The sequence below is a fragment of the Dasypus novemcinctus genome, chromosome 30, assembly GCF_030445035.2.
Source record: "Dasypus novemcinctus isolate mDasNov1 chromosome 30, mDasNov1.1.hap2, whole genome shotgun sequence".
NCBI classification, from domain to species: domain Eukaryota; kingdom Metazoa; phylum Chordata; class Mammalia; order Cingulata; family Dasypodidae; genus Dasypus; species Dasypus novemcinctus.
The window spans coordinates 25396554-25468642 of record NC_080702.1 but is presented as its reverse complement, the minus strand read 5'-3'; the positions used below and the strand labels follow the sequence as shown (position 1 = coordinate 25468642).

Here is a 72089-nt window from a genome sequence, read left to right as displayed (position 1 = left end):
AGGACCAACACCTGGGGTTGTATCTACTTTATCTGTCTCTGAGACTCTGCTCAGGTGTGCATAAGGGCAATCCTTCTGACAACCTCCAGACTCTTTTTTAAAGACTCATAGCCATATGAACTCATTTGTCTTTTCCATTTCCCCCTTACTTTAGGTCAAACCGCATTTTTAACTCCTGTTATTATATGTAGACAGGGATATTCTGCTGGTCTGCATTGAACCTTTAATTTAAGGTCATTTTCTAGTTATGTCATCAGCTGATACTTGGTAGTGATCCCTCGGTGCCAGGGAGGCTCATCCCTGGGTGTCATGTCCCATGCTGGGGGGAAGGCATTGCATTTACATGCTGAGTTTGGCTTTGAGACTGGCCACATTTGAGTAACATGGAGACTGTCAAGAGGGAACTCTTAGGCACAGTGCTGCTCTAGGCCTTGTTCTTTTTTCAGGCTCACAAGCATAGTCATTAGTATCGGGGCTCCCTGTTGGACCCTCATTCCTTCCTGGTCCTTACCGTTGCACCTGGGGGACTGCCACTGCTCCCCTAGGGACCACGACAGAGCCCCCCCCCCCCGGCCAGTAACTCAGTCCCCCCCAGCTGTTGTTTTTAATTGTTTCCACTATACTCCTTTCCATGCACCCTGGACACATGCCCTGTATAACTCCCTGTCAACCATATATCGCCTGTCAATAACATCCCATACCAGTATTCCTCTGCTGCCATTGTTGAACCACTCTGTGATCCAAAACTTCCTGAAAAGTGAAGCCCAATATAATGTCAGGTTCGCTTACTAGTAAAATTCAATTGCCCATTTTTAAAATGGATTGTTTGCTTTTGTTATTTTTGAGGTGTAGGATTTCTTTATGTATGCTGGACATTAGGCCCCTATTGGATACATGGTGTGGCAGATTGATATTGCTTATAAATTCCAAAAATAGATATTGGACTATGTGAACAACTCTGTCCTTCCTTTGGCACACATGGCACACATGGCATGGAAGGGTTACTGGTTTAGGGAGTTGGGTGTAGGGGACATGAGGGACAGGGTACACCTGGGGCAGGCTTCTACAGAGTGTCTGAGTATTTACCTTGCCATAGTGTGTTGTGCCAGTGAATGGAGACCCACATAATGATTGGGAAGGTATTGGATTCCCATCCTGGGGAGTCCTGCTATGTTCTCAAATAGAGGGGTAAGAATTTCCCAAGAGCATAGGCAGTTCCTAATATGGGAGGATAGGCCAGTATGCCAAACCCTCAATGTTGTTGCAAGTAATTATGAATCTTGTTCTTCAAGGACTGAAGGTTGGTGGTTGCTGTGGTTCCCAAAGGGAGGGGAAGGGAGGAATAGAATAGATAGAACATGGGGGCAGTTTTGGGGTTATGAAATTGTTCTATATGATCTTGCAATGATGGGTACAGGCCATATTAAATTTCATCAAAATTTATATGTTTATGGTTCAAAATGTATAGCATAATTTAAATCATATACCATTGTTAGTAGCAATATTTCAATATTTGTACATCAATTTTAACTAGTATATCATTCACATGTAAAGTGTTATTATAATGGAAAAGGTGGACAGGGGGAGGATGTTGGCTATATGGGAATCCCCTATATTCTGTACATGAGCTTTCTGTAACCTAAAGATTCTTTGAAGACAAAATAAAAAAAAAACCCACTGGGGGAATAAATAGAAAAAATGTCACTATATATACATGACAACGAATCTTACAGTGGTGAAAGAAAAAATGTCAAAAAAAATTAATTTCCTATTTTTTAATTTCACATTTTTTCAAATTTTTGTATTTTATTTGTTATTTTTGAAACCATCCTTATCATTACATTTTATTAACTGTATTTGGTTATTTCATTGGCTTTTTTGTCTATTTATTTTTTTAATATTACATTAAAAAATATGAGGTCCCCATATGCCCCCCACCTCTTTCACCCACTCCTCCCCCATAACAACAATCTCCTCCATCATCATGAGACATTCGTTGCATTTGGTGAATACATCTCTGAGCACCGCTGCACCTTATGGTCAATGGTCCACATCATAGCCCACACTCTCCCACATTCCACCCAGTGGGCCACGGGAGGACATACAAGGTCTAGTAACTGTCCCTGCAGCACCACCCAGGACAACTCCAAGTCCCTAAAACACCCCCACATCTCATCTCTTCCTCCCACTCCCTACCCCCAGCAGCCACCATGGCCACTTTCTCCACACCAATTCATTGGCTTTATTTTTTAAGAAGTTTTGGATCACAGAAGGATGACAACTGTAGCAGGGGAGGATCATTGGTTTAATGTGTCAGTGATGGATTGCATGGGGGAGTTTCAGCTGGGACCTAACTCTAAAGTATATGAATGTGTTCAGTTGCTCGTGGGGCATTGTCATGGTGTGTAGCGATTCGCCCATAACTGAAAGAATATAGAATTTCCATTCTGGGAACCCAACCACATTCCCTAATGTGACAGCAAGAATCCACCAAGTGCAGAGGGAATGAATAGCTAAAGATGGACCACTGATGGACCCTTGATATTGATGATGGTAATTATGAACCTTCATTTTTGAAATTGAAACTTATCCTAGTATTATAAGTTGCCTAAATGTTACCTCCTGAAAGCCTCCTTTTTGCTCAAATGTGGCCTCTCTATAACCCAACTCAGCATATAAATGCATTACTTTCCCCCCTGCATTGGACATGACTCCCAGGAATGAGTCTCGCTAGCACAGAGGGATTATTACCAAGCACCAACAAGCAATGAAACTGGAAAAAAGAACTTGAAGCAAACGGGGAAAGGTTAAAGAGAAAAGATTTTATATGGTTAAGAGACCTCAAAGTGAGTTGGCAGGTCATTCTAGAGGTTATGCTTATGCACTTATCATCAAGATGTCATTGATTGTGAAAGCAAATATTGCCTCAAATAGTGGGGTTCCTCAGGGCTGTGGAGACATCCAAACACTATAGGCTGGACAGACAGCTCAGGAGTTTGGTACCCTACTAGTGGTCCCTGATTTGGAATTTATGCTTCCCAGAGTGACAGAGTTGGACTTAGTAATGGTTTTCCTACACATGGTTCTTCTGACCCTTCTACTTAAACCTATATTTGGTACTAAAGTTGATACATGTATGTCCAAGAGACTTAAATCTTTGAGCTCTCCATGGGCCAGTTGGGTCCTGAATCCCAAAAGAGCTGCAATATCTATACTCTAGTTCATTGGACTCACTCAGGACAACTATCAAGGAGATGGTGATGGACAGTGACCATCCCAAGGAAGAGTATGCAACTGCAAGTAAGATAGTCCCATCCATCTGCCCCAATGGATCTAAGCGCCCTCTCAATTAGAGTCAGTGTGGGATAGCATCACTATCCCAGAATCCTTAGGATTAAGAATGAAGGATGGACTAGAATAGACTTACTGTTATTCTAGTATAGAACTTTTGTTTCCAGCAATGGAAGAACTTTTAACACTGATGTGGAAGCAGAGGCCCCCAGAAGTCCTGGATGAAGGGAATGGGAAAAAGGGTTGCAATATGGGGGCAATATGGGTATTGTTCTGAATGACATTGCAATGACAGATACAGGCATTATATAGCTTGTCATGACTTAAAAAATTCTGCGGGAGAGAGTCTAAACTACAATGTAAAGCATAATCCATGCTTAGTGGCAATGCTCCAAAATGTGTTCATCAATTGTAACAAATGTACCACAGTAATTAAGGATGTTGTTAAAATGGGAAAATGTGAGAAAGGCAGGAAGCAGGACATATGGGGATCACCTATATTTTTTACATTCTTTTGTTAAAAAAGTCTATATATAAAAAAATGAAAGGTTGTATAAAGATATTCCATGCAAATAAACACCAAAAAAGGGGGCTATTCACCAAGAAGTAATGGCTATACTAAATATTTATGCACCTAATTTGAATGCCCCAAGATACATTAGGCACACATTGGTAAAACTGAAGGGAAAAATAGATGTCTCTACAACAAGAGATGGAGACTTCAATACACCACTCTCAGTATTGGATAGAACATCTGGACAGAAGATAAATGAAGAAAGAGAGAACTTGAATAATTTGAACTTCTTTTGTATAAGGTGTGAGATAGGGGACTTCTTTCTTTCTCTTGGATATGGCTATCCAGTTCTCCCAGTACCATTTGTTGAATAGACTGTCCTGGCCCAATTGGGTGATCTTAAGAGCATTGTCAAAAATCACTTGGCTGTAGATGTGAGGGTCAATTTCTGAGTTTTGAATCAGTTCCATTGGCCAATATGTCTGTCCTTATGCCAGTACCATGCAGTTTTTAACAGTGTAGATAAGTAATATGGCTTCAAGTCAGGAAGTGAGAGTCCTGTAACTTTTTTCTTTTTAAAGACATTTTTGGCTATTCAGGGCCCCTTAACCTTCCAAATAAATTTGATTTATTGGCTTTTTGATGTCTGCAAAAAAGGCAGTTGCAACATTTAGTGGGATTGTGTTGAATCTGTAAATCAGTTGGGTAGAATTGACATCTTAATACATTTTAGTCTTTCAATCCATGAACATGGAATGTGCTTCCATTTATTTAAGTCTTCTCAGTTTCTTTTAGAAATGTTTTGTACTTTTCTGAATGCAGGTCCTTCATGTCATTAAGTTTATTCTAAACATTTGATAATTTAAAACTATTATAAATGGATTTTTCTTTCTGATTCCTTCCTTAGATTAAACATCAGAAGTTTATAGAAACACTATTGATTTTTGCATATAATTGTTTATCCCACCACTTTGCTGAACCTGTCTTAATTCTAGTAGCTTTTTGTGTCAAATTTTCAGGATTTTCTAGATATAGGATTATGACATCTGCGAATAGTGAAAATTTTACTTCATTATTGGGTGCTTTTTATTTATTTGTCTAGTCTAATTTTTCTAGTTAGAATTTTTTTTCATAGTATCTTTATCTGGTTTGGGTATTAGGGTGATGTTGGTGTCATAGAATGAGTTTGGTGGCAATCTTTCTTCAGTATTTTGGAAGATCTTGAGCAAGAGCTGTATTAGTTCATCTTTGAATGATTGGTAGAATTCACCTGTGAAGTCATCTGGCCCCTGTTTTTTGTTGGAAACTGAGGCACAGTCGTCTCACAAGGAGAGATGTACTGTCTCCATGGCTACACTTGCACATAAGGAAGGCAACAGTTGAATGCTTGATGGCTATCAGGATGATGTCACAGGCAGAGATAAAAATGAGCAAATATATTTTATAAGTAAATAGAACACTTAGACTTTGCACCTTGAGATAAGATTGTTTGAATTCCTTAGATCATGAATAATGCTGCTAGTTAACTGCATGTTGCTGCTTGTTCTCATGTAGACTGGGGTATATAGAGAGCCCCTTGTAAACAATAAAGTTGTCTGATGAGTCTCTACTTGCGATCCCCTGATCCCAGCTCTCTCTCTTTCTTTCTTTTTGTTTCATTCTCGTTTTTCTCTTTCTTTCATTCCCGATACCCTTCGGGCTGACATTCTGACAGCTTTTCATCTTTGGGAGGTTTTTTTTTTTTTTTTTTTTTTAATTTCTCTCTCCTTCCCTCTCCCCACCCACACCCGTTTTCTGCTCTCTTGTGTTCATTCACTGTGTATTCTTCTGTGTCTGCTTGCATTCTCGGTGTCATCGGGAATCTTTCTTTTTTTTTGTTGCATCATCTTGCTGCATCAGCTCTCCATGTATGCATTGCCACTCCTGGGCAGGCTGCACTTTTTTTTTTTTGCATGGGGTGGCTCTCCTTGTGGGGCATGCTCCTTGCACATGTGGGGGACACCCCTGCATGACACTGCACTCCTTGTGCATGGGCCGGCTCACCACACAGGCCAAGAGACCCTGGATTTGAACCCTGGACCTCCTATATGGTATGCAGATGCTCTATCAGTTGAGCCACATCTGCTTCCCTTTTAGGAGGTTTTGATGACTGTTTCAATCTTTTCATGAGTGATTGGTTTGCTGAGGTCTTCTATTTATTCTAATATCAGTGTAGGTGGTTCAGTTGTTTCCACGGATTTGTTCATCTCATCTACATTTTCTAGGTTCATGGCATACAGTTCATAGTATTCTCTTATGATCTCTCTTATTTCTATGGGGTCAGAGGTAGTGTCCCCCTTCTCATTTCTGATTTAATTGTGCCTTCTCTCTTCTTTTCTTTATAAAGACTAATAAAAAGCCACCAAAACCCTATCTAAGGGTTTGTCAATTTTTTTGGTCTCAGAGAAACAACTTTTGGTTTTGTTGATTCTATTTTTTTTGTTGTTGTTGTTCTCAGTTTCATTTATTTCTGCGCTGATCTTTGCTATGTCTTTCCTTCAGTTTGTTTAGGGTTAGTTTGCTGTTCTTTTTCTAGTTCTTCCAGGTGTATGGTTAGATAATCAATTTTAGCTCTTTCTTTCTTTTTAACATAAGCATTCAGGGCTATAAATTTCTCTCTCATCACTGTCTTTGTGGTGTCCCATAGGTTTTGATATGTTGTGTTCTCTTTTTCATTCATCTCAAGATATTTGCTGAATTTCTTGCAATTTCTTTGACCCAATGATTATTTAACAATATGTTGTTTAATCACCATATATTTATGAATTTTCCATTTTTTTCATCCATTATTGATTTCTAGCTTCATTCTGTTATGGTCAGAGGAAGTGTTTTGTATAATTTCAATCTTTTTAAATTTATTGAGACTTGTCTTGTGACCCAAAGTATGGTCTATCTTGGAGAAGGATCCGTGAGCAATTTAAAAGAATGTATATCCTGCTCTTTTGGGGTGTAATGTTCTATAGATGACTGTTAGGTCTAGTTCATTTATCATGTTACCCAAGCTCTAGTTATCCTCTGTTCAGATGGTCTGTCCAATAATGAGAGTGTGTTTTGAGATCTCCAACTCTTATTGTAGTGACATCTATTTTTCCCTTCACCTTTGCCAGTGTGTGCTTCATGTATCTTGGGGCACTGTGGTTAGGTGCATAACTATTCACTATAGTTATTTCTTCTTGTTGAATTGTCAATTTTATTAATATATAATGATCTTCTTCATCCCTTACAAGAATTTTGCACTTAAAGTCTATTTTGTCCAATATTATTATCACTACTCCAGCTCTTTTATTTTACTATTTGTGTGGAATATCTTTTCCCAACCTTTCACTTTTAACCTGGTTGTATCCTTATGTCTAAGGTAAGTCTCTTGTAGACCACAAATAGATTGGTCATATTTTTTAACCTTTCTATCAGTCTATGTATTTTGTGTTTATATACTTTTTAAAAAAGATACTTAGATTACATAAATGTTACATAAAAAATATAGGGGATTTCCATATGCCCCACTCCCAACCCCTCTATGTATTTTGACTGAGAATTTCAAGCCAGTAACGTTCAATGTTATGACTGTAAAGATATTACATCATCCATTTTGCCCTTTGGCTTTCTGCTGTGATACCATACTATTGTCTACTTTTTACACTTTAATTTACCCTTTCTAATAATCTTCATTTCTACACTCTTCTCCAAGTCTCTTGCCCTTATTTTTTTGTCCTTCGGGGAGCTGCACTTCCGTTGGTATCTTTTGCAATTCTGGTCCTTCAGAACATATCAGTTTTTGTGTCTGTGAAGACTTTGAACTCCCCTTCATTTTTGAGGGACAGTTTTGCTGGATACAAAATTCTTGGCTGGCAGTTTTTCTCTTTCAGTACCTTAAATATATCATACCACTTTCTTCTCTAATCCATGACTTCTGATGCGAGGAGAGCACTTAATCTTTAGTGATGCTTTGCTTTTCTCTTTCTCTTTTCAGACTCTTCTCTTTGCCTTTGATATTTGTCATTCTGAATAGTAGGTACCTTTTGGTGGGTCTATTCAGATTTATTCTGTTTGGGGTGCATTGTCCTTGTTGGATATTGATATTTTTGTCTTTCACAAGGGTTGGGAAGATTTTGGTCATCATTTACTCAAATATTCTTTCTGCTTCTTTTCCATTTTCTTCTCCTTTCAGGACCCCAGTAGTGGATATGTTGTTGTGCTTCACATTGTCATTCAGTTCCCTGAGACCTCGTTTCATTTTTTTCTGTATCTTCTCCTTTTGTTCTGTGTTTTCTAGTTCAAATGTTCTGTCTTCAAAATCACTAATTTTGTCTTTGAGAAGTTCAAATTTGTCCTTATGTGCCTCTATAGTATTTTTTATTAAAATTTATTTCTCTCCCCTTCCCTGTCCCCCTAGTTGTCTGCTCTCTGTGTCCATTTGCTATGCATTCTTCTGTGTCCACTTGTATTCTTGTGAGTGGCACCCATAATCTGTGTCTCTTTGTTGTGTCATCTTGCTGTGTCAGCTCTCTGTGTGTGTGGCAACATTCCTGGGCGGGCTGCACTTTTTTTGTGCTGGGCAGCTCTCCTTGTGGTGTACATTGCTTGCACATGGGACTCCCCTATGCAGGGGACACCCCTGCATGGCACAGCACTCCTTGTGCACATCAGCACTGCACGTGGGCCTGCTCATCACACAGGTCAGGAGGCCCTGGGCTTGAACCTTGGGCCTCTCATGTGTTGGGCAGATGCCCTATCCATTGGGCCAAATCTGCTTCCCTCTATAGTATTTTTAATCTCATCCATCATGTCTTTCATTCCCATAAAGTCTGTTACTTTTCCTTGCAGACTTCAAATTGTTCTTCATGCTCACCCAGTGTCTTCTTAATATCCCTTATCTTTTAAATTATATTTTCTTTTAATACTTTAAATTGATTCAGGAGATTTGTGTGATTATCATTTATTAGTTGTATTAAATCCTGCATGTCTTCAGGATACTTGTTTTTTTCCTTTTGCTGAACCATCTCTTCCTGTTTCCTAGTATGGATTGTCATTTTTTCTGATGTCTAGGCATCTGAATATGTTGATGAATTTACTCTAATGACCAATTTCTCTCTCTTGCTTATTATTATTATTTCACATCTCTTCTTTGATATTTGGTTCAACTTATCCTAAGTCTATAAAATTGTGCAGTGTAAGATATCAAAATCATGTCAGGGACTCACTAATGGGGCACAGATTTTTCTCTCAGAAGTTAGAGAACAGAAACCTGAGTGCAGATTTGATCCATGCATTTCACTACCAGGCAGGAGATGGTGCTCATTGGTGCACCTTTCCATGGAGGTGTACCTCTCTGTTTTCCTTTGTTTTGTTCTCACCAGAGTTGAGATTCAAAGCAGGCTCTGCTGGTCAAATTAACTGAAGAAAAGTCCCCTGACTCCTTCCCCCTTTTCCCTTGTAATAACTAACAAGGAGGAAGAGGTCTGCCCTCCTCTCAGTGGCAATGAGTTAAGGATTTTACTCCAACTTTGTATCTTTGGGGTGGAGGAGGGGGGCCGTTCCTCTCAGTCATGAAGTTTAGTAGCTCACAGTTTGTTGTTTTGGCTTCTTCATCTCTGTGTTCCTCACCCTCCTAGGAGTTGTGAAGTACTGCCTTGTTCTGCTGACCCCCAAAGGAGGCTCCTTGGGCATCTTTTGGCTATTCATTGCTTTTTTGAGAAAGAGCTAAGACTTGTCTGCCTAACTGAATGCCATCTTCTCACAATCCTCATTTTAAAAAAATTCTCCACACTTATTTTACCTCTAAAGGTTCATAATCACATGGAATTAACAAATTCCTCTAAACATTTCCCTTATTTAAAAAAAAGGAAGGAGATGCAGTGAAGTGGTGTACAATAGCCATAGTAGTTCTTATCCATGTATATCAGAAAATAAGTCCAAAATAACAAATTCTGTACACAAGTAGTCATGCTAAACTAAGATTTTGCCAATTAAGATGTGAAATTAGCTGTTAATGTCAGTGTTTTCAGAAAAAGATACAGCAGTGACTATAAAAGCATTGTACTATTAGATATAGCGGTGACTATAAAAGCATTATACTATTACAGAATATACATAGGAACAACTAAAAAAAACCCTTAATTTAACATATATTCACTAAAAAATGCAAACCATACATTCTTTCTCACATATGGAATAAAATATTTTCCTAGTAAATTAGGTGTGATGACCAAACTCACTTTTTAAAGATTTTTTATGCCTAGAAAATCTAAAATGTTTTTCCTATTTTAGTTTGACATGAACTTCCCAAAATTTAATTCACCAGGAACATTATTTTTAATTATATTTTTACATACTCATTAGATAACCAAGTGAAAAATTAAACAATACACAAATAGGTACTTTCATCAATACACAAAACAGCAATAGGTAGTAAGGGTAGGAAACAGAACATAATGCAAACAGTAAGTAGGAGCTTTTGAAGAGGGAATTTCAGTTGTGACAAACTTATTCAAGATGGTACTTAATGCAATTACTGGGATTCCTTATAAATAGAATGAATATATATAGAGAGAAGGCAATGGAAGCAAGAAGTTGAAATCAACAAAATCTGGAAAGGAAGTGAGAGACCAGCAGACACCACCACATGCCTTGCTATGGCCAAGGATTGTCAATAGCCATTCTTATGGAAGAAAGCATTGTCTTGATGAACCTTGATTTGGACATTTTTTGGCCATAAATTGTAAGCTAATAAATTCCCATTGTTTAATTCAACATATTTCATGATGTCTGCTTAGATCAGACTAGGAAACTTAAACAGATTTTGGTACATGATGAGACTTGTGTTAGTATTGCAAATGCCAAAAATGTGGAAATAGTTTTGGGATTTATTAATGGGAGAGGCTAGATAAATTGAGAGCTGTTGTATAGAAAAGGCTTAGATTGCTTTGCAAATACTGTTAGTAGAAATATGAGGCTAAGAGTCTTCAAAAAAGAGTTAGGAGCTCATCAGAGTGGTCGCACTTATGCACGTCTCAGCAGGATCCAAGAGACAGCCAAAGTAGATGCTGGTGCTCCTGTAACTACCTGTAACTGGTGCTCCTGAGGGCTATGGAGACACACAGGTTCTATGGTCATGGCAAATGGCTCTGGAGTTCACTGCCTTTTCAAGTGGGCCCTACTTTGTAGTTTTTATTCCTGAGTGTGATGGAGTTGGACTCAGATGTGACCTTTTTACTTTTAATGAGCCTATGGTTCATGCCAGGGTTGGTGTATACTCAGGAGACTTGAATCTTTGGACTGGTCATGTACCAGCTGGACCCTGAGCCTCAGCAGAGTTGCAACTTCTACTCTGTTGCTCGTTGGACTTACCCAGGTGCTAACAGGGAGGTGAAGATGGTCAACCACCACACCAGGGAACTGAGAGTGCCTATAATTGCAAGCAGGAGAATCGCATCCATCAACCATATGAGATCTAAGCCCTCTCTCTATTTAGTGGTGGAGTGGACATCATCATCCCAGGGCCCACAGGATGGAGGAATAAAATATGAATTAGAGTGGACTTGCTGGTATTGTGCTATAGAACTATTGTGACTCTAGCAGTTGGAGAAACTGTATCATTGATATGGAGACAGTGGCCACAGTAGTTGCTTAGGGCAGGGAGAGGGAAGAAGAAATGTGATGTAGGGGCATTTTTGGGACTTGGAGTTGTCCTAAATGATATTGCAGGAACAGATGCTGGACATTATATATCCTGCCATAACCCACTGAATGTACTGGTGGAGAGTGTAAATTACAGTGTAAACTATTATCCATGCAGCGCAGCAGTGCTCCAAAATGTATTCACCAAATGCAATGAATGTACAACAATGATGAAAGAGGTTGTTGTGGGAGGAGTGGGTGGGGTGTGGGCATATGGGAACCTCTTATATTTTTTACTATAACTTTTTTGTGATTTTGTATCTTTAAAAAAGGCAATTAAATAAAAAAAATTAAAAAATGGACATTAAACAAAGCCAAAATGTCACAAAGAAGGAAAACTATAGACCAAACTCTCTAATGAACCTAGAGGCTAAAATCCTCAATAAAATACTTGCTAATTGTATTCAACAACACATCAAATGAATTACACATCATGACCAAGTGGGTTTCATCCCTGGTATGCAAGGATGTTTCAACGTAAGAAAATCAATCAAACGTTAAATGTGTGGAACCAAAGTAAATGGGGGGTAAGAGAGGAGTTTCTTGAGAGTACACAAGGATGGATATAAAACATGTAATATTACACCATAACATATAGGAGATGACAGACTGATAATGTAAACCATAATGTAAAACATAGGATAACTAAAAATGTAAAGAACTGTGTATCCTAAAGTATGCACCATAATGTAAATACAGATGTCACCTTGTTAGAAAGCTAATGTCTCAGACTCTGTACATCACTTTAAGTAAATATGATATGAATAGGGCGTAAGAGTATCACTGTGGAAGGGAAAAGGTTTTCTGGTGGATGTGTGGGAGTGCTGTATATTATATATATACATTGCTGTGGTCTAGGACTCCTGTGAAGAAAAGCTGAATAATTGGGGGGGGGGGGGGGGGGGAAAATAGGATGTGGAATTTTTTCAAGTCAACATTCTTTATCTAAGTTCTTTATCTAACTTTATCCAAGTTCTTTATCTATCCTTTAAACTCATCGCTATATGCCATTCCCTAGTAAGGGACCATGACATTATATTGGGCTTCAAATTTCGGGGAGTTCTGGATCACAGAGTGTTTCAACAATGGCAATGGAGGGATACTGGTATGGGATACCAATGACAGGTGATATATGACTGACAGGGAGCTGTACAGAACATATGTCCAGGGTGCATGGTAATGTTTGGATATACTCATAGTGGCAACAATTAAAAACCACAGTAGGGGGGGAACTGGGTTCCTGGCCAGTGGTGCTCTGTCGTGGTCCCTAGGGGAGCAGCGACAGTCTCCCAGGTACAGTGGTGGGGACCGGGAGGGAGTGAGGGTTCAACAGTGAGCCCCTGATGCTAATGACTATGCTTGTGAGCTGATAAACCCAAAATAAGAACAAGGCCTAGAGCAAATTTGTGCCTGGGAATTTCCTTCTGTCAGCCTTCATGTTACTCAAATGTGGCCAGTCTCGAAGCCAAACTCAGCATGTAAATGCAATGCCTTCCCCCCAGCGTGGGACATGACACCCGGGGATGAGCCTCCCTGGCAACGAGGGACCACTATCAACTACCAACTGATGATGCAACTGGAAAATGACCTTATACGGAAGGTTCAATGCGGATCAGCAGAATATCCATGTCTACATAAAATACCATGACTTTAAAATGCTGTTTGACCTAAAGTAAGGGGGAAATGGAAAGGAGAAATGAGTTTATATGGCTACGAGTTTCTAAAAAAGAGTCTGGAGGCTGGCAGAAGGTTTGCCCTCATGCACAACTGAGCAGAGTCAGAGAGACAGATAAAGCAGATACAACCCCCAGATATTGGTTCCTTTGAGGGCTAAAGAGACCCATGGGAGTTATGGTCATGGCCGATGGGGTTAACTACCAGGGCAGATGGCCCCTCTTTGGAAATGGTGTTTATGTGTGATGAATCTGGACTCAGATGGGATCTCCCTTCATAAGACTTTCATGCTAATGTGCTGGAGGTGCAGTTAATGTTGGGGTTTAAGATATATTTAGGGGATTTGAATCTCTGGACTGACAATGTGATAGCCAGATCCTGAGCCTCAACAGACTCCAGCACCTACAATCTGATTTATTGGACTTACCACACTCAGCTAAGATGGAGGTGAAGAAGGACAACCACCACACCATGGAGCCTAGAGTGATTACAACTGAAAATGGGAGGATTGCATCCAGCATCTAGGTGGAATCTGAGCCTCCTCTTGACATAAAGGTGCAATGGACACAGCCAATCCAGTGTCCACATAGAAGAGGTGGCATTGGATTGGGAAAAGTGGACATAATGGACAAAGGGTATGGGGAAAGGCAGGAAGAGATGAGAGGTGGAGGCGTCTTCGGGACATGGAGCTGCCCTGGATGGTGCTTCAGAGGTAATCACCGGACATTGTAAATCCTCACAGGGCCTACATGATGGAATAGAGGAGAGTATGGGCCATGATGTGAACCAATGTATATGAGGTGCAGAGGTGCCCAAAGATGTACTTACCAAATCCAATGGATGTGTCATGATGATGGGAACGAGTGTTGTTGGGGGGGGGGGGAGAGGGGGGGTGGGGGGGTGGGGTTGAATGGGACCTCACATATATATTTTTAATGTAATATTATTACAAAGTCAATAAAAAATAAAAAATAAAAAAAAAATAAAAAAAAAAAAAAAAAGAAAATCAATCAATGAAATACAACACAAAAACAGATTGAAAGAAAAAAATCACACAATCATCTCAATAGATGGACAAAGAGCATTTTACAAAATAAACCACCCTTTCCTGATTAAAAAGTAAAAACACTACAAAAGATAGGAATAGAAGGAAACTTCCTAAATATGATAAAAGATACTTATAAAAAACCCACAACTAACATCATATTCAATGGTGAAATCCTACAAGCTTTCCCTCTAAGATTGGGAACAGGATAAGGATATCCACTTTCACTGCTCTTATTTAATATTCTGTTAGAAGTACGTGCTCAAGTTCTTAGGTAAGAAAAAGAAATAAAAGTCATCCAAATTGGAAAGGAGGAAGAAAAAATTTCATTATTTGCAAACGAGATGATCTTATACATAGAAAGCCCCAAGAAAACTATAATATTCTAGAGCTTTTAAATGAGTCAGCAAAGTGGCAGGTTATAAGATCAATGTGCAAAAATCAGTAGTATTTCTATACACTAATAATGAGCAACCTGAGGGGGAAATCAGGAAAAAAAATTCCATTTACAATAACAACTAAAAGAACCAAATACCTAGAAATAAATTTAACTAAAGATGTAAATGACTTATATGTGGTAAATTACCTGACACTGTTAAAGGAAATCAAAGAAGGCTTAAATAAATGGATGAATAATCCCTGTTCATGGATAGGAAGTTTAAACATGTAACCTACCCAAACTGATTTACACATTTAATGCAATCCCAATAAAAATTACCACAGCATTTTTTACTAAATTGGAAAAGCTAACCATGAAATTTATTTAGAAGGCCAGAGGGCCCAAAATAGCCAAAGATATATTGAAAGAAAAATGAAATTGGAGGAATCACACAACCTGACTTTAAAGCGTATTACAAGGCTTCAGTGGTGAAAAACTGCATGGTATTGGTACAAGGATAGACACACTGACCAATGGAACCAAATAAAAAGATCTAATATAGGTTCCCACATATGTAGTTATACAGTCATGTGATATTCTACAATGCCACCAAACTCACTCAACTGGGAGAGAATGGCCTCTTTAATACATGGTTATTAACTGGAGAACTGGATATCCTTACCCAAAAGAGTGAGAGGAACACCACATGAAAACTTATACAAAAATTAACTCAAGATGGATCAAAGATCTAAATATAAGAGCCAAGACCATAAAACCCCTGGAAAATAGTGTATGGAAGCACCCACAGGATCTTGTATTAGGAAATGGTTTCATGAACTTTACACCCAAACATGAGCAAAGAAAGAAAAAATAGATATATAGATCTCCTCAAAATTAAAAATGTTTGCACCTCAAAGGAGTTTGTCAAGAAAATGAAAAGGCAGCCTATTCAATAGGAGGAAATATTTGGTAAACATATATCTGATAGGGGCCTAATATCCAGCTTATATAAAGAAATCCTAAACCTTGAAAATAAAAAGCCAACTCATTTAAAAAATGGGCAAGGGATTTGAACAGACACTCCTCCAAAGAAAAAATACAAATGACTACAACGCACATGAAAAGATGCTCAGCATTACTAGCTATTAGGGAAATAAATGCAAATTAAAACTACAATGAGATACCATCTTACATCCATTAGACTGATGGATATTAAAAAAACCAGAGGACTACAAGTCTCAAAGAGGATGTAGTGGAATGGGGACTCTTATCCACTGCTGGTGGGAATGTAGACTGGTGCAGCCATTGTGGAAGACAGTTTGGCAGTTCCTCAGGAAGCTAACTATAGAACTGCCATATGATCCAGCAATCCCACTGCTGGGTATATACCCAGAAGAATTGAAAGCAGGAAATCAAACATATATAATCACATCAGTGTTCATTGCGACATTATTCACTATTGCCAAATTTGGAAACAACCCAAATATCCATCAACAGATTAATGGATAAACAAATTGTTGTACATACATAAAATGGAGTATCACTAAGCTGTAAGAAGAAATGCAGTATTAACACATGGAATAGCATGGATGTATCTTGAGAACCTTTTGTTGAGTGAAGCAAGTCAGGCACTGAAGTATAAGTATTACATGATCTTATATGAATTAAGCAAATTGAGAAGGCTCACAGAGCTAGAGTCTGGAAGATTAGTTTACAGAAGACAGGAGAAAGAGACTGTGAGTTAATGCCCATAATGGCATAACCTATGATAAAGTGGAAGGGTGTAGTTGTGCAGTGGATGGGCATAACATTGGTGCAGTGATGCTATTGGGCTGTGTGGTGCTGGTCTGTGAGGTGGTGGGTTGGGGAGGGTGGGTTAGACTCTTCATGGAAATGGGGTGAGGGTTGGCAGAGGGAACAGGTGAACTTGGGGGATTTGTGGATATGTTGTAACTATGAATCTGGTCCTTCAATGAGTTAATCTTCATGGTTACTGTAGTAGTTTGATATGGTTATGAATTCCAAAAATGATATTGGATTATGTTTATAATCTGGTTTGTACCTGGGTGTGATTAGGGCTTTGATTGGGCCACATCATTAGGGTATTGTGAGTCCCCACCACATGGAGGGTGGAGACTCACAGATAAAAGGCATGGCAAAGGACAGAACTGAGGGTTCTTAATGTTGGAGTTTTGATGTTGGAGTTTGATGCTGAAGTCATAAGCCGGAGCCCCGGGGAAAGAGACAGAGCTGTCTGCCTGATAGTCTACAGATGACCTTGTAGAGAGAGGCAAAACCTAGAGAGCCTCTTAGCCTACAGCTGTCCTTGTGGAGAAACCAGAGCTGAGCCCAGGGGAACCCAGGAAGCCTGAATCCTCACAGACATCAACAGCCTTCTTGCTCCAACACATAAAAATAGACTTTGGTGAGGAAAGTAACTTATGCTTTATGGCCTGTTATCTGTAAGCTCCTACCCCAAATAAATACCCTTTATAAAAACCAACTAATTTCTGGTATTTTGCATTAGCATCCCTTTGACGGACTAATACAGTTACCATTGGTCCTGAGGGGAGAGGGAGGGAGGAACAGAACTTTTTTGGGACAATGGAATTGTCCTATATGATCCTGCAAGGATGCATATGGACCACTTCAAACTTCATCAAAATCTATAAAACTCTATGGTTCAAAATGTAAACCACAAAGTCACTAACCATGGTAAGTAGAAATAATTCAATATTTGTACACCAATTTTAACAAAAGTACAGGCCACATGTTATTAATAAGGAAGCAGATATGGCTCCAGTGATAAGGCCTCTGCCTACCATAGGGGAGGACCTGGTTCATTCCCTGGGGCCCCCTGGTGAAAAAGAAGAGAAAGCATGCCTGCATGGTGAGCCAGTGCCCATGTGGCAAGCCGAGTGCCCATGTGGCCATCTGAATACCCACATGGTGAGCCAAGTGCCTATATGTGTGTCCACATGGAGAACTGATTGCCCACATGGTGAGCCAAGTGCCCATTCAAGTACCCACCTTGTGATCCAAGGGCCCACATGGGTGCCTGCATGGTGAACCAGTGCCCAAGTAGCCAGGTGAGTGCCCACACGATGAGCCAAGTGCCCACAAGTGTGCCCACCTGGCAAGTTGAGTGCCCATGTGAGTGCCCACATGGTGAACCAGTGCCCGTGCAATGAGCCAGTTCCCATGTGGTGAGCTGAGTGCCTGCATGGTGAGCTGAGTGCCTGGATAAGTGCTCACATGGTGAGCCAGTGCCCATGTAGTGAGCAAGTGCCGTGTGGTGAGACAGTGCCTGCACAAGTGAGTCACACAGCAAGATAATGATGCAACAAAAGAGAGGCAAAGGAGAGAGTCAAGGTGAAGAACAGCAGAGATCAGGGACTCAGGTGGCACAATTGAGAGGAAACCTCTCTCCACATCAGAGATCTCCAGGATCAAATCCCAGTGAATCCTGGAGGAGAAAGATGAGAAGACAAAAAGTAATAAATACAGGATATCACACAGTGAGTGGACACAGACAGCAAAAAAAGCAGCTTGGGGGAGGGGGAGGAGGAGAGGAAGAAAAAATGTTATTATAGGGGAGAGGGGAAAAGGGAATGGATGTTGAGTATACGGGAATCACCTATATTTTATATGTGATTTTTTGTAATCTAAAGCTTCTTTGAAGAGAAAATGAAAAAAAAAGACATTGGGTGAAAAATCGGAAACATATGTCACTACACACAAGACAACATCTTACAGTGAGGAAAGATATAATTATATATTTTTATTATTTCAAACTTTAAAAAATTTGTATTTTATTCATTATTTTTAAAACCAAAATTATATCAATTTCCTATTGTATTTGGTTAGTTTGTTGGCTTCAATTTTGAAGAAGTTTTGGATCACAGAAGGGTTACAATTATAGTAGGTGAGGATCATTGTTGAGGAGTGTCAGAGATGGGGGATGCATGGGAGTAGGTTTACCTTGGGCATACCTATCATGCATATGAATGTGTTCAAGTGTTCATTGGGCATTGTCATGGTGGGTGGAGATTCTCATAATAACCAAAAGAATATCAAATTCCCACCCTACAGAGTTCTGCCATATTCTCTAATGGGAGGGAAGAAAACCCCCTGTACAGGGGCAGTGATTACTGATGGAGGATGGACCATTGATGGGTCCTTGATTGTGATTACTGTACTTATGAGCCTTTACTTTTAAAATGGAAACTTAGCCTAGTGTTATAGATTACCTAAGAGTTACCTCCTGAGAACCTACTTTTGGCTCAAATGTCCCCTCTCTCTAAACCAAAACTCAGCATATAAATGCATTACCTTCCCCCAGGCATGGGGAATGACTCCCAGGAATAAGCCTCTCTGGCACCAAGGGATTACTACCAAGAACCAGCTAGCAATACAATTGGAAAAAGACCATGAACAAAAGGGGGAAAGGGTAAAGACAAATGAGCTTATATGGCTAAGATATTTCAGAGCAAGTCAGGAGGTCATTTCAGAGGTAATGCTTATGCATTTCTCAGCGGCTCTCATTGACTGCCAAAGTAAATATTACCTCAAGCAGCTGGACTCCTCAGGGCTCTGGAGACATCCAGACATATAGTCAGGGCAGGTACCTCAGGTGTTAGATCCCTTGTCAGTGGGCCCTACTTTGGAATTTATGTTCCCCAGTGTGATAGAGTTGGACTCAGTTGTGTTTTCCCTACACATGACTTTGCTGCTCCTCTATTTGAACCTATAGTTAGTACTAGCATTGACTTAAATCTTTAGGCTGTCCATGTGCCAGTTGGTCCCCAAATCTCAACACACTTGCAACACTTACTCTCAAGTTCACTGGACTCTCCCAGGACAAGTTACAAGGGGATGAAGACTGACAATGACCATCTCAAGGCACAGAGTTCACAACTGCAAGCAAGAAAGTCCCATCCACCTACCCTATGGGATCTAATACCCCTCTCAAGCAGAGGTAGATTGGGCAACACTATCACAGAATACTCATGATTGGGGAATGGACGATGGACTAGAGTAAACTTACAGTTGTTCTGCTGTAGACTTGTGATCTTAGCAAAGGAAGAACTTTTATCATGGATGTGAAGGCAGTGGCCACTGGAGGTTTGGGGAGAGGGAAAAATAGGTGTAACTTGGGGGCATTTTTGAGACTTGAGAACTATCCTGAATGACATTAGCAGTGAGATACAGTTCATTGTATGTCTTGTAATTACTTGCAAAAATTTGTGGGAGAGAGTATAAAGTAAAATGTAAACTATAATCATCAATTAGTGGCAATGCTCTAAAATGTGTTAATCAATTTTGGCAAATGTACCACACTAATGAAGGATGTTGTTGATGTGGGAGGCCTAGAGAGTGGGGCATATGAGAATCCCCTATATTTTTCTGTAAAATTAATGTAATCTAAGTTTCTTTTTATACAAAATTTAAGTATATTAAAAATAAAATTGTAAAAAAAAAAAGAATGTTATTGGAAATTGGAAGAAAGATGACCCTTATTTTAAAGTGGTAGAGATGTTGGACAAAACTGAGATCTGATGTTAGATGTAAGGCAGAATTTGAAAGTGATGTGAAAGTGAGGAGAAATCCCCCAATTTATTTTTTACTTTATTTTAAGTTTTCTAAATTAGTATGCATTTTATTTATCTTTAAACCTATCATTACCATTTCACTTTCCTATTAATTGAATTTGGCAATATATTAGACTTCACTTTTGAAGAAGTTTGTGATCACAGAGGGGTTCAACTATGACAGAGAAGGAGCATTGGTGTGGGGTGTCATTGATGGGGGATTCATGGGTAGGAGGGAATTCCCCAGGGCATGCATGTAGGGTATATAGATATGTTCAGATGCTCATTGGGTATTGACTTAGTGAGTAGATTTTCACATGACAACTGAGGGAGTGATCAGTTCCCATCCTGGGGAGCACATTGCATTCCCCAATGGAAAAGCAACAATCCAAATGCAAGGGCAAAGACCACTGAAGAAGGATGGTTCAATGGTGGGCCCTTGATACTGATGACTATGCTTATGAGCCTGTGTGCTTGAAATTTCAACTTGGCCTAGAGTTGCAGGGTGCCTAAGTGTTACCTCCTGAGAGCCTTCATGTTGCTCAAATGTGGTCACTCTCTAAGCCAAACTCAGCATATAAATGCATTACCTTCCTCTCAGTGTAGGACATGACTCCTGGGGATGAGACTCCCAGACACTGAGGGATTACTATCAAGTACCAGCTGGTGATGCAACTAGTAAATGATCTTGAATAGGGGAAAATGGTAAAGACTAATGAGTTTTTATGGCTAAGAGACCTCAAATGAGTCGGGAGGTCATCAGAGGGGTTGTGTTTTCAGACATCTCAGCAGGATCTCAGAGACAGCCAAAGTGGATACAACTCCAGATAGTGGTGCTCCTGAGGGCTACAGAGACACCCAGGTCCTACAGTCATGGCAGATGGCTCTGGGGTTCAGTGCTTGCCAGTGGGCTCTACATTGGAATTGTGCTCCTGAGTGTGATGGAGTTGGACTCAGATATGACTTCTCTACACATGCTTCTGCCACTTTTACTGAACCTGTGTTTGGCTCTGAGGTTGGTGTATGCTCAGGAGACTTGAATCTCTGTACTATTCATGTGCCAGCTGGGCCTAGAGCCTCAGCAGTGTTCCAACACCTACTCTCCAGTTCATTGTACTTACCCAGGTCAGCTAACTGGGAGGTGAGGATGGTCAATCACTACACCATGGAACCAAGAGAGTCTACAACTGCAAGCAGGAGAATCCCATCCATCAGCCATGTGGGATCTTAAGCCCCCTTTCAATTTAGAGGTGGAGTGGGCATCGCCATCCCAGGATCCTCAGGATGGAGGAATAAATATGGATTAGAGTGGACTTATTGGTAGTCTACTATATAATTATTGTGACTCTAGCAATGGAAGAAATTATACTATTTATGTGGAGACAATGGCCATGGGATTTGCTGAAGGCAGGGAGAAGGAAAGCTTGGTGTGATATGGTGGCATTTTCAGGCCTTGGAATTGTCCTGAATATTACAGGGACAGAGGCGGGACATTATATATCCTGCCATAACCCAGTGAATGGATTGAGAGTATAAAGTACAATGTAAGCCATAATCCATGCAGTATAGCAGTGCTCCAAAATGTGTTCATCAAATGGAATGAATGTACCACACTAATGCAAGAAGTTGTTGATGTGGGAGGAGTGGGGGGTGTGGGGAGTGGGGTATATGGGAATCTCATTTTTTAATGTAACATTTTGTGTGTTGTATGTCTTTTTAAAAAGACAATAAAAAAAGACAAGTGTGGAAAATGTAGCATGGTTTCTCCTTTCGGCTTACAGTAAAATGCAAGAGAAAGGGATAAGGTTAGAACTGAACTCCTGAAAACAAATATGCAAATGATGGTATAAAAAAATTCTGAGTTTCCTGAAAGCTAGTCCCCAGAGAATAGTGTTCCATGTGAGGGTTTATCTGAACGTGGATCCAGTCAGCCATTTCAGTGAAAATCATGATTGCAGGTGCAGTTATCCAGGAAGGATCTGTGGAAGGTAGTCCTGTCTGATGAATTGGACCCCTGTACAAACCTGACAAGCTTCCTGTGAGAATTGTATAATGGAACCACTGCCAGCCTGGGCTAAAAGTGACCCAAAAGGGACACACTGAAAGAAAAATCACTTCTAAGGTACAACTATAGAAACTTAGGTGTGAACTGAAGACATCGTCTCAAGCCGAGGGAGTGGAACCACACTGTGGAAAGGGTGTGTGGAGAGGGTGAGTATGCCCTATCCCCTAGAGATGGTGGGCATTCTGCCCCACGGGGAAAAGTGATGTCACAGCAATCTTCAGGAAGGGCGGAACATATTCCCTGAGGAATATGGGGAGTCTAGCCACCATCTCAATTCTTGATTAAGGGTGGAGCCTACAGTCTGGCTACCACCTCAATGTTAGTAGGGAATCTGACCAAAAGCAAGGCTACCTTCCCAAAGCTTGAAGGGAGTGAACTCTTCACCCCAGGGTTCAGGGTGAGCAGGGCCACTTTGCAAGATGACTGAAATCTAATGGAATATGCCCTGCAGGGTTTCAGAATTGTTTGGGACCCATGACCCTTGTATTTCTTCTAATTTCCCCCTGTGGAAATTGAATGTTTATCTTTTTTATTGAGGTACTGGGCCAGGGATTGAGTCCAGGACCTCATATGTAGGAAGCCAGCACTCAACCACTGAGCCACATAGGTTTCCTTAAGTTGTTTTCATTTGTTTGCTTGCTACTTGTTTTTGTTTTTAGAAGGTACTGGGGATTGAACCGTGGACCCCTCAAGTGGGAGGCAGGTGCTCAACCACTTTAGCCACATTTGCTCCCAAATGTTTATCTTACGCCTTTTCCTCTATTGTTAATTGGAAGTAGATAATTCATACTTTAGATAACACAAGTCCACAGATGGAGAATAATGTCCCAGAACAAGCCACAAGTATAACAAATTTTTATGAGACTTTGTACTTAGTATTGTTACTGAAATGATTTAAGGCTTTTAGGATATTGTGATAGAAGGAATATATTTGTATATGGAAAGGACATGTCTTTTTGGAGTCCAGAAGGTGGAGTGTGGTGATTTGACACACATTAACACAGAAAAACAATATTCTTAAATCGAATCCATTCCTCTGGGTGTAAGACTGTTGTAAGTAGGATCTTTTGATGAGGCTACTTCAGTTATATGACACATGTCATTCAGGATGGTACTTAATCCTATTACTTGAGTCCTTTATAAACAGAATGAATACACAGAAAGCCATGGAAGCAAAAAGGTGAAATCAATGAAACCCAGAAGAAAAGGGAGACCAGCAGATGAAGCCACGTGCCTTATGTGGCAGAGGAGACAAGGATCACTGGTGTCCTGTCTTTATGAAGAAAGCATCACCTTCATTTGGACATTTTCTTGACCTCAAACTATAACCTAATGAATTCCCATTATTTAACCCAACCCATTTAATAATATATGATTTAGGCAACATAGAAAACTAAAACAGCTTCCTTGTTTTATTCCTGATCTAAGAGGAAAAGTTTTCAATCTTTCAGCACTAAGTACAATGTTAGCTGTGGGATTCTCATATATGCCCTTTATGATTTTGAGGATGTCTCCTATTCCTAGTATCCTAGGTGTTTTATCAAGAAGGGGTGCTGAATTTTGTCAAATGGCTTTTCTGCATCAATTGAAATGATCACGTGAGTTTTTATTCTTCATTTTATTACTATGTTGTATTATAATAGATATTCTTATGTTGAACCGTGCATACTAGGGATAAATCCCCCTTGATCATAGTGTATAATGCTTTAATATGCTGTTGGAAAGAGTATCTACAATTATTAATCGAACAGTGGAAGAACTTTTATCATTGATATAAAGGCAGTGGCCACCAGAAGTTGAGGGAAGGGAGAGGAAAGAACAGGTGCAACATGGGGGCATTTTTTGGGACATTGGAATTGTCCCGCATGACAATGCAATGATGGATACAGGCCATTATACATTGTCAAAAATTGTGTGGGCAAAGTGTAAAGTATAATATATAGTCCATGGTTACTAGCACTGCTTCAATGTGTTGACCAATTGTAACATATGTATCACACTAATGAAAGATATTAATGTGGGAAATGTGGGAGAAGGGGTGGATTAAAAATACGCTGTTGGAAGCAGTTTGATAGTATCTTGAGGATTTTTGCATCTATATTCAAAGGAAATATTGGTCTCTTCTTTTCTTGTATATTTATCTTGCTTTGGTAGTAAAGCGATGTTGACCTCATAGAATGAATTCAGGAATGTTCACCCATATTCAATATTCTGGAAGAGTTTGGGTAGAATTGGAGTTAAGTCTTCTTGGAATGTTTGGTAATACTCCCCTGTGGGGCCATCTGTTCCTGGGCTTTTTGTTTTGTTTTTGTTAGGAGGAACTGGATTAATGTTGCAATCTCTTTACTATTTTTTTAAAAGATTTATTTAATTTATTTCTCTCCCCATTGCCTGTTCTCTGTGACCATTTGCTGCGTGTTCTTTGTTTGTTTCTGCTGTTGTCAGTGGCATGGGAATCTGTCTCTTTTTGTTGTGTCATCTTGCTGCGTCAGTTCTCCGTGTGTGTGGTGTCACTCCTGGGCAGGCTGAACTTTCTTTTGCGCTGGGCGGCTCTCCTTACTGGGCACACTCCTTGTGCATGGGGCTCCCCTATGCGGGGGACTCCCCTGCATGGCACGGCACTCCTTGTGTGCATCAGGACTGTGCATGGGCCAGCTCCACATGGGTCAAGGAGGCCTGGGGTTTGAACCGCGGACTTCCCGTGTGGTAGACGGATGCCCTAACCACTGGGGCAAGTCCGCTTCCCCTCTTTACTATTTTATTGATTAATTTGTTGAGATACTCTATTTCTTCTTGAGCCAATACTTATCCATTTCATCTAGGTTATCATATTCATTGGCATACCATTGTTTATTATATCTTCTTATAGTCCTTTTTATTTCAGAGGGGTTGATAGCAATGTCCCTCTTTTCATTTCTGATTTTTATTATTGATATACTCTTAATTTTTTCTTTGCCAATCCAGCTAAAGTTTTGCTGATTTTACTGATTTAAAAAAAAATTAACTTTTGATTTTTAAATTCCCTATTATTTATCTGTAATCTTTACCTCCTTCCTTCTGCTCACATTGGGTATAGTTTCCCCTTTTCTAATTCGTCCAGTACTGACATCAGATCTTTAATTTGGTCTTTCTTCTTTTTTAATGTATGTATTTAGAGCTATAAATTACCATCTCTGTCCTGCCTTCCCTGCATCCCATAAGTTTTGGTATGTTGTATTTTCATGTTCATTCACCTCAAGATATTTCCTAATTTCTCTTGTGATTTCCTCTTTATTCCACTTGATTATGATTATGTTAATTTCTCTTTCTCCCTCTGCTGTTGACTTCTAGCTTCATTCCATTGTGATCAGAGAATAGACATTGTATGATTCCAATATTTTTAAAATTTATTGATACTTGTGTTGTGACCTAATATATGATCTATCCTGAAGAATGATCCACAGCACATGAAAAGAATGTATGTTCTGGTTTTATTGAAGTGTATTATATGTCTGTTAGTTCTAGTTGGTTTAGAATATCATCAAAATCTTGTAATTTCCTTATTGATCTACTGATTAGATGTTCTCTCCATATTTTAAGGAGGTACTAGGGATTGATCCCAGCACATTATACATGAGAAGTAGGTGCTCAACCACTGAGTTACATCTACTCCTCAATGAGTTGGCCTTTTCCTTTGTTTGTTTGTTTGTTTGTTTTTAGGAGGTACCAGGGATCAAATCCAGGACCTCATACATGGGAAACAGGCACTCAACCACTTGAGCTACATCTGCTCCCTCTATCCACTTAAACATTTTTTTCTATTTTAAAATAACTTCAAATTATTTTAATAATTTGATCAGGTGAAAAATAATACAAATGCCACAAAGAGAAACCCAACATACTCCCAGATATCTAGATCCACCAATTTTAACATTTTACCACCTTTGCTGTATCATTCTTTCTCACTTTTGACATGTAAACTTTCAAAAGCATTTGAAACAACTAAATTAAAAAGAGTCTATGTGTGTGAGTACAGTAACTCAAGTTTATTAGCACCAGAAAATTCAGGTATTTTTATCTTTGGAACTTGAGAACAGAGAGTTGAGTCAAAGTAAATAAAGTATTTGTCGAGGCATTTTCTGTCTTCAAAATCTAGTAAGCAGTTTGTTGATTAAATGCTGATTTATATTATTGAAAGTAACATTAATTCTCCCAGTTCTTTTTTTCCATAAGAAGGGCTTTGATGTTTCCCTCTCACAGCAGCTGTTTTTATTATGTTCTGCACACACGTTAGCTTTCTTTACATTTGGATCTACAACTTGATTTTTTCACTCTATGTATTCACTAAATCTTTCCACATCAGCAGAGCTCCATCTCATTTATCTAATGGCTGCAAAACATTCCATTTTGGGGATGAGAATATCCCTTGTCCAAATGGAGGACTAACACAGTGTAAGCCCTCTATGTCCAGGAGCTTCTAGACTACTGAGATGCTCCAGGCAAGGATCACGGGGCAGTTGGCCAGGATGCACATCTCAGCCAGCTCCAGAAAGGACTGCTGAGGATCTTTCAAGTAGACCTTAAGAAGGACCTGAAGGGCACAGTTCTTTACTAGCTCTGGTGCTTATGGATGTAGTCTGGGTGAAGGTTGTGGCAGCAGAGGCTCAGGAAGAAGACAGGTGCTCTGGCACAGCACATAGTGAGGGAGCATGTTGCCAAGTTTCCAGGGCATGTTGTACATGAACTTCAGTAGGGCATTACCCCTGCATCAGGAGCTCACAATAATGCTGTCAGAATTTGTCCCTGCTTTTGGGGTCTGGTTGGTGGACCTTCTTCCTGGAAAGCCTTGCCCCATGTGGCACATCTTCAGTCACTCTTGGAGACCCCAACATGGCATATTGAGCATAGTGTCTGAGGGGTCACTTGACCCAAGCCTTCTTCAGTGAGAAGACTGTGTGGATTTGAGTGCTTGCCCTGATAAGGGGAACCTCATCCTTCTCTAGTTTTATATAAATATTTTGGGTGGCTCTGGGCTGAAACACCCCCTCCCTGTACTTCCCAGGTATGAGGGAGCTCCCTACCCTGGGGCCAAGAGGAAAAGAACAGAGGCGGCTTGCGGCATCTCAATACCAGTGCAGCCAGCATGGTCACCTTTCCATTTTTGAAAGTTGTATATTAAAGTCTCCTATTGTTAATGTAGAACCATCACTTTCTCCCTTCAAATATGTCAATATATGCTTTCTGTATTTTGGGATTCTGCTGTTAGGTGCATATATTTGTACCTTTTACATTTTCTATTTGAATTGTCCCCTGCTACATAATGACAATCCTTTTCCCTCATTGTTTTTCACTTTAGATATGTGTTGATACTACTGTATGTACCTAGCTGTCTTTTGGTTACTATTTACAAGGTATTATTTTTATCATGCTTTCACTTTCAACCTATTTATATCTTTAAATTAAAAGTGATTCTCTTCTGAATCAGATTAGCAGTTATGTATGACAGGGGAAGGATAGAGGGATTGAGATATGTGGCAGTTTGAAACTTTTGAGGACCCCAGGAAATCCTGTTCTTAAAACTAATACATTCCTGTGCATGTAAATTATAGTGGGAACTTTTGAATAAATTACTTAAGGGCCTCTAGTTAGACTGCATGACAAAGGGTAAGACAATCTTCTTAGTGGAGGCATCTATAGAAGGAATAAAAAGACACAAAAACAAACTTCAGGGGCAGAGTGGAACCCAGAAACTGAGAGGATCCACTTTAGCAAGAAGGTGAAAGAAACAAGGTCTGGAGGAGAGGAGAGTGATGAGTGGATGCCACACTGTGCCTGATTGCCCACAGCTGCAATTCAGGGAGACTCCTGATGATCCCTTGATTTGGATACTTTTTATGGCCTCACAATGGCAACCTTTTAGCCTAATCAATGCACACTGTAAAAGCCAACACACTTCTGGTATATTGCTTGCAGCAGCTTTTAACAAACTAAAACAAGAGGTGAATACTAAAGGATAGATTATTTATTTATTTTGGAGAAATGAAAATGCTCTAATATTGATTGTAGTGATGAATACACAATTCTGTGGTTATATCAACCACTGACTGCACACTTTGGATGGACTCTATGGATTGTGAATGTTTCAGTAAAATTGATTTTTAAAAATACAGTGAGTCTCTTGCACAGTGTGTAGTTGGATTATGCTTTTTAAAATCCACTCTGCCAATTTCTGCCTTTTGAATGGAGAGTTTAGTCCATTTACGTTTAGTCATTACTTATAATACGGGACTGTCTTCTTCCATTTTGCTACTTAGGCTTTCTAGGTCTTATACCTTCGTTGTCCCTTACTTCCATTTATGCTGGTTTATATTTATTTGTATTTTAGTGTTGTGCCACATTGAGTGAATTCTCATTTCTACCTGGATATATTTTTCATCTATTTTCTTGTGGTTACCATTGGATTAAAATTTAACTTCCTAAATATATAATAATGTTTGGTTTGATTACACCTTAACTTCAATAGCTTGCACATATACTTTTCCTGTATCCTTCTGCACCACACTATTTTTTTGTAATTATTACCACTTATAAATTTTATACATTATACATCAAAAAAAAACAAAACCCAGAACCCTTAGATTTATCATTACTTTTTATGCATTTTCATTTTAGCACCTGTAGTAAGAAGTGAAGTTACATACCAAATAATACAATACAATACTGGTATTTATAATTACCCACATGTTTATCTACAAGTCTTTATATCTTTATGCCACTTTGATGCATTGTCTAGTGTCTGTTCCTTTCAGACTGAAAAACTCACTTTAGTATTGCTGGTAGATGAACTCCCTCAGGTCAGGTCCTGTTTATCTGGGATTCTCTTGATTTCCCCCCTCATTTTTGAAAATGTCTCACCAGATACAAAATTCTTGCTTTGCAGTTATTTTCTTTCAGCACTTTAAGTATTTCAACCAACTGCCTTCTTGCCTCCATTGCTTCTGATGAGAAATCAGCATGCAATCTAATTGGGAATCCCTTGTACACACAACACTGCTCTTTTCTTGCAACTTTCAGAACTCTATCCTCGACTCTACATTCAATTGTATATAATCAATATATGATAAGGTGCATTTTTCTCCATGTTTATCCTGTTTGTTTTTCTTTAGGTTTCTTGGATGTGCATATTCATGTCTTTCTCTAAGTTTGGGAGCTTCTCTGTCATTATTTTCTTGACTACTCATTCTTCCCCCTTCTCTCTTTCCTTTTGGGGACTTCCATAATGCATATATTGGTGCACTTCATGGTGTCTCATAGCTCTCTTAGGACATCTAGTCAGAAGGCCAATAAGGCAGTTCAGGGGTTGAATGATACACTAAGCCAACTAGACCTAACAGGCATATATAGAACACTATACCCAAAGGAAAACAGAATACACAATCTCAAGTGTACACAGATCATTCTCTAGGATAGACCATATATTGGGTCACAAAGCAAGTCTCAATAAATTAAAAAATATTGAAATCATAAAATGTGTATACTCTCACCACAATGGAATGGAGCTAGAAAATAACAGTGGGAGAAATGGAAACTTCACAAATATGTGGAAATTACACATAAACACCAATGGACTAAAGAGGAAATCAGAAGTGAAATTAGGAAATACACTGAGATGAAGGAAAAGGAAATTGTGACATAACAAAACTTATGGGAGGCAGTGAAGAAAATGCTGAGAGAAATTTACATATTTAAATACTTAAATTGAAAAAGAAGAGCTAAAATCAGAGATCTAATCTCAAAATTGGAAGAACTAGAACAAAGGAGCAAACTAAACTCAAAGTGAGCAAAAGTAAATAAAGTAACAATGATTAGAGTGGAGATAAATGAAAGGACCATACCATTAGTGAGCAACTTAGCTTGCTTTCCTTAGTATCAAGTCATTAAAATATCAGGAGTCTGAATGGTTTAACATAAGTCATATGTTCATCCTTGTGGTCAGGTGGATGGGATTGCCAATGACATTAGTTTCACCCATTTGGAAGGAGGGGACAATTCCTCAATTGGAGGATCAAGTACCCAGAAAAAGGGATAAAAGGATGTCCCTTGCACTTGCTATGTAATTTATGCAATTCACTTAACTCATATTAAGCCTCAGTTTGCTCATTCATAAAACTGGAATATCATAGCCATCTTGCAAGGTTCTTGTATACATGAAATAACAGATTTCTGGCACCTAATATGTACACAATATGTTTTTATTTGCACATATACAGTTTTTGTATTGGAGAAATGGTTTTACAAAAGATAAAGGGCAGAAGGAGCAGCATTCCCAAATATCCCTCACCCCATTATTGGTGCCTTGCATTGGTGTGGAGCATTTGTTGCAATTGATAAAAGAATACTATTATTGTATTATTGACTGTAGTTCATGGTTAGGGTTCATGGTTATTGTAGAGTTTCAATTTGGGGTGATGGAAAAGTTTTGGTAATGTGTAGTGTTGATAGCATAATATTTTGAATGTAGTTAAGAGCACTAAATTACATATTTGAATGTGGTTAAGGGTGAAATTTCATACATTTTTATTGCTTTTATCTTTTATACACTTTTAATATTTCTCACCATGATTAAAGTAACTTGCTCATTGTTGAAAATAATTGGAATGTTGAGAAAAATAATAAAAAGTCACCCATATTTAGTCAAAAAAAGGAAAGGGTGCTCGCTTTAGCAGCACATATACTAAAATTGGAACGATACAGAGAAGACTAGCATGGCCCCTGTGCAAGGATGACAAGCAAATTTGTGAAGCGTTCCATATTTTTTATATACTTACCAAATGCAATGGATGTCTCATGATGATGGGAGAGAGTGTTGCTGTGGGGGGAGTGGTGGGGTGGGGGCAGTGGGGTTGAATGGGACCTCATATTTTTTGAATGTAATTTTTTTATAAATGAATAAACAAATAAAAAAAAAAAGGAAAGGATCATTAAAAAAACAGAATCCATAGAACCAGAAGTTGGTTCTTTGAAGATTAAAAAAAAAAAACAATGACAACAAGAAACATTTACCTACACTGACAAAGAGAATATAAATAATGAAAATCAGAAATGAGAGAGGGACATTACTACTGACTGCTAAAATAAAAAGGAGTATGAAGATATGAAAAAATATATGCCAATAAATTAGATAACCTAGATGAAATGGACAAATTCTTAGAAATACACAAACTACCTACTTTGACTCAAGAATAAATAGTAGATCTCAACAAGCCAATTACTAGTAGAGATTGAATCAGTAATCTAAATCCTCCCAACAAAGAAAAGCCCAGGAACAAATGGTTTCACAGTGAAATTCTATCAAAAATACCAAGAAGATTTAGCTCCAATTCTGCTCAAATTCTTCCAAAAAATAAAGAGAACATTCCCTAGCTCATTCTATGAGGTCAACATCACCCTCCTATCAAAACTGGATAAAGATACCATAAGTATAGAAAACTACAGACTATCTCTTATGAATATAGATCCAAAAATCCTCAAAAAACCACTACTAAACTGCATCCAATAGCATATTAAAAGAATTATACACTATGATTAAATGGGATATATCCCTGGTATGCAAGAGTAGTTCAATATAGAAAAAAATCAATGTAATACTCTACACCAACAAAATGAAGGGAAAAAAATTCCATATGATCATCTCAATTGATGCAGAAAAGGCATTTGACAAAACCCAGCACCCCAACACCCTTCTTGATTAAAAACTTTTAGAACACTAGGAATGGGAGGAAATTTTCTCATCATGATAAAGGATATATACATGAAAAATTCACATTTAAACATCCTACTTAAATGTTGACAAAGCAAAAGAGTTCACTCTAAGATCTGGAACACAACAAGGGCACCCACGCTTATCACTGTTATCCAACATTGTAAGGGAGGTTCTTGTCAGAGCAATTAGGGGAAAAAAGAAACAAGCAGCATCTAAATTTGAAAGGAAGAAGTAAAATTTTCCCTATTTGCAGATATATAGAAAATCATGAAAACCCACAATTAACCTCCTAGAGCAAATAAATGAATTCAGCAAAGTGGCGGGGTATATGGGATCCCTACCCAGAAGTCAGCATTGTTTATAAACACAACCAATGAACAACCATAAGTAGAAATAAAATTGCATTCACAAAAGCAACTAAGAGAATCAAATACCTAGGAATAAACCTAACCAAGGATGAAAGTAGGAATTCAAATATTTGTTCATTGATTGTCATAGTACAATGGCCAAAAGATGGAAGCAACCCAAGTGTTCATCAAATGATGAGTGATGAATAAAATATGTATATAAATACAATGGAATTATTATTCAGGCTAAAAAGGAATAATTAGAATAAGCAAACTCATAGAGTCAGAATCTGGAATTTAAGTTGCCAGGGGATGGGGTGGGAGACGGAACGGGGCTGAGGCTTAAAATACAGAGTTCCTATTTGGAATGATGGAAATATTTTGGTACTGGGTCGTGATGGTAGCACAACATTGTGAACACAACGAACAGCAATGATATATTTATCTGAATATGATTAAAAGGGGGAAATGTCAGATCACATATACAGCAACAGAATAAATTTTTAAAAAATTCATAGAGGAGAGGATTGTGAGAAGATGGCATTGGATTAGGCAGATAAATCTCAGGTCTGTAGTACTACATGACAACAGAAAGTCAAAGGTCAAAATTGATGAAGTAATGCTTTTACAATAATAACATTGAATGTTAATGGCTTGAACTACCCAATTAAAAGACACACACCAATAGAATGGATTTTTTAAAAAAGCCATCTAAATGTTATCTATAAGAGACTCACCTCAGATAAAAGGACACAACCAGGCGGCGGACTTGGCCCAGTGGCTAGGGTGTCCGTCTACCACATGGGAGGTCCGCGGTTCAAACCCTGGGCTCCCTTGACCCGTGTGGAGCTGGCCCATGCGCAGTGCTGATGTGCACAGGGAGTGCCCTGCCATGCAGGGGTGACCCCGCATAGGGGAGCCCCACACGCAAGGAATACACCCCATAAAGAGAGGCACCCAGCGCGAAAGAAAATGCAGTCTGCCCAAGAATGGCACCACCCACACAGAGAAATGACACAAGATGACACAGCAAAAAGAAACGCAGAATCCCATTCCACTGACAACAGAAGCGGACAAAGAGGATGCAGCAAATGGACACACAGAATGGACAACTGGGGTGGGGGGGAGGGGAGAGAAATAATAAATCTTTAAAAAAAAAAAAAGGACACAACCAGGTTAAAAGTGAAAGGCTGGACTACATGTAATATAAAGTGTTAAATTGGCTTTTTGACCTTGAATAAATGGGGGAAATGGAAGGGACAAATGAGTTTATATGGCTATGAGTCTCTAAAAATAGTCAGGAAGTCACCAGCAGGGTTGCCCTTACACCTCAGCAAGGTCCCAAAGATAGCCAAAGTAGATACAAGCCCAGGTATCGGTTCTTCTGAGGGCCACAGAGACCCACAGTCTCTATGGTCATGGCAGATGGAGTTCAGTGCCATGTCAGTTGGCCCTACTTTGAAGTTTGTGTTCCTGAGTGTGATGGAGTTGGACTCAGATGTGATCTTTGTTCACAAGCCTCTCCTGTCACTTTTTACCAGACCTGTGGTTGGTGCTGGGGTTTGGCATATACTCAGGGGACCTGAATCTCTGGACTGTCCATGTGATAGCCAGGCCCTGAGCCTCAACAGACTTGCAACTCCTACATTCTGGTTCATTGGACGTACCCTGACCAGCTAACAGGGAGGTGAAGGTCAGCCATGACACCACGGATCCAAGAGTGCTTACAAATGCAAGCAGAATTGCATCCATTATCCAAGTGGAATCTAAGCCCCCTCTCGATATAGAGGTGGAGTGGACATATCCAGGGTCCACAGGATGGAGGAATAGAGTATGGATTAGAGTGGACTTGCTGATATTCTATTCTGGAACTATTGTGATTAGTAATAGAGGAAAATGTAGCATTGATGTGGAGAGGGTGGCCATGGTAGCTGCTGAAGGTAGGGAGAGGAAAGAGATGTGATGTCGGGGCATTTTCGGGACTTGGAGTTGTCCTGGATGGTACTGCAGGGACAGTTGCTGGACATTGTATGTCCTGCCATGGTCCACTGGGTGGACTGGGGCAGAGTGTAAACTACAATGTAGACCACTATCCATGTCGTGCAGCTGTGCTCCAAAATGTATTCACCAAATGCAATGAATGTCCCATGATGATGAAAGAGGTTGTTGATGTGGGAGAAGTGCAGTGAGGGGGGTGGGGGTATATGGGGACCTCATATTTTTTTAATGTAACATTAAAAAAAAAGATAAAAAAAGGCAATATGGAATGTCAAGCCATTTATTATATAGATCAATGGCATGCAAATATATCTCAATAAAATGGCTTAAAATAAGTAATTTTGAATAGAACATACGTGAGATATATGACTATCTCAATGAAATTGCTTAAAAATAAATATGCAAGAATATTCAGAAACAGCAGCTATGTATGACAGCAGAAGCATAGAGAGTTTGAGAGGTGAAGAATTTTCCTGGTGGTTTGTCTGGTTTTTTATAATTAACAAATTTTTAGGTACCAGAACTGGGGATTGAACCTGGAACTTCGTATGTGGGAAAAGCTGAAGCTCATTCACTGAAGTATATCAGCTCCCTTGAGTTGCTTTTGTATGTTTGTTTGTTGTGTTTTCAGGAGGTACGAGGGATCAACCCTGGGACTTCACACGTCAATCAGGCATTCAACTGCTTGAGATACATCTGCTCCCTTTTCATTATTTATTATTGAAATAATGAAAATTCTCTAATGATTGAAGAGATGAATGCACAACCACGTGATTATATCAAATACCACTGTTGGTATACTTTCAATGAATTGTATGATTTATTATTATGTCTCAATAAAATTGTTTAAAAAAAAAAAGTGAAAAGCTGGAAAAAGATATTTCACGCAAAGAATAACCAGAAGAGCTGGAGTCACGATACTAATAGATTTTAAATGCAGAATAGATTTTAAATGCAAAACTGTTACAGGGAATGAAGAATGTCATTATATATTAATAAAAGAGGCAATTCAACAACAAAAATAACTATACTAAATATTTATGCACCCAACTTCAGTGCTGCAAGATACATGAGGCACATACTGGCAAAGCTGAAGGGAGAAATAGATGTCTCTACCATAATAATTGGAGACTTCAATACAACACTCTCAGTACTGGATAGAACATCTGGACAGAGGATAAACAGAGAACATACAAATAAAAGAACACATGAAATAGTCTTCAATGGTAACTAGTGATTAGGGAAATGCAAATCAAACTATGAGATATCATTTCACACGTTAGATTGACCACTATTAAAAAGTTGGAAAACTGTAGAATGGAGAGGGTGAGTAGAGATAGGATGATTATTCACTATTGGTGGGAATGTAGAATGGTATAGCCACTGTGGAAGACTGTTTGGCAGTTCCTAAGTTGAATATAGATTTGCCATGTGACCTGGCAATACCATTGCTAGGTATATACCCAGAACTGAGAGCAGTGATATGAACAGATATCTTCACACTGATGCTCATAGCAGTTATTTATGATAGCCAAAAATTCAAAACAACCCAGGTATCCAACAACTGATGAATGGAGAAACAAATTGTGGAGTATGCACACAATGGAATATTATGTAGTGGTAAGAAGAAATGAAGTTGTGAAACATATGGCAACATGAATGAACCTGGAGGACATTATGTTGAGTGAAGCAACCCAGACACGAAAGGACAAATACTATGACTGCCCTATTATGAACTAATATATGTGAAATATAAAATGGGTAGAACTGCATATATAGGATCTTTTTCTTGGAAGCTGAACAAATGTAGGGTAATACTACATAATGTTAATATCAGACAAAAAAAAAACACCCATTATATTAAGTGAAGGAGACCAGGCACAGAGTACCACATACTGTATTCCATTTATATAAAATGCACATATAAATCAATTTATAAAGATGAGATTAGTGATTATGTAGGTCTGAGGAAGAAATACTAAGGGGTATGCAGTCTTCTTTTTGGAGTAATGATATTGTTCAATTTTTGAGATGAATGTATAATGTTGTGGTTATATTAAAAGCCATTCATTATACACTTTGGATAGGATAGCCAGAAATAGCAGCTATGTACATGAGGGGAAGTAAAGAGAGACTGACAGGCTAGGAATTTTGTCTTTTACTATTATTGAAATAATGAAAATGCTCTAATAATGATTGAAGTGATAAATGCACAACTTTGTGATTATACCAAATACCACTGACTGTACACTTTGAACTTTATGCTTTATTAATATGTACCAATAAAATTGATTTGTTAAAAAAAAATCCAAGAACATACACAATGACTCTAAAATAAACCATGGACTTTAATAGTACAATTATAAAAAATGTGCAATCATCAATTGTAATAAACATTCCATGGAAGTCAGTGGTGGTAGGGTAGTATATGCAAATCCTGTATTTTATGCATGATTATTCTTTAAACCCATACTTCCCTAATTTAAAAAATTATGACACAATCGGAATAAAGAAAGTGTGAATAATTAAGAAAAAGATGCAGACCAACTGATAATTCAGAAGTTGGAGTTAGCAAAAAATTTAAAACACTACATGTTTATCAAAATAGGAAACATGGACAAAATGGATGAAAATATATAGAAACTCAAAAGAACACATTCTAGATTTTTAACAAAGGCAGTATCTCAAATTAAGTTTTCATTAGATGGGTTTAAAAGCAAATTGGATAGAAGATAGATACAGATATAAACTTCTATCTCAAATAGGTAGAAAAATAAGAGAAAATTAAACCTAAATATACTAGGAAGGAATATAAGACTAGAAATTAAAGAATCAGAAAGTTGGAAAAAGGAAGCGCAAACTTTATTCTTTGAGTAAATTAATATAATTTATAAATCCTTATGAAGAGTAAGAAAAAGGAAAATAATACACAGTGTGGTGGTGAAGTTAATGTGTCAACTTGAGCAGGTTACGTTGTCCACTTGTTTGATCAAGCAAACACGGGGCTGATTGTTAATGTGAGGATATATAATGGATTTAAATCCTCTAATTTAATTGCATCTATAGCTGAGTACATCTACAATAAACTGAGATTGACATCAACAAAGAAAGAAGTATTATCCAATCAGGTGAAGGCTTTAAAAGGAGAAATGGTTATTTCAACAAAGGAGAGAACTTCCATCTCTACTTCAAGCCAGGTTCTCCTGGGCAATTCATAGGAAACCTTCATCATAGTTCCCAGCCTGTGGCAGGCACTACATATTTTGAACATGCCTATCCCCAAAATCACATAAGCCAATTCCAATTTAAAAACTCATATGTACATTATAAAATATATGTGTGTATATATATTTACCCTGTTGATTCTGTTTTCCTAGAGAGCTCTGATTAATACACTTGGATTGCCATTATCAGGAATGAAAAAGGAGTTATCATTGGCCCTGTTTCAGACATTAAAAATACAGGGTATTATAAACTCTGCGCCAACAAATTTGAAGAATTATGAAATTGACCAATACAACTCAGCAAAACCAAACTCAAAAACAAATAGAAAATTCCAATACTTCTTTATCTATATGCCTGGAATAATTCTCCAGTAGGACCATTTTATAAGATTTCCATGGAAAAAATCCCAAGATAGTTTCACTAATGATTTAGAAGGAACAGGTAATTCAAATATTTATAGAGTCTGTCAGAACAGTATCCAACTCCATTTATGAAGCCAGCATAAGTCTGCTACAAAAATTGCAAAGTAGAAGAAAGTACAGTCCAAACATTTCATTAACACAGAAAAAAATTTCTCAAGTAGCATATTGAATTTAGCAATATGAAATATCAGGCCCAAGTGTTTATTCCATAAATACATGTTTATCATTTGAAAATCAAGGAATGTAGTAATTCACCACATTAATAGACTAAAGGATATTTTTTAAGATTTTGGTACATACAGAAGATGCAGTGGAGAAAATTGCAATATGCATCCATGATTTTTTAAAAATCTGAGAATATAGCAAATTTCCTTAATCTGAAAAAATTATCAATGAAAAATTTACAGTTAGCATTATACTTAATGATATATTGAGCAGTTTCTCAAGATCAGGAATAAGGCAAGACAGACCACTTTCATTTCTATTACTACTATACAGCAATAAGGCAAGAAAAATAAAAGTTTATAAATAAGTAAAATTTGCTTTTGTTATATTGACAGAATTGTACAATCTAAAAACAAAGCACCAGAATAACTGAATTTATTAATGACAATGGATATAAAGCACAAGAAAAAAATGCAATTAATTAAAACTGGAAAAGGAAATTGATAAATCAATATTCACGAAGCAAAACATACCACTTATCTAGAAATAAACATTCATTCGATACTCCCACAAACTAACTTAGAAAACATTGTTGAGAGAAATTAAAGATTATCTGCTAAATAAATGTGCTATTATGCTATATTCATCAATTGGAAAACAATACTGTAAAGATGTCAATTTTCTTCCAATTTTTCTATAAAATCATTGTAATTGTCACAAGTGAGAACTGATAAGGGAATTCTAAAATTAATATAGAAATCAATGGGAAATGGAGAAGGCAACACAATTTTGAAGAATAAAAGAGTTGGAAAGCACACTACCAGAATTTCCAAAAATACTGTGAGGCAACATAAATTAAGATAGTGTGATATTGGTGCTAGGAAAGGTAAATGAACCAAGGAGACAGAGATCATGGGGAAAGCTTGTCTATTTGATAAATGGTCCTGATCCACTGGATACACACACATACACACACATATTTATCTTGATCCTGCTCACAGCCTACCCCAAAATTATTTAAAATGTATCACAGACCTAAATGTAAGAGATAGACAATTAAGTCTAGAAAAAGAATATATGAAAATACATCCATTATCTTGGCCAGGGAAAACTTTTCTTAAGGAGGAATCAGATCTCTAGTTGAGTTTTATATTCACTAAAGATTGAAAAGCAATCTTTAGTAATCTATAGGCACATTACCAGATGGCATCTACCTATATGAGAGGATTTCTAGGAACTACCTATCTAGGTCTGGTTGAGTTCCCAGATCTCCTAGGTATCCTCCTACTGCTAATCCCAGAGTAGGCATGACTTGCTGATAATAGCTTTTTCTATTTCTCACCTGTAAATTCAGCCCATCTGCCCACTATTGCCATCTCCCTAATCCATATGTATCAGCACTATGATACTATGATGCAGCTAGTGCTGACTCTAACTCATTTCTGAATAAGCTTAGGAAATACTCAACCATTCCCCTAGCCACAGTGATTGGATCATGGTGGCCACCTGAGCCAATCAGAGCTAATAAGGTTAAATGAGGATAACTATATCAGAACTGTACAAACAGATAATCACTCTCTTCACTCCAAGACTTCAACCTGAGAAGAGGGAAGCCTGGAGCTTGTGGGGTCCTCTATGAAGAAAGACATCCTGATTGGGAGAAAAGCCAGTGAAGAAGGACACACGGTCAAGACATGGAGAGAGATTTCATACAGATAACATTTTAGGATCATGATCCAGACATGCCTGAAGCTAGTTATACCAAAGGACTTCTCAATAAGCAAACCAATAAATTCCCTCTATAGCTTACAAAATGAAAGAAGGGCAAGTCAGAGACTGGGAGAAGTTTGCAATGTATGTATATATAATATACATATTATATTATATATAATATATACTTGACAGATTATATGTGTATATCTATTTAGATATACACATCCATAGAATAAATAAGTTACCAGAAGCCCTTTAATCAATAAAATAAATACGTGAAAAGATACCTTCAAATGATCAATAAGCACATAAAAAGTACTCAACATCATTACCTATCAGATAAAGGCAAATTAAAGCCAAAATTGATACATCACCACATTCTTTGCTGAATGACTAAAATTTTAGAGTGCTGGCCAGGTATCAGAGCTAGAACTCTCCTCCATTACCTTGGACAATGTATACTGAATCGACCTTTTTGCAATAATGGAATACCTAGCAAAAGTAAATATAAAGCCTAATGAAATTCAGTCATCTCATTCTTACATATATACAAGACCAATAAGTGCATAAATCTACCAAAAAAGCAATCAAAACACAACCTAGTAACACAGGCAACAAAATTTCAGACATGTTGAGCAAAAGAAGCCAAACACAAAATGGTACATATTTGTATTTTAATATTTATATGTAAATCAAGAGCAAAACTAATTGATTGCAGCAAGCATCAGAGTTGTGGTTAGGTAATTTCTGGGGAAGGGAATGACTAAACTTCCTTAAGTCCTGGAAATGTTATTTAACTGGGTGTATAGAGGTGATATTTTATTAAGCTGTGCACTTAAGATCAGTACTACACATATATTAGTGTATGTATACCTTAGTAAAAAGGTATTGATTAGAGAAGTATACTTCTATAGAAAATGGGAAAATATAATGGAAGGAACAAGAACAGCTAAATATACTCAAAGAATATACTCAAACCAAATAGCTTTCATCTTCTTAGATAAAAAGGGAATAAAATCTTGTCTGCAGTTGTTACATATAAATCCTTCTCCACTAAAGTGTGATAATATCCTCTGCCTGATACTTAATTATACCTATAATTTGTCCGAGTTCTTGCATTTTCAAGGTCATAGTGGGTTTGCAGTGGTTTCTTTCACCCTCAGCAAAGTGTCATGAGTATCACTGTGCAGATGATAACCCTGCCCCAAAATAGGCCAACACTATAGTCAAGTTAATGTACCAGTGGAACTGCAATATCAACAAAATGATAATGCCAGAGCAGGCCAGGAAATCCAAAAAAGATTTAGACATCGTCAGCATAACTGTCATCAAGCCCTTGCTGTTCAGTTTTGAGCCAATTATTGATCACCGCCAATTATCTGTTTCCCTGTCTGATGGCCCCATGGTACTAAGAGTAATTATGGCTTTTACCATTCTGTCTTCCATGCCTTCTCATGCAAGCTCCTCTTTTAGACAACTCTAACCAGGAACCCAACAAAGAAGTGATTTGAGAATTGTATTCCCCAGCCCTATCAAGTTAATATTAATATAACACAAGCCAGTTCAATCACCTTTACTTCTAGATTTCATCTTTATGCCACAAGGACAAAATACAGTATTACCCTATAAGACTATCCACTTTCACATTAATTTTTGTGCTGAAATTACTTATTGGACAAGAAAATATTTTCATAGTAAAGACTAATAACCTCAGTAATTTTAAAAAGTTCTCTTAGCAAAAAAGAAGTTACATAAATATTGTGTAGGCAAGGACAATTACCTACTATATCAGACCAAAAAAATTCTCAATAAATACGAAAATGTCACTAACATAACTGTGACTAAAGAGACCAACTGGAGTAAGAGACCAATTTAAAAAAAAAGAGCACTCCTACTTGCATATAATAGGATATCTGCTATGAATTTTCTTGGGCACAATAAAGTGAATGATGTTCATGAAGGTTTTCCATATGTTTATATGCAGTGTTTCTCTCAGGTGTGAGTTCTCAAGGGATTTTAAGAGGATGTGTGACAACTGAAGGACTTCCTCTTACATTCATGGGTTTCCCCGTAGTGTGAAATCTTCCATATTGAATAAGATTAGAAAAAGTCTTATACGTTACATGTGTATGTTTTCTCTTGTGTGAGTTTTCACATGTCTTCGAAAGTAGGCAGGACAAACAAAGGCTTTCCCACATTCCTTACATTCGTATGGTTTCTCTCCTGTGTGGCTTCTCACATGTCTTCGAAAGGATGAAGGACAACTGAAAGCTTTGCCACATTCCAAACACTCGAAGGGTTTCTCTCCAGTGTGCATTCTTGCATGTACAGTAAGATATGAAGAATGGCGGAAGGCTTTCCCACATTCCTTACATTCATAGGGTTTCTCACCAGTGTGTGTTCTCATATGGATCCTGAGGGCTGAAGGATAAATAAAACCTTTCCCACATTTCTTACATTCATAAGGTTTCTCTCCAGTGTGAGTTCTTGTATGTACAGTTAGATGAGAGGAACTAATAAAGGCTTTCCCGCATTCCTTACATTCATAAGGCTTCTCTCCACTGTGAGTTCTTAAGTGTTCAGTAAGAGATGAGGAACGACTAAAGGCTTTCCCACATTCCTTGCATTCATATTGTACCTTTCCAATGTGATCTCTCACATGTGCTCTGAAGGATGAGGGACAACTAAAGGCTTTCCCACATTGCTTACATTCATAGGGTTTCTCTCTACTTTGATTTTTCACATGTGTATTAAGGGAAGTGGGAAGATAGAAGGCTTTTCCGCATTCCAGACATTCATAGGGTTTCTCTCCAGTATGTTTTCTCATATGAATACTCAAGGAGGAGGGACAGTTGTAGGCTTTCCCACATTCCTTACATTTATAGGGTTTCTCACCAGTATGTGTTCTCACATGTACATTGAGTTTCGAGGACTCACTGAAAGCCTTCCCACACTCTTTACATTCATAAGGTTTCTCTCCAGTATGAATTCTTATATGTATTATAAGGTGGGAGGAAGAACTAAAGGCTTTCCCACATTCCTTACATTCATATGGCTTATCTCCACTATGAATTCTTTTGTGTTTAGAGAGAGAGGAAGAACAACTAAAAGCTTTCCCACACTCCTTACATTCATAAGGCTTATCTCCACTATGAATTCTTCTGTGTTCTGTGAGGGATGAGGAAGAACTAAAGGATTTTCCACATTCCTTACATTCATAATTTATCTTTGCAGTATGAATCTTCACATGTGCCCTAAAGAATGCGGAACAATTAAAGGCTTTGGTACATTCCTTACATTCATAAGGTTTCTCTTCTGTGGGATTTTTTACATGTTTCTTAAAAGAAGCAAGAAAATGGAAGGCTTTTCCACATTCCTTACACTGATAGGGTTTGCTTCCAGGGTGGGACTTGACATGATTTTTAAGGGAGAAATGATCCATGAAGGCCTTTCCACACACATGGCATTCATAGGCTTTTGCTCCAGTAGTACTATTGAGCACATTATGATTTGTAATCTGGCTGAAGGTTTGTTCACATTGATTTTCTTCATTATAGTCACAGATGCTCTCCACTATATGATTTCTTTTAAAAATAAAAAAGTACATTATTAGTAATAAATTTACTATTTTCAGTAAATGTGTATGCTTTCTTACCTGTCAACTTATAAACTGAATGTTCTGACAGAGGGCTCTGACATAGCCAATACTATCACCAAGTTTCAGACCAGATTTTTCTGGTATCTGTTTACAGGTAAATTATTTGTCAAACACTCAATTATCTCAGTCATATGTGGCCTATTATAATGTGAAAATTCTTTGTGAAAGAGCAATTTTTGATGTAGGTCTATGTTCTAAAATAAAAACTGTATTTTAAAATTCATGATTTTAAAATTCTCATGAGTTTAAGATTCTCTCCTGAGATGTTGCCTTCTCTTATTTGAACACCACTCACCTCAAATGTCTCTCATGGGTTTTATTCTGACAATCAATACCATGGTATTCAGAGTTTTCATGTAAAATGGAGATCCAGGAATCATTCCTTTTCAATCTTACTATTTTCTGTTCATTGGATATTTTTTCTCCATAAATATCTTGCTGAGCAACTGATTCATTGGTTTTAAGATGAGTCTCAAAATCTGAAAGAAAAAAGTGAGGACACCTGTGAGCAAAGGATTTATAGGAGTTTGGCTGTTTCAGGACTTTGGTAATATAGATAAGTGGGTCAAAACAGTAAGCAATTTGCTAAGAAATAACTCTGTGAAGAATAAGAATAATGGTAACAGACAGGATATTAGGAGAGAAAAGCAAAAAGGAAGTAGATAAAATACACTTCATCAAATATTAACTTTCAGAGGAAATATGAAAGTTTCCAAAGAACATGGAAAGCATGAGAGGACTGAAAAAAAGTCAAAAAGTAATCTAAAGTTATCTTTTGAAGATCAGCCTCCTGAGATAAAAACAAATTTGTTTTTTGTTTATTTGTTTTTCCTAATGTAATACCCCCCAACTAGGAATTTCTCCCAAGAATTCTTGCCTTCCTGGGATTCCTCCTTAAAGGTCCCCTGGGGATGCCCTCTCTTCAACGTCACTGCATCTTCTGCTTGTTCCCATGAGGAAATCAGATGAGGTATGTGGAGTGGACAACCTGCTCATGCAAAAAAGCACATCAGGTAGGAAAACAATAAAGAACCATAAACATTTCCATGAGACAGGACCAAAACCTCTCATTTTCAGATGCTCTAAAGATGAAGAACCTTGGAATATATAACTTATTTCCCCAACGTAACAGAGTTAGACTCATTTATAATTTCCCTGCATATGATTCTTTTACCTCTTTTCTTTAAATCTATAATTAGCATTATACCCATTAAATGTATGTCCCAGACACCTAATTTTCAGCCTGTTCATTTGCCAGGTGAGCCCTCAATCTTAGTAAAGTTGCATCCAACACCTACTCTCCAATTCATCAGACTCACCCAGGACAACTAACAAATGATGAGGATGGACAACCCCCATTCCAGAAAGCAAAGAGTATCTACAACTGCAAACAAAATAGTTCCTTCCATCTGTCCTCTAAGATCTAAACTCCTCTCAATCTGAGGCACAGTGGGCATCATCATCCCCAAATCCTCAATATTTGAGAAATGAACAAAAATAAGGGGGAAATGCAACCATGGACCAAAATAGATTTATTATTATTGCAATAAAACAACATTGGTATAAAGTTAGTGATTATCAGAGATTCTGAGAGGAGTTGGAGGGAAGAGTAGGTAAAACAAATGGCAATTTTAGAGCAATGGAATTGTTCTGCGTGATAGTATAATGACAGATACAAGACAATATACATTTTGTTAAAACCTATAAAATTGTATGGTGCAAAGTGTAAATCATTATATAAACTATAGATCATGGTTAGTAGCAATGCTTCAATATCTATTCATCAACTGCAACAAATATATACTAACATAAGACATTATTAACAGGGTAAAATATGAATGGGGAAAGTAGTGGGGTATATGGGAATCCCTTATATTTTTGATGTAACTTTTCTGTAATCTAAAACTTCTTTTTTAAAAAAGTAAAAAGAAAAGCAAATGTGAGTTCAATTTTGGCAAAATATTTGTCAAATCATTAAAAACACAGAAGAAAAGAAGCCTCTGAAATCAAGAAATGATCAATTAAACCTAAATATTACTGCAAGCTAGTCTGACATAGCCATGACATTTTGTTTACCTGTTACACAAACATCTCACAGAATATCAGTCTCAGACAAGGTTACTCTAAGTCCATGATAAAATGAAATAAAATAGAGCTACTTCATAATTTTGTCTAAGCAGCACAGACAACAGTAAGGTCACTGTGCCACTCAAAATACCCAAGTATAAAATTGCCCCTGCTTTCTGTCAAGAGAGAATATTCACTTCCTTAGACTCTCCCACAAACAACCTAACCAAAGCACAAATTCTGAATAGGTTCTTTCTACATCTTTTTTATTTAATACTTAAAAAAAAATGTTTTAAAGATACTTTAGTTTACATAAATGTTATATAAAAAATAGAGGATTCCTATATGCCCCACTCCCTACCCTTCCCACACTTTCCTCCATTACCAACATCCTTCATTAGCGTTGTACATTTCTTACAATTGATGACACATATTAGAGCACTGCCACTAAATGTAGAATAGTTTACATTATAGTTTACACTCTATCCTGCACAATTTTGTAACTTATGACAAAATATATAATGGCCTGTATCCATCATTGCAATGTCATTCAGGATACCAATATCCTGAAAATGCCCCCATATTACACTTATTTTTCTCTCTCCTTCCCCGCAGAACCTCTGGTGGCCACTGCCTCCACATCCATAATAACAGTTCTTCTACTGTAAAATAAGTATATAGTAGATAGTCTGTTCTAGTCTAGTCTATCAGAGGATTCTGGGATGGTGATGCCCATTCCACCTCTAATTAAGAGGGGGCTTATATCCCAAGAGGCATATGGATGGGACTATCTTGCTTGCAGTTGCAGAATTTCTCTGTCCGTTGGGATGGTCGCTGTCCATCATCACCTCATTACGTGTCCTGGGTAAGTCCAATGGCTAGAGAGTAGGTGTTGCAACTCTGTTGAGATTCAGGGTCCAAATGGCACCTAGATGGTCCAAAAATTTAAGTCCCTTGGACAAGCACCTATCAAATCTAGTACTAACTATAGGTTCAAATAGAAGGAGCAGAAGAGCCATGTGTAGGAAACCCACAACTGAGTTCAACTGTGTCATACTGGGAAGCATAAATTCCAAAGTGGGGTCCACTGGCAGGGCACCAAACTCCTGAGTTGTCTCCACTGACTGTAGTGTCTGGATGTCTCTAGAGCCCTCAGGAGACCCATTATTTGAGGCAATATTTACTATGGCAGTCAATGATATCTCACTGAAACATGCATAAGCTTAACGCATGGAATGACCTCCTGGCTCACTTTGAAATCTCTTAGCCATAAAATCTCATTTGTATCTACCCTTTCCCCCTTTTGGTCAAGGCCTTTTTACAGTTGCATTGCTAGTTGTGCTTGGTAATAATCTCTTGGTGCCAGGGAGGCTTATCCCTGGGAGTCATGTCCCATGCTGGGGGGAAGGCAGTGCATTTATATGCTGAGTTTGGCTTAGAAAGAGGCCACATTTGAGCAAAGAGGAGGCTCCCAGGAGGTAACAATTAGGCAACACATAATACTAGGCTAAGTTTCAATTTCAAAAGCAATGTTTCACAAGTACAGTCATCAATATCAAGGGCCCATCACAATGGTCTGTCCCCTCCACTAGGCACTGCCCCTATATTTAGGGGATTCATGCTGTCCCATTAGAGAATGTGGCAGAGGTCCCCAGGATAGGAATTCAATATTCTTTTGGTTATTGTGAGACTCTCCACCCACCATGATAATACCCCATGAACACTTGAATATATTCATATACCTTAGAGGTATGCCCCAGGTGAACATCCTCCCAGGCATCCCCCATCACTGACACCCCACAAAAATAATCTTCCCCTGCCAGAGCTGTGATTCAACTGTGATCCAAAACTTCTTCAAAAATGAAGCCAACAAAATAACTAAATAAGAAAATGAAGAAATGGTAGCTTTAAAAAGAACAAAATACAAAATAAATACAATTGGAAATAATAAAAACAATTTCTGACATTGTCTTTCATCACTGTAAGATGCTGTTTGTATGTACAGAGATATTTGCTTCCGTATATTCCCCCAATGTCTTTTTTTTTTTTTTCATTTTATCTTCAAAAGCTTTAGGCTACAGAAAAGTCACATACGCTAATTTAGAAGATTCCCATATATCCAACATCCTCCCCTTTTTCCTCTCTCCCTTATTAATAACATTTTACATATGGATGGTACACTTATTATATTTGATGTACAATTATTCAAGCATTACTACTAATCAAGGTCAATGATTTACATTACAGTTTACATTTTGGACTATACACTTTATGAATTTTGATGAAATTTAAAACGGCCAGTATCCATTATTGCAAGATCATGAAGAACAATTCTAAAGCCCTAAAATGCCCTATGTTCCATCTATTCTATTCTTCCCTACCCCTCTCCTCCAGACCTATAGTAACTACTAAGTTTCAATTTCTGAAGAATAAGATTCATAGTTGCAATAATATTGAGGGCTTGACATATTTGTTTTCATTATTAGGCACTGCCTATGTTCTGGAGAGACTCTTGCCCTTCTATTTGAGAGAACATAGCACAATTCCCCAAGATGGGAGTTTAATATTTTCTTCGTTATTGTGTGAGTTTCCACCCACTGATATAACACACTATGACAAGATGAACACACATTTCATAGAAGCCTGCCCCAGGTGTGCCCTCTCCTGTATGCCCCCCAAATTTAACACCTCACACCAGTAATCCTCCCCTGCCATATTTGCCAAAAGAACATTCACAACATTGTCATTTTAACCCCAGACCTGCAAATCCCTAGAACCTAACATACTCTTAATCAAAAATCCCACATCTCCCCTTGGTATGTCTCCCATACTGCACAGAATAGTAAACACAACCTGTTTAAAGATGTGTTACTGGTGGTCTTTGTGTAAAAGGCACTGACAGCAGTAAAAATTGCAAGATTCCAAACCACAAAACTTTACTCTATGTCCCAAAAAGAAGCTTGACACTATGCCCAATTTTCGACACTTAATTTGCCTCAAGGTTTTCAACCACAAGAAAAAGACAAAGTTAAACACACATGCTTATTTTCATGGTGATGCCACCAGACTGTAAGCTCCCTAAGGCCAGTGACCACATCTGTCTTATTTACCAATGTATTCCCATTCCTCAGCCCAAATCCTGGAACAACATTGGAGAGTATCATAAAGTTGTTTTATAAATAACTAAATGAAGAAATGTTGTCATTGTTACCTAGTGAGGCCAGGTTCTGGAAGTTTTCCAGCATCACATCTCTGTAGAGGTTCCTCTGAGAAAGATCCAGCAAAGCCCACTCCTCTTGGGTAAAGTCCACAGCCACATCCTCAAAGACTACTGAGTCCTAAAACATTCCACATATTCTGGATAAAGAAGACATAAACTCCCCTAATGTGTGCAGATGGATGGGCTAGACTCATAACACTAAGCAACTGAGAAAAAATTCATAGGAAATTCAGAAGGTTCTGTGGTAAACATTCCACATATTCTGGATAAGGAAGGCATAAACTCCCCTAATGTATGCAGACAGATGGGCTAGACTTATAACACTGGGCAACTGAGAAAGAATTCATAGGAAATTCAGAAGTTTCTGTGGTCTTCCAGCATCTAGCTACCCTGTAAGACTAAGTAGACCCCTTTCCCTTTCCACCCACATATATCTCCTGACTGATCAAATTCTTTTAGACTTAACACTTCTAACACACTAAATTTTTACAGATTTAGCACTTTTAACACACGGAATTTCTCTCTCCAGTTTGATGGTGACCAATTCTAGTCTTATTGCTCTCTACACAGAATAGCAGAAATGACAGAAATGCTCTAGAAATGAAATAGTGTTCATAGTGACACCGTAAATTCCTTGTTACAAAAACAATTTTATTTCCTACTGTTCACCATGGTAACCACACAACATGAAGCACAGCGTCAAATCTGGATGAAGTTTGAAAGAATACAAACACACTGAGAGACTGAACATTTCCTTTCCCACCCCCTCACCAAACCTGAGGCCTACGAAACTCTGGAAGGACAACTTTCAAGCCAGCCCCACAGCAGGCCTATTTTCTCATGCTCTAGGCCAGGGATCAGCAAACTACAGTCTGTAGGCTAAATCTGGTCTGCCTCCTGTTTGTGTAAATAAAATTTAATTGCAACAATAAAACATTTGTTTCTGTACGGTCTGTGGCTGCTTTTTCACTAAAACAGCAGAGGTGGATTGCAACAGAAACTGTATGATTCTCAAAGCTCAAAATACTTACTATCTGGCTCTATATAGAAACAGGTTGCTGACTTCTGCTCAATTAGAAGGGGTAGATGATATGGTGGAATGAAAATATTCCTTTGGAGAATTACTAAATTGTATCTACCTGTGTCATATTTTTCAAAATCTCAGCAGCCATTCTTTCTTCCTCCATGTCCCGTTCATGAAGAAGAGCAGGTTACTGAGTTGTGAGAGCTGAAGCAAGAGAAAAAAAGACATAAGAATTGAGACCTGCCACAATTCCCACACTCACAGGTTTATAATTTGCACACCAATTATAACTGACTGCTCCCCTCAAAACAAACACATACACTGATCTTGTAAGAATCAAGAACAACCTTGTCTCCCCCAGAGCATCTTTGATGATCATGAAGAAGATATCAAGAGTACCACTGTGTAAGCCTGAAATGGTTTACCTGTCAGCTTGCCCATGATAAAAAAGAATGCATAGAAAGTGTCATGCAATGCCTTCAAGCAAAAGAATATATACTCCATATCTCAATCCAAGAAAGCATTGATTTATACACCAGGTCTCTCAGGCTTGCACTCCCAATATTTCTCATTTCTGCTCCCCTTGGCAGGCAAGTATTACTACTGCCCAGCCCCTGACCACTGGACACCTCTCCCACCCATGTGCAGAGATCCCCAAAACCTGACCTCTGAGAAAAAGCATCAAGCCATTGAATTACACATGCAGAGAACACAAAAAAAAGACTGCCCTGATGTGATTCTCATGCCCAAAACTGCCTGTACAGTATAGTGACAACAGAAAAAAATACTTGAAGTTAACAGTCCTGTGTCATCCCTGATGCTGTGCTGTTTTCAATGCTGTTTCACATATTCCAAACAGCAACATTTCAAGTTTCTCCCATTGCAATGGAACAAGTAACCAATCTTAAAGCCAAAAAACCCTAACATTCTTTATTATAACAAAATGTGCCATTTATTGAGCAGCCATGTGAGAATGATTTTGCAAAGAGACGCATATCTTGCTTATTCCCATAGAAATTCTGCAAATCAGATATTATTATAATCAGTTAATAGCTGAGTAATCTTAGAACCAGGCATTTAATGTTACCCAATAAGAAAGTTGTTGAGGCAGGATGTAACTGCAGGTCTATTTGTCTTCAAGGCCTAAACACTCAACTAATATGTTTAAGAATATATACCTTACAATTTAGTTCTTATTAAGGCTAACATTTACTAGGATTTAGCTCAGAATCCTGCTGGGCACTATGGAAAGGAGATAAATGAATTATTCTATTCAAATGCTACTTTTTTTTTTTTAACTCCTGGCAAAGTATGGTCCCTTACGTCCTGCTCCTTCATTTCATAAAATTTGAGGTAATATTTAACCCAAGCCTACTACATGCTGGCACAGAGGACACAGCACTGAACAAAACAGAAAAACCCGGAAGCACATTTCAAGCTTTTGGAAGAGGGCAGTAAATAAGCAAAATAAATATCAGATGGTGCTTACTATAAAAATGAAGCACATTAAAGGGATAAGGAGACATGCATATTTATCTTCCGTGAGTCAGAACTGGTCATGAAGCAGAAGAGCGTCAGAAAATTAAAATAATTATTTCAGGTAACGCCAAAATCGATAACCAGTTAGATATTTATGTTTACGTATTTATACACATCAACAATTCCTTAAGAAGAAAAAACCAATATCAACTTATGAGGTTGGAAAAAGAACAGCAGCACAAACGTTTAGAAAGAAAACCGAAAATGTGGACAAAAGTCACGGTTTTAAAAATACTAACAGACACAAAAAAGCTAAAAATTCACCCTTTGAAAATTAATGACATCGACAAAATGCTTAGCAATTTTCTTTAACCAAAAAAAAAAGGTATGGGCGAAAAGGAGTCAAAATTAGATGTTTCAAGGAGAATATTACAAATAATTAAGAGAATAGATATGAAAACGTGCGGGTAAGGGACACATACATAAGAGAGTACCGGGATATAATGTATCATACTAATGCGGCAGGCAGAGTAAAAATCATCAAGTAAATTACATCTCTTGGATGAGGAAGGGAGGTAGAGAGCGAAGTGAGGCAAATTACACCCAGTGCTCAATTAACTAGCGGAAATCCCGAGCAGCGCAGAGGACGCTGAGAGGCGAGTGTCCCCGTGACCCCAAGAGCAGAGATGCTTGACCTTTCGGGAAAGGGAACGAAAGGGCTTTTAGGGGCCAACTAAATCGGAATCACCCCGACTGCTGGTCGCACCCCGAGTTCTTGACTAAGTGAGCCAGGAGGCGCCAGGGCCGCGGGAGGTCAGGACGGGCTCCCAGAGGAGACGCGCCAGCAGAACGCGCGCGACTCGGCGAGAGACAAAGTGCCTCGGCTCCGCGGTGGCCGAGGCAGGGAGGGACAGCCCGGGCTAAGCGCGGGACCCCGGCGGGCGGCCGCCCGTGGACCGCCAGCTCCACAGCCGAGCCTCCTACCTCGGGGAACGGAGATGGGAAAGGCTGTGAGCCCCGACGGTAGTCAACGTTTACTTCAGGCGCTGGCGTAGCCGAAGCAAGATGGCCGCCCGGCTCTGGACGCATGCGCACTCCTTCCCTCATCCGCACCCCGGACAGCGTAAGGGGCGGGGCCTGCAGCGGGGATGGCGGTGAAGTGTGGGGATGGGAGCGGGTGGAGAAGCCGCCGTAGGCTCCATCCTCCAACAGAAAAAGCAAGCCTAGTTTCCTCCTCCCCCGGGAAGCGGCAGGACCCAGGGGTAGATTTAACACAGGGTCGATTGGGAACGGGGGAAAGAACTAGCACCATAGGGCGGGACCTTATTAAACAGGCTTAGGGGCGGGGCTAGGGAGAGGGGCGGGGCTTAATCGTTGGTGGGCGGGGCTAGGGTAAAACCGTTTGTCTACAGAATAGAATGTCAATCGCGTTTGTAAGAACTCTTCCTCGTTTGGCTAAAACCCTGTAAGGAGGAAACACGTATTTAGAGCCATAAATTCAATGGATGAGATGGACTCTTCCATTTACTCGGTTCCTTCTTTAAGCGTTTAGTTTTTCCTTTTATTTTCTTACTGGTTACTGCTCGTGAAGTCGATCGCTGTTGGTAGAGCTGTACCTTGAAAATCTCTGGATGCTTCTAGCTATCCTTTTCTTATTAGGGGCTTTCAATGCAAGTATGTTCTGTAAGTATCAATTTTTTTTGTTCTAATACTTATACCTTATTTCTTTTTCTTGTTTTATTGTTTGAGCAGGGTCTCCCAAACTCTTGTAACCTAACCCTAATGCTAATTTCTGATCTCTTGCTAATGAAATGCTCTGGTGCACACAGTGAGTTTTGCAACCTGAAATGATGTGCCGTCTAGTTAGGGATCATAGTCTGTTGGCCAAGTAATATCTTATAGCATAACCTGCCTGGTGTTTTTCCTGTTCACATTTTAAGATTTGACCTATTAACAAACATTAAATCTAGTTTTTCCAGAGAAATGTCTAATAAAACTAATAGTAATACAAGAACGAAAGAGTGAGAAAGTTATTTTATTTAGTCATTTATTTGTTGAAGGACACGGGTAATTTCCATCTTTTGGCTTTAGTGAATAATACAGCTATGAACTTTGGCATGTAAGTATAAGTTTGATTCCCTGTTTAACTTTTTTTTCATAAGCCATTGTAATGGCTGGAAAGTGGTATCTTGTTTTTCTTTTTTCTTTATACCCACCAAGCAGCAAGTTCCCCCACCCCTTACCCCATCCTCTGATAACAACTAATCTACTTTATCTCTGTATAAATTTGGTATTTCTAGATATTTCATATAAGTGAAATCATACAGTCTTTATATGACTTGGTTATTCCATTCAGCATATTTTCAGGGTTCATCCAGATTGCAGCATGTATCAGAACTTTATTCCTTCTTATGCCCAAATAATATTCCATTGTTTGTATGTACCACATTTTCCTTTTTCAGTCATCTGTTGATGAATACGTGGGATGTTTCCAACTTTTGGCTATTATTAATAATGCTGTAAAGGAATTCGGTGCACAAATATCTATTTCAATCTGTTCTGTTTTCAATTTCTTTGGGTCTATATCTAGGAATGTGTGACAGTTTGAATTTGGTGAATCAAAAAAAGATGTTGTTTTTGAACTAATCCATTCCTGTGGGTGAGACTCTTTGATTCTACTAGATTTGGGTAAAGGATTTCAATTTGATCATTTTGATCACTTTTGATTGGGCTGGGACAGTGAGGTCTGACTCAGGTTGGGTCTCTGCCTTCTTTCTGGAGCCTTATGTAAACAGAGTCACAAAGAGAGGAAGCTGCCATTTTTTATCCTAATTTGAGAGAGAGCACTGCAGGAAGACAGAGATGCCACAAGAGGCTAAGAGAGGTCCTGGAGTCGAGTCAGCAGAGGACAGAGGCACAGAAAGAGGACCCTTAGGTGCTGGGCCCACAGAACAACTCAAGATGAGGAGACAAGCCCTGCCTTATGCCTGATCACCCACAACTGAACTTGGGGGAAAAGTGGAGCAGCTGAGGCTGAGAGAGGAATCCAGGAAGAGTCAGGCCCACAGCTGAGCTTTGGAAGATGGTAAGCCTTGAGGAGAAGGCAGAGACCTCAGCAGAGATCGCCTGCCATGCCTTGCCATGTGACAGAATGCCAGGATTACCAGGAGTTGACTTTGGTGAGACAGAATCTCTGGTGGTGTCTTGATTTGGATGTTTCACAACCTTCGAACTGTAAGATTTTCCCCTAATAAAATTCCCATTACTAAAGCCAACCTATTTCTGATACCTTGCATCAGCAGCCCTGTGGCAAAGGAAAACAGTGGAATTGCAGAGACATATGGTAAATCTATATTTAACTTGTTTAGTAACTACCATACTGCTTCCCACAGTGCATGCATCATTTTACATTCCCATCAAAGCATGATGATTCCAGTATCCGTGCAACCTCTCCAATATTTATTATTTTCAGTTATTAAAAAAAATAAAAGTTATCCTATGGGTGTGAAGTGGTATCTCATTATGATTTTGATTACATTCCATTATGGCTAAGGATTTTGTGCTTTTTGGTCAATTATATAGTCTCTTAAAAAGCTATATTCAAGACTTTGCCCATTTTTTTTTTCAGTTTGGCTCCTTTAAAATGTTTTTTAATGTTTTTTTGTTATAAAAGTTGGGTGCTTACAAAACAGTCCTGCATAACCTGCAGAATTCCCATACATCACCCTTCTACCAGCACTTTGCCTTGTTATACGTATTATTACTAGAGAATTTGTGGGCTCACAAAACAATCATGCATAATGTGCTGAATTCCCATACATCACTCCTCCACCAACACCTTGCATTGTTGTGGAACAGAAGTTATAGTGTATGAAAGAACATCATCAAAATATTACTACTAATTATGGTCCTTAGCTTAAAAATATGGACTGCATTACATATGTGAGGGTCATCCTTGCACAGGGGACGTGCTAATCTCTGTAGCTTTCCAATTTTAGTATATGTGCTCCAAAATGAGCACTCCTTTGCCCATTTTTAATTGGGTAGTTTATCTTTCAGTTGTTGGGTGTAGGTGTTCTAGTAATCCCTTATCAAATAAATGATTTGCTAATATTTCTCCCATTCTGGAGGCTGCATTTCATCTTTCTTGATAATGCCCATCAGTACACAAAATTTTTCATTTTGATGAAGCCCAATTTACCTATTGTTTCTTTGGTTGCTTGTGGTTTTGGTGTCATATCTAAGAATCTATTGCCAATCCAAGTTCATGAAGATTTGTCCTTATGATATCTTTTAACAATTTTATAATTTTAGCTCTTGTATTTATGCTTGCTCCATTTCAAGTTAATTTTTGTAAATTATGTGAGGCAGGAGCCCACTTGATTCTGTTGAATGTAGAAATTCTGTTTTCTCTGTACCATTTGTAAAAGTGACTATTTCTTCCCCCAGCTGTATGCAGTTGACACTCTTGTTGAGAACGATTGACCATAGGTGTATAAGTCTATTTCTGGACTTAGAATCCTCTTTCATTGGCAGATAGGTATATCCTTATGCCAGTATCATACTCTTGTTTACTGTAAATTCAAAGTAGTTTTTGAAATCAGGGAGTGTAAACCTTCAAATTTGTTCTTCTTGAAATTGTTTTTCTATTTGGGTTCCCTTGCAATTCATATGAATTTGAGAATAGACATTTTCATTTCTGCAACAAAAAAAGACTACTACATTTTTTATCAGGATTACACTGAATCTATAGATCATGGTAGGTCTCACTGATATCTTTTTTTATTTTTTAAAAGATTTATTTATTTATTTCTCTCCCCTCCCTTCCCCCCCCCCCCCCCCCCCCCCGCCCCCCGGTTGTCTGTTCTCTGTGTCTATTTGCTGCTGTCTTTTTCTTTGTCCGCTTCTGTTGTTGTCAGTGGCCTGAGAATCTGTGTTTCTTTTGGTTGCGTCATCTTGTTGTGTCAGCTCTCCGTGTGTGCAGTGTCATTCCTGGGCAGGCTGTACTTTCTTTCGCGCTGGGCGGCTCTCCTTACAGGGCGCACTCCTTGCGCATGGGGCTCCCCTACATGGGGGACGCCCCTACATGGGGGATGCCCCTGCATGGCAGGGCACTCCTTGCGTGCATCAGCACTGTGCATGGGCCAGCTCCACATGGGTCAATGAGGCCCAGGGTTTGAACCATGGACCTCCCATGTGGTAGACGGATGCCCTAACCACTGGGCCAAGTCTGCTGCCTGATATCGTTTTTTTAAAAAGACTTATTTCTCCCCTCTCCCTCATTATCTACTCTATGTCCATTCACTGTGTGTTTTTCTGTGTCTGCTTGTCTTTAGGCAGCACTGGGAACCGATCCTGGGACCTTCTGGAGTGGGAGAGAGGAGTTCAATCTCTTGCGTCACCTCAGCTCCCTGGTCTGCTCTGTTAGGATCTCTCTTCTGTGTCTGTTTTTGCTGTATCATCTTGCTGTGCCAACTCTCTGCTTAGGCCAGTTTGCCGCATGGGCCAGCACTCCTGCACAGGCCAGCACTCTGTGTGGGCCAGCTCTCTGCTCAGGCCAGCTTGCGTAGGCCAGCATGCCTTCACCAGGAGGCCCCAGTAATCAAAACCTGGCCCTCCCATATGGTGGATGGGAGCCCAGTCACTTGAGCCACATCCGCTTCCCCCATTGACATCTTAACAGTAAGAATCCAATCCGTGAAAAGATGTCTTGCTATTTATTTAGGTCTTCTTTAATTTCTTTTAAGGATATTTTATAGTTTCCAGTATATAAGTGTTTCAGCACCTAAAGTTTATTCCCAGATACTTTATTCTTTCCTATGATTCAGTAAATAGAATTGTTTACTTAATTTCCCGTTCAAATTAGTCATTGACAGTGTATCAATTTTTGTGTGTAGCTCTTGTGCCCTGCAAATTTGTTATATTTGTTTATTACCTCTGGTAGCTTTCTTGTGTATGCCTTTGGATTTTTAATATACAGAATCATGTTACATGTTATTTGTGAATAGAGATGGTTATAACTCTTTCCAATTTAGAGGTCTTTTGTTTCATTTTCTTGCTTAATTCTTTTGGCTAGAACTTCTAGTACAATGTTAAATAGTAGTGGTGAAAGCAGGCATACTCTTCTTCTTTCTGATTTTAGGGGGAAAGCTTTCAGTTTCTCACCACTGGTATAATATTAGCTTTAGATTTTAAATAAATGCCCTTATCATGGTGAGGAAGTTTTATTCTGTTCCTACTTTTGTGAGTGTTTTTTAATCATAAAAAGCATGTTGGATTTTTTTCAAATGACTCTTCTACCTGAAATTAGATGATCATATTATTTTTTCTCCATTTTATTTATGTAGACTCTTAGGTTGATTTTATGATGTTGAACTACCCTTGTATTCCTGGAATAAATTCCAGATTGTTATGATTTTTAATCCTTTTAGTGTGGTGTCAGATTAGGATTCCTAGTGTTTTCTTTCAGCTATTTACATCTATATTCATAAGGGAAATTGGTTTGTGATTTTCTTTTACTTCTGATAACTTTATCTGACTTTTGTAACAGGTTAATACTAGCCCATAGAAATTGAAAGTGTTCATTCCCCTTGAGTGTTTTCAAAGAATTTGAGAAGGATTGCTGATAATTGTTTTTAAAATGCTTTCCAGGTTTTGCAAGTGAAGTAGTCTAGGCCTGGATGTTTAACTGGTGGATTTTCTTTTTTAATGTATTTTTATTAGAGAAGTTGTGAACTAAGAAACAATTACGGAAAATGGATGTGACTTAACTGATAGAGCACCTGCCTGCCACATAAGAGTTCAGAGTTCGAACCCAGGGCCTCCTGGTCCATGTCGTGAGCTGGCCCATGGGCAGTGCTGCTGCCCACAAGGACTGCCATGCCATGCAGGGGAGTCCCCATGTAACGGAGTCCTACACACAAGGAGTGCACCCTGTAAGGAGAACCGTCCTGTGCAGAGCTGACTCAGCAAGATGACACAACAAAAAAGCGACACAGATTCCCATGCTGCCTGATGAGAATGCAAGTAGACACAGAAGAACACACAGTGAATGGACACAAGAGAGTAGACAATAGGGTGGGGGTGGGAGAAGGGGAAAGAAAAAATAAAAAATAAATCTTAAAAAGAAAACAATTATGCCTATGTGTGGAATTCCCATACAGTACCCCTCCACCAACACACTACATTGTTCTGGAACATTTCTATAAATTATGAGATAATATCATCAGACTATTACATCTATGGTCTATAGTGTACATTTGGTATATATTTTCCATACCACCCCATATTAACACAGTACATCTTTGGCATTGATAAAAGAATATTACAGTATTACTGTTAACTATAGTCCATAGGTTACATTAATTATATTTTTCCAATACTTCTCCATGTTCTTACCTCCTTGCAATAGTGGTGTATATTTCTTTTAGTTCTTAGAAGGACATTCTTGTATTTGTACTATTATCCTTAATTCTCATCCACTTCTGGGTTCACTATGTTACTCAGTCCCTAGCTTATTCTCTAGTTTTCTTTGAATTGACATTTATATCCTGTAGCAGTTTCATATTTTTTATGAATTCCAAAAATAGATATTGGATTATGTTTGTAAGTTGGTCTGTTTCTCTGGGTACATTAGATTGTATTGGATTCAGAGGTTTCACTCTTACTTGATTAAATTATGATTAAGGCTTTGGACCATGTCAGTAGGCTATTGTATCTCCGGCCCCTGGTGGGTGGGCACTCATAGAGAAAAGACATGCTAGAGAACAGAGTTTTGAGTTTTTAGCTGGAGCCCCAGGAAGTAAATACACAGGAGAACACATAGGAATAGAGATGACTCTATTAGACATGGCAAAGGGCCCAGGAAGATGAGCCTGGAGAGAATTGCGCCCTGTGGAGGGAGAAAAAGCTCTCTAGGCTTTTTCTCTCTGACCTTGTGGAGAGAACAGAGCAGCTGAGCCTGGAGAGTAATGGACTGCTGGACAGAGACAAAGACTTATCCTGGCCTACAGCTGATATTGGAAGAAGCTGGGACCACAGAGCCTGAAGAATAAGAGGAAGGCAGGACCCTTGCTGATGTTGGCAGCCATCTTGCTTGAACTCGAGGCAACAGATTTTGGTGAGGGAAGTAATTGATGCTTTATGGCCTGGTAACTGTAAGCTTCTACCACAAATAAATACCCTTTTATAAAAGCCAACAGATTTCTGGTATTTTGCATCACCCCTTTGGCTGACTAATACACATCCCTAGACTATCCTTTTTAGCACAATCCTATTTATAAGGATTGTGCTGAAAGCCTTTTCAGCTGCGTTTGTTCTACTCACTATGTGTTACCATCAACTCCATCATTTCCACACTTTTGCAGTTAAGTTAATTAAAACTGTGCTGAAAGCCTTTTCAGCTGCGTTTGTTCTACTCACTATGTGTTACCATCAACTCCATCCATTTCCACACTTTTACAGTAAAGTTAATTAAAACTTCTACATAGATTAAGCATCAATAACCCTTCTCATCCCTCCTTTTATCTACTAATAATCTGTACTCTAGGTTTTAATTCCATGCATTTATTCTTCATATTTAGTTCATATTAGTGAGACCATGTGATATTTGTCTGGCTTATTTCACTTGGCCTAATGTCTTCAAGTTTCATCCATGTTATCATATGTATCCCAATTTCATTTCTTCTTATAGCAGCTTAGTATTCCATTATATGTTATCCATTCATCAGTTGATGGACACTTGGATTGTTTCCATCTTTTGGCAATTGTGAGTAACCACTATGAACATCAGTGTGCAAATGTCTGTGTCACAGTTTTCAATTCTTCTGGATATAGTCCTAGTAGATTTGCTGGATCATATGGCAGTTCTCTATTTAGCTTCCTGAGGAACAGCCAAACTCTCTTCTACAAAGGTTGCACCATTTAATATTCCCAACAACAGTGAAGGAGTGCTCCCCTTTCTTCACATACTCTCCAAAACTTATTTACTTTTTAAAAATAATGGCCATTCTATGTGGTATCATTTTGTTTTGTTGATCTCATTGTTTTGATTTGCATTTTCCTAATACCTAGTGATACTGAACATTTTTTCATGTGCCTTTTGGCCATTTGTATTTCCTCTTTGGAGAAATGTCTAAGTGTTTGCCCATTTTTAAATTGGATTTCTTGCTCTTTTATTGGTTGGTTGTATAATTTCTTTATAAAGAATGGAAATCAAACCCTTATTGGATATGTATGTAGTTTCCAAATGTTTTTTCCTATTGAGTGGGCTACCTTTTGAATCACAGATGTGTTTAAGTTTGAGGAGGTCCCATTTATCATGTTTTCTTTATTGCTTGTGCTTTTGGTATAAGATTTAAGAATCCACCACCTACTATCAGATCTTGAATATTTCCCTACATTTTCTTCTAGGAGCTTTATGATTCTAGCTTTTCTATTTAGTTGGTTGATCCATTTTGAGTTAATTTTTGTATAAGGTGTGAGATAGCAATCCTATTTGTTCTGGATATAGATATCCAGTACTCACAAAACCATTTTTTGAATAGAATGCTCTGCCTCAGCTGAGTAGGTTTGGCGGCCTTGTCAAAAATCACTTGACCATAAATATGAGGGTCTGTTTCTGAACCATCATTTTCGTCCCATTGGTCTATGTGTTTACCTTTATGCCAGTATCATGCTTTTTTTTTTTTTTTAACCAATATAGCTAAGTAAAGTGATTTAGAGTCTGGAAATGATAGTCCTCCAAATTTGCTCCTCCTTTTTAAGATAATTTTGGCTATCCAAGACCCCTTACCCTTACAAATAAATTTGATAATTGTGTTTTCTATATCTTTAAAAAAAAGCTAGTGGAATTTTTTTTTTTATCAGGATTGCATTGAATCTGTAATTTCTTTGAGTAGAATTGACATCTTAACAATATTTAACCTTCCAATCCATGAACACAGAATGTTCTTCCAATTATTTAGGGCTTTTTAAAAATATTTTTTAGAAATGCATTCTAGTTTTCTGAATACAAGTGCTTTATATCCTAGATTAAGTTTATTCCTAAATATTTGACAATTCTTAGTCACTATTGTAAATGGAATTTTTTTCCTGACTTCCTCCTCAGCTTGTGCATCACTAGTGTATAGAAACAATACTGATTTTTGCAAATTAATCTTGTTTCATGCTACTCTACTGAAATCATTTATTAGCTCAAACAACTTTGTTGTAGATTTTTGGGGACTTTCTGGGTATAGAAACGTATCATCTCTTACTGGTGAAAATATTACTTCTTTCTTTCTAATTTGGATGCTTTTATTTCTTTTTCTTGCCTAATCGATATAGTTAGAATCTCTAGCACTATATTAAGCAACCATGGTTTCAGTGGGCATCCTTTTCTTATTCCTGATGGCAGTGGGAAAACTTTCAGTCTTTGACCATTGAGTACAATATTGGCTGTGAGTTTTTCTATATATTGGCCTTTAACATGTTCAGCGAGTATTTTTTTAATCAGCAAGGATACTATATTTTATCAAGTGCTTTTTCTGTGTCAATTGATATGGCCATGTGATTTTTATTCTTTTATTAATTGGAGTATTACATTGCTTGACTTTTTGGTGTTGAAACACTCTTGCATGTCTGGCATAAAAGTCTCTTGATCATGATGGATAATTGTTTTACTGTGTTGTTGGCTTTGATTACTGAGTATTTTGTTGAGGATTTTTCATCTGTATTCATTAGGGAAATGGGTCTGTAATTTTCTATCATAGTAACTTGATCTGACTTCATAGAATGAGATTGATAGCATTCCTTCTTTTTCAAATTTTTGGAAGAGTTCAAGTAAAATTGGTATTAAATCTTCTTTGAATGCTTGATAGAACTCACTGGTAAAACCTTGTGGTCCTGGATTTTTCATTTTGGGGAGTTGTTTTGTGACTGTTTCAATCTCTTTACTTGAGGCTGGTTTGTTTAGGTCTTCTGCATCTTCTAGTGTCAGTGTACATTGTTCAGACATTGCTAGGAATTTTTCCATTTCGTCTAAATTGTCTAGTTATTTGGCATATGTTTGTTCATAGTATCCTCTTATGGTCTCTTTTATGTCTTTGTGGTCAGTAGTAATGTCCCTGTTTTCATTTTTTATTTTATGTATTTGCATCTTCTCTCATTTTTCTTTGTCAGATTGGCTAAGAGTTTGTTAATTTTGTTAATCATCTGAAAGAATGAACTTTTGGTTAATTATTGTTTATTTAGTTCTCAGTTTCATTTATTTCTGTTCTGATCTTGTTATTTCATCCCTTCTGCCTTCTTTGGGAATAGTGTGCTGTTCTTTTTCTAGTTCCTACAGCTGTATATTGGGTCATTGAGTTTAGAGCTTTCTTTTTTCTTAATGTAAGCATTGGGAGCTATAAGTTTCCCTCTCCACTGCCTTCACTGCATCCCATAGATTCTGATATATTGTGCTCTCATTTTCATTTGTCTCAATATATTTATTGATTTTTCTCACAGTTTCTTCCTTGACCCATTGGTTATTTAAAAGTATGTAGTTTAATCTCCATTTATTGTGAAATTCCTCTTTTTCTACCTGTTGTTGATTTCCTACTTTATTACATTGTGATCAGAGAAAATACTTTGTAAAATTTTATCTTGTTGAATTTATTGAGATCAGCTTTGTGACCCAACATTTGGCCTACCTTGTAGAAGATCCATGAGCACTTGAGAAGAATGTATATCCTGCTGTTTTGGGCTGCAATAGTCTGTATGTATCTACTAGGCTTAGGCCATTCATCATATTATTCAAGATATCTGTTTCTTTATTGATCCTCTGCCCAGATGTTCTAGCCAGTGCTGACAGTGATGTACTGAAGTCTCCAGCTGTTATTATAGAGATATCTATTTCTCCCTTCAGTTTTGCCAGTGTTTGTTTCATGTAAATTGGGGCCTCCTTGTTAGGTGCCTATACATTTATGATTGTTATTTTTTCCTGGTGAATTGCCCCTTTTATTAATATATAATATCCTTCTTTGTCTCTAATGATAGGATTGCTTTTAAAATCTATTGCATCTAATGTAAGTATAGCTACTCCAGCTTTTTTTGTTGTTGTTACTGCACACATTGAATATCTTTTTCCAGCCTTTCACTTTCAGTTTATTGTTATCCTTGTTCTAAATTGAGTCTCTTGTAGACAGCATATAGATGGCTCATATTTTCTTATCTATTCTACCAGTCTGTGTCTTGTTATTGAGGTGTTTAATTCATTAACATTCAGTGTTATTACAGGCAGTTCTTACTTCACACATATTAAACTTTGGGTTTTATCTGTCATATTTAATTTCACTCCCCTTTGATACTTTTAGTTACTTTTATTGACATAATCTTCATTTCTTGACTCTTCCAAGCCTTTCTCTCCTCTTTTCTTATCAGGCTATGGCACTTCTTTAGTATTTCCTGCAAACTGGTCTCTTGGTTACAAATTCAGTTTCTGTTTACCTGTGAATATTGTAAACTTGACCTCATTTTTGCAAACCAGTCTTGCCAGATATAAGATTCTTTGCTGGAAGTTTTTCTCTCTCAGTGTCTGAAATATATCATATCACTGACTTCTTGCTTCCATGGTTTCTTATTGGGTATAACTTTTATGGGACACATCCCTTTTCTATTGCTGCTCTCAGAATTCTTTTTCTTTGGCATTTGACATTCTGATTAGTAAGATTCTCAGAGTAAGTCTATTCGTATTTATTTGGATGGGAGTATGTGGTGCTTCCTGGACACAGGTATCAATGTCCTTCAATAGGGTTGGAAATTTTCTACCATTATTTCTTCCAATATTCCTCTTCTCCTTTTCCCTTCTCTTCTCCTTCTTGGACACCCATGACTAATGTGTTTGCACATCTCTTGCCATTATTTAGTTCCCTGAAGCCCTGTTCATTTTTTCCCATTATTTTCTTTATCTGTCCTTTTGTATGTTCACTTTTGGAGGCCATGTCTTCAAGTTCACTAATCCTTTCTTCTGCCTACTCAAATCTGCTGTTATATGCCTCCAGTGTATTTTTAAAAAAAATATTACTACTAACTAAAGTCTATATCTTACATTTGTTCACGTATCTTATTTTTTATATATTCTAAAAGATTTCATTTATTTCTCTCTCCCTGTTCCCATTTCTGCTCTCTGTGTCCATCTGCTGTGTGTTCTTCCGTGTCTGCTTGTATTCTCATTAGTGGCTCAGGAAACTGATCCTGGGACTTTCTGGAGTGGGAGAGAGGCACTCATTCTCTTGCATCACATCAGCTCTCTGGTCTGCTGCATCTCTTATTGTCTCTCCTCTGTGTCTCTTCTTTGTTGCATCATCTTGCTGCACCAGTTCTTTGTGTGGGCCAGCACTCCATGTGGGCCAGCACTCCTGCATGGTTCAGCACTCTTGCATGGGGCAGCACTCCCGTGTGGGGCATCACTCCCGTGTGGGGCAGCACTCCACACAGGCCAGCACTCTGTGTGTTCCAGCTCTCCTCTTGGGCCAGCTTGCCATGTGGGCCAGCTTGCCTTCAGCAGAAGGCCCTGGGTATTGAACCCTGGATCTCCTCTATGGTAGATGGAAGCCCAATTGCTTGAGCCACATCCACTTCCCCCTCCAGTGTGTTTTTAATTTCATTTATTGTGCATTTCATTTCCATAAGATCTGCTATTTTCCTATGTATATTTTCAAATTCTTCTTTGTGCTCACCCAATGTCTCCTTAATATCCTTAATCTCTTTAGCTGTCTTGTTTAATTTTTTAAGGAGATTTGTTTAAATATCTATTATTAGTTTTCTCAACTCCTTTATGTCCTCTGGAAGCTTATCTTGTTTCTTTGATGGGCCATATCTTCCTGTTTCTTGGTATTGATTTGTAAATTTTTGTTTGTGTCTTTGCATCTGGCTTACTAGATGTATTTATTGTTTTTTTGTTGGTTGGTTTAGGCTGTACCAGGGATTGAACCCAGGACCTTGTACATGAAGCAGGTACTCAAACCACTGAGCTCATCTGATCCCCTAGATATATTTATTTTGAGTGCAGTTTCTCTTTAATTTAGGACTTTTCTTGTCCTTTCTCCCCTACTATTTATGTAGTAGGAGCCAAGGATGTAGTTAGTAATGTAAGGTGTGGAAATGAAGCCCAGAGAGGCTGATGCAGAACCCCCAGCTTCTTCCCTGGCCAAGGTGAGGCTGGAGCCTAGGATAGGACTGCAATAAAATCTTGGTGGTAAGACACTGCTCCCTACCATCTCTGTGATTTTCAATCAGTCCTATTTCCCCTTGTGCCAGGGATGGAGTTAAAATGGTAGCTACCAGCCTTTTTCTGACTTGGACTGGTTCAAACCTTAGCTTTTCTTATTATTATACTTTAGCCTGCTGAATTTACTAAACAGTAGCTGAAGCTGGTGTTCAACCATCTCTTCCTTCCCCATTTTTGGGAAATGGAGATTCCACCCCCACCCATGGTTTAGTTTCTGAGGCACTCTGCCCTGCCAGTGGAGGACGGGAACCAGGCTCTGTGGCATGGAGCGCTTTACTCATGAATCTTCACTGCAGATGGGCAGTCTCCTTCCCTTCTTTCAAGGATGTTGCAGGCTGCTCTTCTGGTCTCCTTGTTGCCCCAAATAGATCTTTTAGACAGCTCTGAGTGGTTATTAACTGCCCTGTAGAACAAGCTGACTCTTCAAACTCCATAATCTGCCACCATCTTGTCTCCCTCCCCTTTGGTGGATGGTTTTTGATTGTTGATTTAAACTCTGTACTTATATAGGTCTGTTGAGGTTTTCTACTTCTTCTTTATGCTGTTTAGGTACTTTTATGTGTATTTCTAGAATTTGTCAATGTTACATTATCTAATTTCCTGGTATAAATTGTTTATAGTATTTTCTATAATCCTTTTAATTTCTGCAAGTGTAGTAGAGATGCCTCTACTTTACTTTTTAAACTTTAATTGTTTGCACCTTCTGTTTTTCTTCATCAGTCTAACTAAAGATTTGTGAATTTTAATGATCTCTGCACAAAACCAACTTTTAGTTTTACTGATTCTATTATTTTTCTATCTTAATTTCATGTATCTCTTAACTATGTTCTTCCTTCCACTCACTGTGGGATTGATTTTCACTTCTCTTTCTCTACCTTTGGTGTGAATAAGATTATTCATTTGAAATCTTTTTTTACTGTAATAATTTATAGGTATAAATTTCCCACTGATCACTGCCTTCATTTAGGCCAAAGTTTTGATATGTTGTATTTTCATATTTTTATTTCCATCTGTCTCTAAGAATTTTCTAACTGATCTTTTATTTTTCCTTTAACCAACTGATTATTTAAGGGATATTGGTCTACAATTTTTCTTTCTTGTGGCATCTTTGTTTGCTTTGGTATTAGGGTGATGTTGACATCATAGAATGAGTTAGGCAATGTTCTCTCCAATTCTATTTTTTTGAGGAGTTTAAGCAGGATTGATGCTCTTCTTTCCAGAATATTGTGTAGAATTCACCTGTGAAGTCGTCTGGTCCTGGGCTCTTCTAATTTGGAAGGATTTTTAGACTAATTCTATCTTGTTACTCATGATTGCTCTGTTGAGTTCATCGATTTCTTCTTTTGTAAATGTAGGCTGCTTGTGTGTTTCTAGGAATTTGTCCATTTCCTCTAACTTTACCATCTTATTGGCGTATAATTTTTCAAAGTATCCTCTTATGATACTCTTTCTGTGGGATCAGTGATGATATCTCCTTCCTCATTTCTTTTTTTTTATATATTTGCATCTTCTTTCTTTTTTCCTTTGCTAGTCTTGGTAAGGGTTTGTCAATTTTATTGATCTCCTTGAAGAGCCAGCTTTTGATTTTATTTTTTCTAGTGCTTTCATATTTTCAATTTGATTTAGGTCTACTCTAACATTTTGTGATTTCCTACTTTCTACTTCCTTTGGGGTTAGTATGTTCTTTTTCTAATTCCTCCAAGTGTACAGTTAGGTCTTCAATTTTAGCTCTTTCTTCTTTTTAAATATAAGCATTTATGGCCATGATTTTCCCTCTCTGTACCACTTTTGCTGCATCCTATAGGTTTTGATATGTTGTATTTTAATTTTCATTCATTTCAAGGTATGAAATTACTGATTTCTTTTGCAATTTCCTCCTTGACCCACTCTTTGTCCAAGATTGTTGTTTAACTTCCATATCTTTGTGCCTAATCTGGTTCTTTGTCTCTTACTGATTTCCAGCTTCATTACTTTGTATACTATCAGTCTTTATGAATTAATTGAAAGTTTTTCTCTGGCCTAGCATATGGTCTATTCTGGAGAATGATCCATGTGCACTAGAGAAGAATGTACATCCCACTGTTGTTGGATGTAATGTTTTGTATATGTCAATTAGGTCCAGATCCTCTAATGTATTATTTAAAGTTTTTGTTTCTTCATTGATTCTCTGTTGAGATGTTCTGTCTAATGCTGATAACGGTATATTAAAGTCCCCCACTATAAATAGAGGCATCTGTTTTGCCACTTAGTTTTTCTAGTGTTTGCCTCACATATTTTGAGGCTTCCTGGTTAGGAGCATAAATGTTTATGACTATTCTTTCTTCTTGATAGATTACTCCTTTTATTAATATATAGTGTCCATCTTCATCTCTTACAATAAAGTCTATTTTGTCCAATATTATTATAGCTACTCCTACCCTGTTTTGGTTATTAATTTTTTGTAAAATTGTTTTCCAGCCATTTACTTTTGGCCTCCTTGCATCCCAGGGTCTAAGGTGGGTTTCTTGTAGACAGCATATAGATGGGTCATATTTCCTGATGTATTCTGCCAACCTGTGTCTCTTGACTGGTGAGTTTAAATGATTAATATTCAATGTTATTACTGTGAAGGAATTACTTACATTAGCCATATATTCTTGCAGTGTATATATGCCATATGTTGTGGGTATTTCTCTTCTTATCCTCTTAATTGTTGTTACACTTTCCTCCAACTCTCTCCATCCTGTTTTTTCCTTTTGACCTGCAGAACTCCCTTTATTATTTCTTGAAGGTCAGTTTTCTTATTGACATACTCTATTATTTTCTGTTTATCTGTCAGTATTTTGAATACTCCCTCATTTTTTAATGCCAGTTTTGCTGGATAGAGAATTCTTGGCTGGAGGTTTTTTCTTTTAGCACCTTCACTATGTCATACCACAGCCTTCTTACCTCTATGCTTTCAGATGATTAATCAGCACTTAATCTTGTTAGGCTTCCCTTGCATGTGATGGTTCTCTTTTCTTTTGCTGCTTTCAGTATTCTCTCTTTGTTTTGAGCAATGGACAATTTGACAAGTATATGTCTTAGAGTAGGCCTGTTAGGATTTATACTGTTTGTGGTGTGCTGTGATTCCTGGACATGTACATCCATGTCCTTCAACATGGTTGGGTAGTTTTCAGCTGTTATTTCCTCCAACACACTTTCTGTCCCCTTTCTTTCTCTTCTCCCTTTGGGATGCCTAAAGTACATGCTTTTGCATTTCATGTTATTATTCAATTCCCTGCTGGATTTTTTCTATCTTTTTAACTATCTGCTCTATTATCTGTTTTATTTCAGTTTTACTGTCTTCCACATTACTGATTCTTTCCTCTGCCTGTTAAAATGTACTGTTATATGCTTCCATTGTATTTTTGATTTCTTGTATTGTGCGATTCATCACCATAATATGTTATCTTTTAATGTATGTTTATAATTTCTCCAGTGTTCTCCCAGTGTCTTCTTAATATTCTTAGTCTCTTCCTTCACTTCATTGATTTAATTCATGATATTTGTTTGGACATTTCTTAGTTTTTCCATGTTTGGCATCTCCTCCTGTTTCTTAATATGGATTGTAAATTTTTGTTGGTGTTTAAGCATTAGTTTATCTTGATGGGTTTGTTCAATTGATTATCTTCTCTTTGCAATCTAGGGTTTTATTTTGTTGTTTTTGTATGTGTGGTACATTTTCACTTTGGCACTTTGTCCCTCTTATTCTTTTTCCTTGCTGTTGTCTATGTTCCCTTTAAAAAAAATTAAGGATAGAGAAAAGGAAAATAAGAAGAGAAAAGGGATAATAGTAATAATAATAGTAAAAGGTAGGAAAGGAACTGTATAAGATCTAGGAAAATGAATAATCAATTTGAGTAAGAAGTGCAGAGGAATAAGAATAAAAAAATGGAGTACAAACAATGAAATGAGAAACTGAATAGAGGAAAATAAATAGAATGAATTAAAAGGCCAGTATGATGAGAAGAGAGGGAAAGAGAAAAGACAAAAAGAATAAAAAGTAAAAAAATTAAAACAGGAAAAAAGGAGAGAGAAATAAGAACAAGAAAAATTGAAGACCAAACAAAAAGAGGTGGAATGAAAGAACAATAGAAAGCAGAAGACAGAAAGATGAAGGAAGAAAAAGAAATAGCACAGGTAGACAAAATTGATAAACAAAAAGGGTAGGGGAAGCACAACAAAGAAGAAATAAGATAGCAGCAACTAATTAACAAAGGAAGGGAGAAGAAAGAGTATACAAAAGAGAAAAAATCAAACAAGCAAACAAAAACCTTGGAAAAAGAGCTTTTCCTCTTATGTCCCTAATGAGCTTCTCATGCTGCCATTTTCATCAGTTACCCTGCAGCTTGCCCTCTGCAGGTTTTGAACTGGATTTTAGCAAGTAAACTAGGTTAAATTTTAAAAAGGAATCTTCTTTTAAAAGAAAAATAAGAGATCCAACAGAACTAATATGAGAATAACATCTATATTTTTAATATCATTTTGTATTAGGGTTCACTAAGGAAACAATCAACAAGAGATATCTGTCAATAGTATATGATTTTGTAAGAGTCTCTCACATGACTGTGGAGGTGCACAAGTCCAGGTTCTGCAGGCAGGCTGCAACCAGGGGCTCAAATGAAAATCCAATGGAGGTTCTTGAGTTCTGGGAGACATTGGCTGTCCAAAGATGAGCTGGGAAATTCTCACTCAATGCTGGAATCACTTCCCTTTTTAATGCATTCAACTGATTGCATAAAGCATCACTTGTTGCTGATGGCAATCTCCCTGATTTATGTAATTGTAATCAGCTATCTATGATTTACCATTGCAGTAAAGTCAATGGACTAAAGTTCATAATGCCCTTGTATTACAGTTAGCCCAGTGCTTGCTTGACCAAACAACAGGACACAATTACCTGGCTGAGTTGACACAATAGCCTATCACACATTTTAATAGGTATTAATATTCTTTTATTCCTCTACTACATATGACTTTATTAATTTTTTAAAAAGTATCAGCTGGATATCTGATAACCCAGTGGATTGCTTCTCTAAGAAGACCTGGGATTTGAACTAAGGACCTCATATATTCAAGGCAGAAATTCTTCCACTGAGCTTAACTTTTTCTTTAGGTCAGTTAGCCTTTCAGAAAGCTACCTGCCCATTTACTCTCAGGCAGGTTAGGATCTTTACAGTTGGCTAGAGTGCTGCTAACTGGGCCCCTGTCTGTCCCTGCCCCCTTTCTATTCTAATTGCTTTCTTGCCCAGGGTAGCTGGATGTGACAGCCTGTGCGAGTAGATCCCCCTTACCCTCTCCTGGTCAGGTTGAGGTCCCTTCTGAGATTTTAAGGGGACCCTGATGACTGAACTCACTGCAAAGAAACTACTCTCAACTCTCTTCCAGACCCCTCTCCTTCCCAGAGGACCCTGACTAGTCCCTTGAAAGCTTACTGGAGCTTCCTACTACCTACATCCCTTAGGGGAGTTGGAATTTTGATAGTTTTCAGCACTGGACTAGTCTGTTGCCTGCCTCCTCTATCTCCCTGCCCAAGTTCCTCTTTCCCAGTGTGGCTGGGTGTGCCAGGATGCCTGAGCAGATACCCCACTCCCTCTCCCTGAGGCCACCCTCACACTGGCTGGTATGCAACCCAAATTTCAAAGGTGGCCCAGGTAACCAAACCCACAGAAAAGAACCCCTCTCCATCCCTCACCAGAAACCTCCTCCTCCCAGAGAATGCTCCCCCCATTTGAGAGCCCATGGGAATCAGGGGTTTGTGGAGGTTTTTGTCTTGAATGTGGGGCTTACCACCTGGTTTTTGACCACAGGGGTGAGAAACTCATGGTTTTCCCTTGGGCTCTTCATCCCTCCATCTAGCTCCCTCCAGATCTATGCACCAAAGCCTCCCACTCCATGGGTTCACTTAGGCAGTATCCTGCCCTTTCTCAGCCACCCTCTGCAAGAGAGCCGGGGAGTGCCCACCTAAGCTGATTCCACCTTGCTGGGACTCTGATTATTTAAGGGTATGCTATTTTATTTCCAAATATTTGTCAACTTTCCACTTTTCCTTTTGTTATTGATTTCTATCTCTATTCCATTGGGGTCAGAGAAAATATTTTGTATGATTTCAGTTTTGTTTTGTTTTTTTTTAATTCATGAAGACTTGTCTTGTGTCCTAACATATAGTCTATCCTGGAATATGAGTCATGTACGCTGAGAAGCATGTATGCTCTGCTTGATCAGTATATAATGACTGTCTTTGTCCCTCATAATTGCTTTTTACATAAAGTCTATTTTTTCTAATATTAGAATAGCTGCTCCAGCTGTCTTTTAATTTCTGCTTGCATGGTAAAATTTTCCATCTTTTCACTTTCCACCTACTTGTATCTTTGTACTTAAGGTGAGTCTCTTGCAGAGAGCAAATAGTAGGGTCATACTTTTTAACCCATTCTGCAAATCTCTGCCTTCTGACTGGAGAGTTTAATCCATTGAAATTTAAA

At 38.2% G+C, this 72089-nt stretch overlaps 1 protein-coding gene and 2 non-coding genes across 3 annotated transcripts; 1 reads left to right on the top strand and 2 right to left on the bottom strand.

The window, feature by feature from the left end:
• Window positions 1-28888: 28888 nt before the first annotated feature.
• Window positions 28889-52419, bottom strand: LOC101444356 (zinc finger protein 699). Its single transcript, XM_004470488.4, is given in 7 exon segments — window positions 28889-42027; window positions 42029-43471; window positions 43841-44024; window positions 44423-44533; window positions 48824-48950; window positions 49972-50060; window positions 52320-52419. Coding segments are annotated over 6 exon segments (1941 nt in total). The 5' UTR covers window positions 50020-50060; window positions 52320-52419; the 3' UTR covers window positions 28889-41999.
• LOC111767068 (U6 spliceosomal RNA) lies at window positions 30965-31071 on the top strand. Its single transcript, XR_002798968.2, has one exon. It is a non-coding gene; the product is annotated as a U6 spliceosomal RNA (small nuclear RNA).
• A 2834-nt stretch (window positions 52420-55253) lies between the features above and the next one.
• LOC111767069 (U6 spliceosomal RNA) lies at window positions 55254-55356 on the bottom strand. The gene has a single exon (XR_002798969.1). It is a non-coding gene; the product is annotated as a U6 spliceosomal RNA (small nuclear RNA).
• Window positions 55357-72089: the final 16733 nt, after the last annotated feature.